The 72,089-nt window shown below is 37.0% G+C and overlaps 1 protein-coding gene across 1 annotated transcript; it reads left to right on the top strand.

Annotated features, from left to right (window-relative positions):
• The first annotated feature begins 19,744 nt into the window (after positions 1 to 19,744).
• Positions 19,745 to 66,091, top strand: EIF3E (eukaryotic translation initiation factor 3 subunit E). Its single transcript, XM_023225056.1, has 13 exons — positions 19,745 to 19,934; positions 24,814 to 24,928; positions 26,766 to 26,883; positions 30,636 to 30,678; positions 31,724 to 31,828; positions 37,785 to 37,910; positions 38,574 to 38,698; positions 50,149 to 50,275; positions 51,085 to 51,186; positions 52,877 to 52,986; positions 64,313 to 64,415; positions 64,700 to 64,834; positions 65,907 to 66,091. Exons 1-13 carry the CDS (start codon positions 19,845 to 19,847, stop codon positions 65,943 to 65,945), a joined length of 1,338 nt encoding a protein of 445 aa, XP_023080824.1. The 5' UTR covers positions 19,745 to 19,844; the 3' UTR covers positions 65,946 to 66,091.
• Positions 66,092 to 72,089: the final 5,998 nt, after the last annotated feature.

The raw sequence follows: 72,089 nt of genomic DNA, 5'->3' as shown, positions 1-72,089 counted from the left end.
ATATTTAAAAATAATGATAATAAAGCTTGTACAGACACACTAATGGAAACAACGACAAAATATATTCAAACATAGTGTGTCACAACAGCTACAGGCTGCTCTAGATGGGAATCAAAGAATAAATAGCTGGAGATGTAACTAAGGATAAAAACATACGAAATGTCTTGGGCTATTTGAGGGGATTAGTTTTGAGAGGATGGGCTGGAATAGTTTGTCCTTGGGACAATGGTTGCTTCCATTTGCTTTCCTTTCATTTTTCCTCGTTTTTCTTCCTTCTTTTCTCCCTCCCTTTCTCCTTCCAGCTCCCACCCTTTCTTCCTTCTTTCCTCTCTTTCTTTTTACAGAAATTTTCATTTCTTTGCTGCCACAAAACAATGACAAAGGGTGTTGAAAGTACCATTTACTTGACACATCAACCTCCCAAAGTAATATAAATTTTTAAAAATGTAAAATAATAAATATTATCTATATCCAAGAAAAAAAATGGTGGCCAAAAATTTTTGGCTATAAATTAGAATTCGTTTTTCCACTAACAAAATCAAGTGTTTTAATCAAAACTATGTACAAGATTGTTTCTAAAATGACCACTGCCCAAGTTTGCTAACAAAAATGCAAAACAATCTGCTTCAGTACAACAGAAACACATAAATTATGGCCACAAATGGTAATTAAAAATTTCAAAACAATAAGTTTACTTGTTTTGTTAAAGTATTATGTAATCCTTAGCATTTTTTGTTTCTTCTTACTTTTTAATGAGGTGTCATTTATATAAAGTATACAAGTGTGCATCTTGATAAATCTTTCCATAGTCTACAGCCATGTCACCACCAACCAGATCAAGATAGAGACCCCCTCAAAGACAGTGTTTCCAAATTTAGGTGTATAAGACTCTCCTGAGGATGTTGTTAAAAATCTCTATTCCTAGGTCACAATCCCAGAGGTTCAATATCAGTGGGTCTAGGGTAGGGTCCCTGAGACTGATTATTTAATAAGCACTTCCACTTAGAGAAACTCTGCCCTAGAAAGAAACCTAACTTAACCCAATGGCTCTAGAAGTTCTATTACTCTCTACTTCAAAGACAATTTATTGGGAAACGTAGGTGCTTTCCTACCGAGGAAGAATATATAGAACATTTGCTATCCCTGTGTAATTTTAACTTTTAGCATTGTTTTTTCTTTCTTCGAGCCAGAGTTTCCCAAATGAAGTTTCCACCAGTCCATAGAAAAATGAAAATTAATAAGACCATAGTGAGTTATTCATAAAGTTAGATGTATCTAAAGGATTGTCATTTATTTTCAGATTATGTTCTTCCTACCTTCAGGACTTTCAAATGCTCTTTGCTTTACAAAATAATTCTAACAGTAAAATGGCATGGCCTTTTTTTTCTTAATAATTCTGAGAAATTAAGAGATAGAAATGCTATATTGTTTAACTTTGAAAAATCTGGGTTATCAAGCCTTCAGGTCTGCTCCTGAAATTTGAACCAATTGCCACCAGGGGAAGCAGAGTACTACAGCCTGTATGATTTCAACTGTAGGGGCATTTTTTTCTGCCAGAGAATGTCAAATTTAACTGCAGATTTTCTACTGTAGTCTTCTGTCACTTAATAATGAGGAGATGAGGATATGTTCTGAGAAATGTGTCCTTAGGCTAGTTCATCACTGTGATAACATCAGCGTGTACTTACACAAACCTAGACAGTATAGCCTACCACACAGTTATGCTAGATGGTGTAGCCTATTGCTCCTAGGCTACAAACCCACACAACATGTTACTGTACTGAATACTGCAGGCAGTTGTAACACAATGGTAAGTATCTGTGTATCTAAACAGAAAAAGTACAGTAAAAATATGTACTATAATCTTAGGGGACCATGATATAGTATATGTGGGTTTGTCACTGACCAAACCATCATTACGTGGTGTATGACTGTACTCCGAAAAACAACCTTAGCTTCTTTTCTCTCTATATAAGCAACATATGGTCTCTGTAAAAAACTTTCAAAGAATGGGAAAAATTAAATCAAAACCATCAAACTATTGTTAATGTGTTTTTTTTTCCATTTTAGTCTTTTTCTATGTACAATTTTTTAAACAAGTCAGGAATGAAATGAAGATAGAAAGAGAGATAGATTCATTACCACCTGATATTTTTCTTCAGCAGTTTCCAATGTCATTAAAAATCCTTTCTATGCAGTTTTGTCTGTATAGTGTTTATCTCATGAATGCATCATAATTTATTTATTTATTTTTATTTTTTTGAGACAGAGTCTCATTCTGGCACCTAGCCTGGAGTACAATAGTGCAATCTTGGCTCACTGCAACCTCTGCCTCCCTGGTTCAAGTGATTCTCATGCCTCACCCTCCTGAGTAGCTGAAATTACAGATGTGCACCACCATGCCCGGCTAATTTTTTTTTTTTTTTTTTTTTTTTTTTGTATTTTTAGTAGAGATAGGGTTTTGCCATGTTGGCCAGGCTGATCTCAAACTCCTGGACTCAAGTGATCCATCCACCACCTTGGCCTCCCAAGGTGCTGGTATTAACAGGTGTGAGCCACCATGCTCAGCCTCATAATTTATTTTATTAGCAACCTTTTACAATTTTTAAATTTAGAAGTTATTTCTACTTTGAAAAGAGGTCAGGAGTTCCAGACCAACCTGCCAACATGGTGAAACCCCATCTCTACTAAAAATACAAAAATTAGCTGGGCATGGTGGCAGGTGACTGTAATCCCAGCTACTCAAGAGGCTGAGGCAGGAGAATCACTTGAACTCAGGAGGCAGAGGTTGCAGTGAGCCGAGACTGCACCACTGCACTCTGGCCGGGGTGGCAAGAGCAAAACTCTGTGTCAAAAAAAAAAAAAAGAGAGATGTAGGCTGGGTGTGGTGACTCATGCTTGTAGTCCCAGAACTTTGGGAGACCAAGGTGGAAGGATCACTTGAGCCCAAGAGTTTGAGACCAGCCTGGGCATTAAAGTGAGACCCCATCTCTCTCTCTACATATATATTTTAAAAGTAAATAACACTAGAGGGAATATTTTTGTACTCACTTAAAAATAATATTTTGAATCTATCTTTAAGATAGATGCTTTTTTAAAGGAAACTGGTACAAGGGATATAAGGATTTTTTAAGGCTTTTGATATATTGTAATTCAATGACCTATTGCTGTGTAATAAAATCTCCATAACTCAGTGGCTTTAGAATCACAGTCTTCATGCTGTTCTAAGGGAGTAGTAAAAAATAAAAAAATAATAACAGCCATATATTATGTCTCTGCATGATGTTGACTGGGATCACTCATGCAGCCGCATTCAGCTGAAGGCTCAACTGAGACTGGATGTCTAAGATGACTTCACTCATATATTTGGCACCTTAGCTGGTATATTAGTCAGTGCTTGCACTGCTGTAAAGAAATACCTGAGACTGGGTAATTTATAAAGAAAAGACTTGGCCCACTTGGCCCACAGTTCTTTTTTTTTTTTTTTTTTTTTTTTGAGGCAGAGTCTTGCTCTGTCGCCCAGGCTGGAGTGCAGTGGCACAATCTCGGCTCACGGCAAGCTCTGCCTCCTGGGTTCACGCCATTCTCCTGCCTCAGCCTCCCGTGTAGCTGGGACTACAGGCGCCCGCCACTGCACCCGGCTAATTTTTTGTATTTTTAGTAGAGACGGGGTTTCACCGTGTTAGCCAGGATGGTCTCGATCTCCTGACCTCGTGATCCGCCCGTCTTGGCCTCCCAAAGTGCTGCGATTACAGGCCTGAGCCACCGCACCTGGCCAAGGCCCACAGTTCTGCAGGCTGTACAGGAAGCATAGCAGCTTTGGCTTCTGAGGAGACCTCAGGAAACGTACAATCATGGCAGAAAGTGAAGAGAAAGCTGGTACTTCACATGGCTGGGAGCAGGAGGAAGGTTGGGGGTAGGTGCTATCTACTTTTAAACAACCAGATCTCATGAGAACTCACTCACTATTCAGTATCAAGGGGGTAATGGTGCAAAACTGTTCATGAGAACTCTGCCCCCATAATCCAATCACCTCCCACCAGGGCCCACCTCCAACACTGGGGATTACAATTCAACATGATACTTAGGCAGGGACACAGATCCAAACCACATCAACTAGGATGTTTGGAAGAGCTGGAAGATGACTTGGCCTCACTCTGCATAGAGTGTCATAATTCAGTAGTCTAGCCTGAACTTATCTATTGGGCAGCTGGATTCCATGAAAATAAAGTTAGAAGCTGCCAGGCTTCTCAAGACCCAGACCTAGAAGTCAAAGCAAGTCATGGGACCAGCCCATATTTAGGGGGAAGAGAAGTAGACTCTACTTTTTAATGGAGAAGCTACAGATTCACATTGCAGAAGGAGACTGAGGTAAGAAGAATTGTTGTGATAATCTTTAGAACTAATCGACCATATAGCACCATATTATTATTTTATATATCACCAATTTACAATAAAAAAAGTGTATGCAACATATACTTCCATCAGATTGCCATGAATTAAAAAGTGTCAGCAAGGATATGCAGCAACAATAACTCTTATATACTCCTAGAAAGAGTGTAATCTTGAATGCCCACTTTAGAAAGCAGTTTGGTATTAACCACCAAAGTTCATAGGTATATACCTGAAAAAATGGTGCATGGGTAGACTAGAAAATATGTACAAGAAGGTTCATAGCATCATCATTCATAACTCAGTATTGCCCAAAACTAGAAACCCTAAACTTCATTGAGTCTAAAATAGATTTTGTGGAAATATGAAATATTATAAAGCAGTGAAAATGAACAAACAATACAGTCAGCAACATGAATGAATCCTTTATACATAATGTTGAACATAAAATCCAAGTCACAAAAGGATGGACACAGTGTGTTTTCATTTATGTGAAGTTCACAAACAAGCAAAAAGGAACTGTGTTGTTTAGGGATGCAAACAAATAATACAACTATAAAGGAAAAAAGAGAAATTGTTACCATTTCAAAGCTAGAATAGGAGCTTGCCCCAATGAGGATGAAGGAGGATAAAGAGGAGAATCTAGGCAGAGGAAACAGCATAACTGCATGATTGGAGCTATTTAAATTTAAGGAAATTAAAGAAAGCCCGTGCACAAAAGGAAGAACAGGAACTTACAAAGCAATTTAAGGATTTTCAGGTTTCATGCTAAGAACAACAAAAAGGCCATTGATTGGTTTTAAGCAGAGGATAATATAATCAGAGTTTCATTTTCAAAAGGTAATTTTGTCTATTGTGTGTAAATTGATTAGAGAAAGTCAAGAGTGGATACAGGGATATAGTTAGGAATCTATTTGCAGTGGCTTCAGGTGAGAGATGATATGGCTTCAATGGTGCAGTGACTGGAAAAGGTGAGAAAAGAATAAATCTAAGATAAACTTGGAAAGTGGAATTAACAAGAGCTGATGCTTGGCAATTAAAAAAAAAAAAACAAATGAGTTAGAGTGACTTTTATCTTCTGGCATGATCAACAGGGTGCCATTAACCAAGAAAAGGAACACTAGTGGAGGGCTGAACCTTGATTTTGGATTCCCGGGAGACATGAAATTACAGATGTTACCGAATAAGTTGAATAAATGATCTGGAGCTCAGATGAGGTGCTTGAGTCAGAAAGAGGAATTTGGGATTCATCAGCACTGACACTGATATACATCTTTTAATATATATATCAATATATCAAGACACTGATATATCTTTTAATATACCATGGCAGTAGATGAAATGGGGCATAGCTGAAATACCAGGAGAGGTAAAATGACTCAGAAAGGACAGGTAGAAGCAAGAAGCAGCGAAGATATTAAAACTCTATGCATAAGGTACTGTGTTTGATCTTGGGGGCACATGGATGAATAAGATATGGACCCTACTTTACTGCCAAGTAGAGAAGATGGACACTTTAGGATATTACATCTATCTTACTTCGTAAATGACAGTGTAAAGATAAGTACAAGATGCTGTGGGAACTCAGAGAAGGGCAGTGAAGCCTGGAAAGTCCAGTAAGAATTAGCCAGAAGAAGAAAGGTGGGAAATGCAATCCAGGCAGACATAATAAGACACAGAAGCACTGAGGTCTGAAAGAATATCATGTATGTACACGATTGCAAGCAGACCAGTATTATTAATGTACAGAGTTTGAAGGCTAAGTGACGGGACATCAGAGCAAAGAGGGAGAAAGACCCCAGTCATGGGCACTTTGGATGCCTTGCCAAAGAACTTAGGATTGAATCAGTAGGAATACAAGTGACATGGTCATATTTGCATATTAGAAAGATTACTTAAACTGTGAGTGAGGGGTGAGGGTAAACTGAATACAGCTGAACTGGTTAGGAAAACAATAAGTGGCCGAATAGTGGGTGCTGATAGGGACATAGGAGAAATACATTTGATAAATATTTAGGACTGTTCTTTAATTCAAAGAGCCTTTCTGGAAGGTCATAAATGCTCATTTCTAGTTTGTCCCAGTTTTAAAAGCAGTTGATTGGTATTTGGGGGAGATGGCAGTGGCCCAAGTTGTCAATCTCTGAATTCCTACACACCACACACACACACACACACACACACACACGCACACACAGAGCAACTAGATAGCAAAGCCAAAATGCCTAAGCAACATTTACAATAAAGCTAGGGGACCTCGAAATACAAGCAGGTGGTGTAACCCCTCAACAGTCACAGACCGTCAGGGTCTGTGTGGGAGGAAGAAGGTAGCCATGAAGCTGAGGACCGAGACCACTGCCAGCAGGGGAGAGCAGGTGCGGGCAGAAGCCTCAGCAGCCATGGGCTTGAGGGCCACTGCTCAGAGCAGCTGGATAGGAGAGAGCACATTGTCCTCTTGGCCAGGGTGGCGCTCCTGCTGGCAGACTGCAGGCACTGGAGCAGTCCAGCCTGCCTGTAACTCCAAAACCTGTGACTCGCCGCTGCTCCCTCCCGTCTGGGACACAGCCCCACACTGAGAAGAATCTGCTGCAAACAATCCAAAGCAGCACTAGGACAAATGGGATAAAGAAAAGTAAAGGTCCAGTGGAGAGGGCTTAGGGCCAGGGAATCCCAGAAAGCAAGCCACTGACGCTTTGACCACTATGCAAAAACAACAGAAGTGGGAGCTTCTTAAAGTCAGAAAAGATTTCCTCCATTCCATCCCATTATAAAATTTTGGGAAAAATGGAACTGAACACCAGGAGAGTATGGAGGGAAAATCCCATACACAATTATTATTTAAGAAAAAAAAAAAAAAAGAAGCAAATAAACATCTACAGACAAGGAAGGCAGGCCAGGAAGATGTGCCCACAAAACAGCTCAAAATAGTAACTTCACATTTTAAAACAAGTCTAAGAACATTAAGAAAATTATTCAAGATTTTGAATAATGGTGTTTTGTGGAAGAATGTGTTCACTGGGTAACTCATAAGTTGCAATCAGAAAAGCTCAGCATTGAGGTGACAAAACGACAAAGAATTAGAGATAAAAGGAAAAATATTTCCAACACAAAGATGAAATGAAAAGGAATACCAGAGAAAAGAAACACAAGAGATAATATGCCTTAAAAGAAATAGGAAGTGGCCAGGCACAGTGGCTCACACCTGTAATCCCAGCACTTTGGGAGGCTGAGACGGGCAGATCACTTGAGGTCAAGGGTTCAAAACCAGCCTGGCCAACATGGAGAAACTTTGTCTCTTCTGGAAAAACATAAATTGGCTGGGCTTCCTGGCACACATCTGTAGTCCCAGCTACTCGGGAGGCTAAGGCAAGAGAACTGCTTGAGTCCAGGAGGTGGAGGTTGCAGTGAGCTGAGATTCCCCCACTGCACTGGGTGACACAGCAAGACTCCATCTAAAAAAAAAAAAAAAAAGAAAGAAAAGATGTAAAAAAGGAAATTTAAAAGCCATATTTTTTAAAATAAAAAAGAAATGAAGAGATAGAGACTATTAGTGAAGCTAGTAGTCTAGATAAACCTTTTCCAGCAGCTACAGACAGAGCTCTGCTTTGTATCTGCCACTGCCTTAAAACCATCCTCTTAGGCATCTTTGTATCTCTGTGACTTCACTTAATTCTTGTCACATGACAAGAAGGTGATGAGAAACTGGGGGAGCCATTCTACACAGGAAAGTCAGGGAAGACTTCTCTAACCATATTCATAGCCTTACATTGTCAGGTTAGTTTGATAATAATGTTAAAATATTCAAGCACCCATGAATCCCAGTTGTTCCCCTGTGAACTAACTACAGGCCTCCTTTCCTTTTTCTTTATTTCTTCCAAAAGGTACATGGGGTATAGTTACAGATACACCTAATTCCAGACCTCGTAGAACTCACAGTTTAGTGGAAGGGACAGATAGGTAAACAGGTAAGTAAACACAACATGACAAAGGGCATACCACAACTTTGAACAGTATTACTGTTTTCGTTGTTAACTCTTCTGCTTTGGGCCTCTGAAGTCCCTGGAAAACCCTGTTTTCCTGTTTGAATTCCAGGCTGAATATCTGCCTGGCTCCCTACATCATCTTAATATTTACTTTCTATTTTTTGGCTAGATCAGTAACTTGACTTGCATGCAATACTAGCTTAATTCCCTCATAGTCAGTTGATTATAGCATTGGCTTGAGATACATGACTTAATGTAACATGACAATTTTATTTTAAAATTACTTTCTTAAAGAGCCTGTATTTTTTGCACCAAATATTTTAAATAAATGCTAAATAAGATTTTGGCCAGATAATTTAAACTGGCTATTAGCCAAGAGAATGCATTCACTGGGTAACTGTCATTATTAGAAATCTATGCTGCATTTCAGTATCACTGTATTTCTATCATTAAGCACAATCACCAACCACTTGGTTTGGTAATCAGGCAGGGAGTGTTTATCTGTACTGCAGACATTTTTAAAGACAGATAACACAGACAGAATATTCTATAAGAGACACACAAAATTAGAAGTATTTAAACAAATACATAGGTATTTAAATTATGTTCTGAACTGGCTAGTGGTTTATATTAGCTTGTCAACTCTTCTAGCTTTACCACAATTCTTTTAGATTCCTCTGAGATACTCCCAATTACTGGAAATTGCTACCTTCCCCCAAAGAATGGGGTAGCCACATTCCAGGGCCTAGTGTTGGGGACAGATGAGAAAGAACAGTGACGGTGTCTCTTTCCCAATATCCTTCACTTCACATATTACGAGGCCTCAGAACTAGAGTAAAATTGACTGTCAATCCTAGCTTTATATGAGGTGGTAAATGAAGAAAGAAGGGGATTAAAGTTCTCCAAAGGCATCTTCTCTCCAGGTGATTCTTTAATGAGGATGACAGCAGGATTGAGGCTTCTGGAAATTCTCACACAAGCATTAGATGTAATCATAGGAAGTTCCAATAAGATCCCTCAAGAGCAAGAGAATAAGGTCAGGAAAAAGTCATCTTCTGAAGATACATACTTCAAGAAACAATAATTATTTTACAAAACGACACAGAAAACACTTAGATGTAAGATACGTATGTATTTTAATCTCATTAAACCACTCCATTAATACTTCATAACGCATCTCTATGGTCACACTTATCACACTGCAGCAGAATTCTAAGTTTTTATCTATCTGTCCCTTCTACCTACCTGTGAGTTCCTTTACATAGGAACAGTATTTTAGTCATTTTTGTTTTGTTTCGTTTTACCCTCAGAATCTAGCACTGTGTCTGGCTCAGAAGAGGGATGAAGAAAATGTGTGTTGACTAAATGAGCTGGAAATATAACGAAAGAAGGCAGACATTGAATTGTAATAGGCATCTGCATGTAGTATACAGGAAAGGTTATTTGATTAAAATGTTAACGCTATTTAGAAGTACCTGAGATATATGGAATCAGCAGATATGAACAATCTGATCACTAAAATGTGTGCACCACAGTAGTGGTAGGTATTCACTAGACTATTCCAAAACATAAGCCAATTTCTTTCAAGAACACATAGTTCTAGATATCGAGGTTTTGTGCACATTCATTTCTAGAGCATTTACATTTATTAAATACCTTTTCTTTTCTTTTTTCTTTTTTTTTTTTTTTTTTGAGATGGAGTCTTGTTCTGTTCTGTCACCCAGGTTGGAGCACAGTGGCACGATCTCAGGTCACTGCAACCCCCGCCTCCTGGGTTCAAGTGATTCTCCTGCCTCAGCCTCCTGAGTAGCTGGGACTACAGGCACATGCCAACATGCCCAGCTAATTTTTGTATTTTTAGTAAAGATGGAGTTTCACCATGTTGGCCAGGCTGGTCTCGAACTCCTGACCTAGTGATCTGCCTGCCTGGGCCTCTCAAAGTGCTGGGATTACAGGCGTGAGCCACCGTACCTGGCCTACTGAATATCTTTTATGTGCCAGGTACTGAGATGGGAACTGGAACTATAATAACAGATATTCATAGTCTTTGTTATCAAGATGTTTAGTAGGAGGAAACAACAATAACAAAAAGGGTGAATGAAAGTGTCATAGGCTCTGAGGCCAGGTACTATGGCTCGCGCCTGTAGTCCTAGCACTTTTAGACACTGAGGTAGGCAGATCGCTTGAGCCCAGGAGTTTGAGACCAGCCTGGGCAATATGGCAAAACTCCTTCTCTGCAAAAAAAAATACAAAAATTAGCTGGGTATGGTGGTGCACGTCTATAGTCCCAGCTACTCGGGAGGCTGGAGTGGGAGGGTCACCTGAGCCCAAGGAGGCCCAGGCTGCAACGAGCTGTGATTGTGCCACTGCACTCCAGCCTGGGCAACAGAGTGAAACTCCATCTCAAAAAAAAAAAAAAAAAGTAATAATAATGTTATAGGCTCTGAGATAAAAGTTCGTTGCCAGCAGAGAGCAGTAGAAGAAGAGACTGATGACTTAAAGTTTTGCTAAAGGGAAATAGAGAATAAAAAGATGCTTCATCCAAATCTTAAAATATGACAAGGCGATCAACAGGGTGAGGACAGAAGAGCATTTTAGACTGAAGAAGCTTTATTGAAGAAACAATAAACTTGGTGGCTTACTTGAGCAGAGCTTACTGTGGAAGGAGTGTAGGGTTCTGGAGAGATGAGATTCCAAAGAACTTTATTTCATGAGCTAAGAAGTTTTGACTTCATATTATACAAAATTGGAAGTGACACAGTATATTAAATTGCTAGGGCCACCATAACCAAGTACCACAGACTGGTTTGGTTTAATAACAGAAGTTTATTTTATCACAATTCTGGAGGCTAGAAGTCCAAGATAAAGGTGTTGATAGGGTTGTTTCTTCCAAGGCCTCTTCTTGGCTTATAGATGTCCATCTTCTCCCTGTGTCTTCACATGGTCTTTACTCTGTACATATCTGTGTCCTAATCTCCTCTTCTTATTAGGACATCAGTTATATTGGATTATGGCCCACCCCAATAATCTCATTTTAACTTAGTCACCTCTTTAAAGATTCTACTTCCAAATACAGCTATATTCTGAGGTACTGGAAGTTGTGACTTTGACATATGAACTTGGAGAGAATATAATTCAGCCCATTAACACAGTTAGATCTAATTTAGATCATCAAGACAGCAGTGTGGACAGATGCAAGACCAGGGCAGGGAGACCCTTTGGAAGATTATTACAGTGTTTAGTTTGTATGAGTGATGATCCCAAGGTTGATTTGGTTGTTGTTTTCTCCCTGTCATGGCTGATAATCTGAATTTGAACAAGAGACACAGAGGGAAGCATGGCAAAGGAGGATGTTAAAAGGGTCAACAGGAATACCATGTTAAGGATCAGTGGTCTGTAGGATAGAATTCAGACTCCTTGGCACAGTCCATAGGCTTCTGACAATTTCCCTCTGATCCCTCAGTGCAGCAGACTCTTGTCCTGCCACTCCACACAGTGCACGCCCTGCCCTCTAGCCATAAAACCTCACAGTCTCCAATCACACTAGGCTTATCCTCAAGGCCAAGCCAGTGCCTGCTCTGCCCGCTGCCTGAAATATTCTTTCCCCTCTTCTTAGCCAGCCAAACATCTATCTACTCAAGTAGAGGTAGTCAAATGTTGCCTTCTTCGTGAAACTCGAACGTTCTCTGGCAGTGAGGAACTTCCTCCCCTAGACTCCTGGGGGCATTCTGCCTAGACACTCTCATTTGGTGCTATGATTAGTTTACATTTTACACACTTGCTACTCTAAATTGTAAACTCCTTGTGGGCTGGGACTGGCTTCCTTTGTTTCCCCAGAGCTCAACACTGTGATCACCAAATGGGAAACTCTTCAACAAATATTTGATAAATGTGTGAGAATCAAAGCCTACACCTGTTACCACCTAGACACTACCAGGTAAAGCCTTGCCCGTGCTCTCTCTCTATGATATCTCTTTTTAACTAAAACACTAGGAAGAGATTAAAGAAAGTCAGATTTTCCAAATTTGGAGCTAAATCTCTCTTATAAAAAGAAACAAGATATTTTACAAACCAGCAAGGAAAATTCCAGGGGAAAAGCCAGGGGAATCAACAGAGTTTCCAATCTGTCACCACTTTAACCCATCTTGTAAATCACTTCCAGTTTAATTTTAAAGGACAAAACACCACTGCCTTCATGTCTTTTTCTGTTTAAGAATTTAAAAAGAGGCTCCCTTTGCCTTTCTGATCAAATCCAAGTTTCCCCATCTGGTTTTGAAGATCTTCCACGGCCTGGCTCCATTTTACCCATCCAATCCACTGTCTACACAACTGTCAGAATCACCTCTCTGAAACACAGACAGGATTATTCACTATCATACTCAAAAATACTTCAAGGCTCCTTATGACCTAAGATAATTCTCAAATTCCTCACTTTAGTTTTCTACTCTAGTAAGCCCCCATTTAATGTTGTCAGTAGGTTCTTGGAAACTGTGACTTTAATCAAAATTAAGTATAATGACACCAAGTTGTTGGGTTTATTTTCCTCATCAATGTTATAAGGAAGCAACCTTGAATGAAATGGCATTACTCGAAGACCTGCTGTACTTTGTTTCACTTAAGGTTGCAGTTTCCAAGAACTATCGACAACATTAAGTGGGGACTTACTGTAGCTGGTCCTGGTCTTTCTTGTCCAGGACATTCTCCCCTATAGACTCCAATTGTCAGCTCACTTCCTGAGTTGTCTTCACAGATATTTCTTACATTTTCCTGTTTCTGTGTCTCTACAGTGTTCAAGTTGTTCCTGAACCACCTGTACTGTTCTCTTCCATATCTGTAGTATAAATTAGCAGTCTTAATACAAAATACTTCCAATCCACTAACCTTCCCATCTGCTCTACCTCCACTGATAATCAATTCCTGTTTGGGGTCAGTCTTGAACTAACAGCACCATCTGATATAGTTAATTGCTCTTTGCTGCTTGGGCCACTCTCCTCCTTTGACTTCTAGGACACCACTTTCTCTTCTTCTTCCTCTTCTGTCTTCCATGAGCTGGCTGATCCTTCTTTAGCTTTTTTATTTGATCTGAGTTGTCCCGACCTCTACAAGTTGAAGTATCTAAGATTTAATCCTGCTCATCTCTTTTCTAAACACACTCATACTTAGATTTCATCCAGTTCCATGGTTTTCAATTTCATCAATAGGTTAAAAAGATCCAATTTTCTATCTCCAGCTCTCTCTCCTTTCCCCTGATTCCAGATTCATATGTTCCACTGTCTAATCAATATCTCCACTTGAATGTCAAAAAGGTATCTCAAACATAGTATGTCCAAAACTAAACACTTTATTTCCCTCTTCCCTAAAACTTGCATCTATCATACCCTTCCTCATCTTAGTAAATGACCCTCAGTTCTTCTAGATCTTAGAATCAACTCTGACTCCTCTCTTTCTCATACAATCCATTAGCAAATTTTGCATTGAAAATATGTTCAGAATTGCACTATGTCTACAAGTCTTTCACTGTTACCACTTTGGTCCAAGCCATAGTCATCTCTTTTTTGAATTACTTCAATAGTATCTTTACTGATCTCTCTGTCCCTGCACCCTTAACCCTCAAGGTGGTCTTTCTAGAGCTGATTATGTAAACTCCTCTGCTCAAAACCCTGTTAGTAGCTTCCCATCTCATTTAGAAGAAAACCAAAGTCATTACCATGGCCTATAAAGCATTATGACATCTGGCCAACCATTGCTTCTGAGTCCATCTGCTACCACAGTTACTCTTAGTCAGCTCTAGCATTTCTAGCCTCCTTGCTAATTCTTGCAGGACTCCAAGCACACTTCTGCTTCAGTATCTTTATACTTAATATTCCTTCACCAGGAATGTTCTTCCTCTAGACAGTCACAGGCTCTCTCACTTCCATCAGGTTACCTTTCAAATTCTACCTTATATGTCTGGGTATAGTGGCTCATGCCTGTAACCCCAGCACTCTGGGGAGGCCAAGGCAGGAGGTTTATTTGAGGCCAGGAATTTGAGATAAGCCTGGGCAACACAATGAGACCCTGTCTCTACAAAATTGTTTTTTAAAAAATTAGCCAGGCATGGTGGCACATGCCTGTCGTCCCAGCTACTCAGAAGGCTGAGGTGGGAGGATCACTTGAGTCCTGGTGGTTGAGGCTGAAGATCAAGCTGATACCATGCTGCTGCATTCCAGCCTGAGTGACAAAGAGAGACCCTGTCTCCCAAAACAAAACAGAAAACAAAACCAAACAAAAAATTCTACCTTATAATTGAGACTTTCTCTAACTACTTTATACAAATTAGCAACCTTACCCCATCATTCTCTAGCCTTTACCTTGAGTTATTTTTCTTCATATCACTTATTACCACTTAACAAAGTATATATTTGTTAATATGTTTTTATCTACATCCTTCCACTTAAATGTTGTTAGTTTTCTTTAGAGAATGTTGTTTTCCTTCCTTCTGTATTCCCTGGACCTAGAATAGTGCCTAGCATGTTGTAAGCATTTAGTTTAAATTGAATAAATTAATAATTGTCATCTATAAGACTGAAAGCTCCTGTGGCCACGGACTAACACTTATTGATTATATATTCCCAGTAACACCTAGCTTAGTACCTTGCCTATGGTAAAAGTTCAGAATGTTTGTCTAATAGAATTGCATCTTATTTCTCTCTGCTTCTCAAAGATGCTCTCTGTTCCTTTTTGGCAAGTTTTCATACTGCTACCTGTTTCCTTCCTTCCTATGCTCTACCTCACTTTTGCCTGTTTTCCTGTTTATATTTTATTACAACTTCCTGGAATTTCAGGAAACTTCACATTATAACTGTTATTTCTCAACTCTTAGAGGCCACACAGACTATGCCCCACAGTTTAGCAGCTTATACTAGCATGTAGTCTCTGCTTCATAGGCATTCTGCCTTGCTTTCCCAACAATACTGTAAATGGCATAATGGTAGAGATCATATAATACTTCCACATCATTGAAAACATACAAGGTAACATTCATTGGAAGCAATCGATAACTGTATCAACTCATCCAGAATAGTATCTCCATTTGCTTACTAGATATGACCACTCAGATATTTAATAGAGATCTCATTTTGCCTGAAACAGAACTCCTTGTTTAGTTACCCATGCATATTCCTTTGCCATTCTACCCCATATACTGGTCACCAGAAGGGACTCAGTTTCTTAAGCACAAAGTGCAGGAATAAACTTCTTAATTTTGAGATAAAAGATTCACATGCAGCTGTAAGATCAACTTGTAAGCACAGGGGAGATCCCATTTGCTCTCTATCCAGTTTACCCTAATGGTAACATCTTGCAAAACTATAATACAGTCTAGCACTTCCTCAAACTATGAAACAGAGATAACTATGTAACCCAGCAATTCCACTCCTATACATATACCTGAGCAAACTGAAAACACATGTCCACAAAAATACTTGTACATGAATGTTTATAGTAGCATTATTATTATTATTATTATTTTGAGACAGTCTTGCTGTGTCACCCAGGCCGGAGTGCAGTGGTGTGATCTTAGCTCACTGCAACCTCCGCCTCCCGGGTTCAAGTGATTCTCCTGCCTCAGACTCCTGAGCAGCTGGGATTAGAGGTGCATGCCACCACGCCTGGCTAATTTTTGTATTTTTTGTAGAAATGGGGTTTTGCCATGTTGGCCAGGCTGGTCTCGAACTCCTGAATTCAAGTGATCCCCACACCTCAGCCTCCCAAAGTGCTGGGATTACTATAGTAACATTATCTTTAATAGTCAAAAGATGCAAACTATATAAATGTCCATTTACAGATGAATGGGTAAACAATATGTAGTCTGTAAATACAATGGAGTATTATATAAATACAATGACCATAAAAAGGAATGAAGTACTAGTACCTGCTACAATTTGGATGAACCTTGAAATCATCATGTAAAGTGAAAAAAGTGGGACACAAAAGGCCACATGTTATAGGATTCCACTCATATAAGCATCTTGAATAGGGAAACCTGTACCGAAAGAAAGTGGTTGTTTAGGGCTGGAGTGAGGGGAATGGAAGGATAGAGGAGTTACCCTTAACTAAAGGGTACAAGGCTTCTTTTTGAAGTGATGAAAATGTTCTAAAATTGACTGTGGTGATGACTGCACTTATCTGTGTATGTCTATGGAACTGTATACCTTAAATGGGTGGACTGTATGGTATATAAATTTTATTTCAATAAAGCTGTTGAAAACAAAACATAAACTGCAGTAAAATAGCACAACCAGGAAAATGACATAGTTAAGATGTCGAGCATTCCATTACCACAAAGATCCCTGCTATTGCCTTTTATAGCCACCCTCACTTCCCTTCCACCCCCACATCCTCCTTAACCCTTGGCAATCACTAATCTAGTTTCCATTTCCATAATTTTGTCATGTAAAAATATTATGTAAATTAAAAAATTTAATATGTAACATTTGGGAACTAACTTTTTTTTTTTGAGATGGAGTCTCGCTCTGTTGCCCAAGCTGGAGTGCAGTAGTGTGATCTCGGCTCACTGCAACCTCCACCTCCCTGGCTCAAGCAATTCCCCTGCCTCGGCCTCCTCAGTAGCTGGGATTACAGATGCACGCCACCATGCCTGGCTAATTTTTTTGTATTTTTAGTAGAGACAGGGTTTCACCATGTTGGCCAGACTGGTCTTGAACTCCTGACCTCAGGCAATCCGCCCGTCTTGGCCTCCTAAAGTGCTGGGATTATAAGCGTGAGCCACCGCGCCTGGCTGGGAACTAACTTTTATTCACTCAGCATAATTCCCTGCAAATTCATTCAGGTTGTTGTGTGTATAGCTAGTCCCCTCCTTTTTATTGCTGAGTAGTATTTCTAGAAATTATTTTGATTTTTACTCTTCCTTATCCATCATATCCAATCCAGGAACAAGTCTTGTTGGTTCTACTACCAAAGTTCATCTTGGTTCTTATCTCTTTTCTCTACTTGTATGAATATACTTGTCTATACCACCATTAGCCCTCACCCAGTCTGAGAACATCAAACTGATCCTACTGCCTTCACTCGAGCTCTTTCGCAATTCATTTACCACACAATAGTTAGAATACATTTCCACTAAAAATCTTTGCATCAGGGCAGGCGCAGTGGCTCACGCCTGTAATCCTAGTACTTTGGGAGGCTGATGCCGGCGGATTATGAGGTCAGGAGATCGAGACTATCCTGGCCAACGTGGTGAAACCCTGTCTGTACTAAAAATACAAAAATTAGCTGGGCACGTGCCTGTAGTCCCAGCTTCTCGGGAGTCTGAGGCAGGAGAATCGCTGGAACCTGGCAGGCGGAAGTTACAGTGATCCGAGATCGCACCACTGTGACAGAGTGAGATTCCGTCTCAAAAAATGAATGAATAAATAAATAAATAAATAAACTCTACATCACTCTCCAAAGGCCTACCTCCTTCTTTCACTCATATACTCATTCAAATATTTATTGAGTGCCAACTATATACTGGGCATTGTTTAGACTTTGGAGAAGTGGTTATTATATTTAAAATAATGACAAAATCCCCAATCTTGTGGAATTAATACAATAGTCAGGGAAGAGCAAAAGTAAACAAAATAAGTAAAATATTGTAAAACAAACAAAAAAATAAAGCAGGAAAGCAAAATGAGAGGTTCTTGTAGGCAAGTTAGTTACATTTTTAAATAGACTGGTCAAGGAAGGTCTCATTGAGCAGATGACATTTGAGCAAAATATGAAGGAGACAGGAAAAGAGCTATGCAGATAACTGGGTGAAGAACATTCCGGGTAGAGGGAATAGCAAATATAACAGGATAACATGAAAGCAGGGTGGGAGTATGTGAGGAACTGAAGGGAAATCTGTGTGGCGGCGGGAGACAAGTGAGCAAGAGGGGAACATTTAGGAGATGAGGTCAGAGAGGTAATGAGTCCAGATGATCTACTGGCTTTTTAGGTCATTTAAAATACCTACTCCATCTTTTACTCGAAATGAGACAGCAAGCCTTGGAGAGCTTTAAACATAATTTGACTTTTAAAAATTCACTCTGGCTGCTGTATGAAGAATAAAGCACAGGGGGAAGAGGGGAAGCAAGGTGATTAGTGAAGAAGTGATTCCCAAAGTCAAAGCAAGAGATAGTGGTGGTTTGTACTAGAGTTGTAACTTTGGAGGTGGTGTGAACTGATTGGGTGTGAATGTGCCTTAAAGATTAGAGTTAAAGGGTTTGTCGATAGATTTCATGCACAGTGTAAAAGAAAAAGTCAATGATGATTCTAAGGTTTTGAGTTTGGGGAACTGTACAGATGGAGTGGCCACTGAGGTGAAGAGTGCAGCTGGAGCAGGTTTGGTAAGCTACATGGGGAAACTTGGTTTGGGACAAGCTCATGTTGAAATGCTGTGTACATTTGAGTCTGGGACTAATAGTCAGTGTTGCGGCTATATTTTGGGAGTTGTCAATGTGCGGACTGCATGTAAAGCCATTAGGCTTGATGTTATCAATATAGGGCATTGGTCTAGATGGGGAAGAGGTCCAAGATCCCTGGGGCTCTTCAAAATGAAAAGGCCTAAAAGATGAGAAGTAACTAGCAAAGGACATTGCAGAGTACTTAGAAAAAAATCCCATATTCCTTACCATAATCATGACCTGACCCTTGTCAAACTCTTTAACCTTACTCCCCAGTACACACAGGCCACTCAGTTTTTGAAACACACACACTAAGTCCCTTCCTGCCTCATGGTCATTGTCTTTGCTGTACTTTCCAACAAGCATGTTTTTACCCTGGCTCTAGTTTTAATCACTTCCTTCTCTTACTACAACTTTCAGCTAACTTGTTACTCTATCAGACTTTTCTCTAATTTTCTCAATTCCCATCTGAGTTTTCTCTAATCATCCTAATTAAATAGGTCCAACCCAACCATCTCCACCAAATTATGGCTCTTACTATATCTGAAAATTTTTTTCACTTATTTCTGTCTAAAAACCCACCCTCACTTTAACAATCGCTTACAAAATGATTAGCATATGCCAAATGAAAAAGCCTAGATATTCCTCCCAGTATGCAACTTCCTGGAGATCAGGGCCTTTCTCATCTTTTCCTTTGCCGTATCCCAATGCAGTCACATTGCTTCAGCAATCAATTCTGAGGTTTCAATAGTTATTAACGGAATAGACTTCAAGCCACTGACTGGTAATCGAAGGCCAGCATTAGAAAGAGAATACTGACAAACCTACAATTAGATAGAGGGAACTGGTCCCGTCACTCGCGCCTTAACGCAAAGGGGTGGGACAATCCGCGCGCATGCGTCGTTGTCCTCTGCTCGCCAGGCTAAACCCCGCCCTTTTTCTTAGCCCAGTTTTACTATGGCACATGCGCAGTACGGAATCTGTCTGTTAGTTTGTCGGCGCTACCAATAAAGTTTTAGTGAGCACCGACTCCCTTTTCTTTGGCAAGATGGCGGAGTACGACTTGACTACTCGCATCGCGCACTTTTTGGATCGGCATCTAGTCTTTCCGCTCCTTGAGTTTCTCTCTGTAAAGGAGGTGAGGGGGTCTTTGGGCTCTAGGAAGGCGTGGGGGCGGGTGAGTTGCTGAGCAAGGCCGAAAGGCGGTGTTTGTAGCGCTAGGCCTGACACGTGCGAGGCGGTCGCGAGTTTGGTTCCTGGACGGACAGTAAGGATCTTGTGGTAGTTTAGCGTCTTCTCAGTTAAGAAGCACCGCGGTATTCGGCAGTGAGGAGGAGGGAGGTTACGGAGAGAGAAAAGACGTCTCCTTCACTAACTGAGGTGTCAGTGCCAGAGGGACGTTCGCATCCGTTCTCGGAAGTTGGTGATTCGCTGGTTTCTCTAGAGAACGTTAGAGCTTCACAGGCCGGCTTCTAAAAGCAACCTGGAGTGTTGTTAGAGCTTTTGATTTTTCTTTTGGAAATGGTGGGAAGCCTGGGCTTGGCTATGGGTTTTTGTATATCGAGTCGTTTGGAGTGATTCTCTTACACTTAAAATAAGTATCTAGCGCTTTAATTTTCATCAGGTTGTGAGTTCTTTGCGTTTTCTTGTCTTTGATAAGTAGGACTTTCTAGAACAGCGTATTTCGTCGGATGGGGACGGCGCTCCCTTGCCTCCCCCCCAAAAAAATCCCCACAATCTTTAAATGTGTTTTCCAGTGTGTATATTGTACTGACTTCAAGTGATTTGAATTGGTCGTTAATGTTCAATTATCTACTCAAGATATTGTGAATAAATGTGTCATTCTGGAACATCTTTTTAAACCGTATGTCAGTCCTAAAAGTTTTATTGGACTTGAAAGTTTTGGCTAAAAGAAAATTGACATTAGTTATACCGTGAGTTTATTGGGAAATTGATGCATTTTAATAATGCAAAGTAATTTGCAATGATGAAGGAATTTTGGCCAGAAAAATAAGTGAATTCTGTTTCTGAAAGCAGACTACAATGTAAGTCTACTTAGGGAACTCTAGATTTGGGGAGTGGATTTTGTGTAGCAAAAGACAAAAAGCAATAAAACAAAAACGTCCCACAAAACCGGCTGCCAGGTGGTTGTGGCTTGTTAGGTGTAATCCTTATATTCCTATGCACCTTTTCTAAACATAGACAACTCTGAAGTTGTTGATGTTAGGTAACGGCCAAGATCATTTTCAGTAAATGTCCAAGAATGTCTTGTCATGTAAAACTTTCTCTTGAAAAGATATATTTTTGCTTTGATTCTTCTTTTTACGCCTGTATTTTAGATCTTGAGTAAAACATTCCCATCTGCATTGTTTTCTTTTCTGGAAAAGTGAGGACAGAAGATCTAGTAAAAGTGCCATATTTTGAAAGCCTTTTTACCAGCTACTTGTAGAAGTACTTCTGAACTAGCTGAACTTTATTTATTTTTGTGTTCTTTATAATTTCATTTTTTTAATGGCAGAAGGAAAGGAGGAATATGTAAATGTAAATTAGATTTTCATAGGGCTAGACGAAAACTATGAACGGCAGGCAGTTGAGAATCAGTGGGAAAAACTGCCCAATACCCACCTCTTTGGAGAAAATGTTGGTAAGATGACTGTAATATACCAAGAGGAAGACAGATGCTGGAGTATTTAATTACCAATTACTAAGTACATTTTATTCTTGGACAATACAGGGGTTAGGAATGCTGAACTCCTGCAGTCAAAAATCTGTTAGAACTTTTGACTCCCCCAAAACTTAATAATACCCCAATGTTGACAGGAAGACTTACTGAGAACATGAACAGTCTTGTGTTGTATGTGTTATATACTGTATTCTTACAATAAAGTAAGCTAGAGAAAATGGTCTTAAATTATAAGGAAGAGAAAATACACTTACTTTTTAGTAAGTGGAAGTACATCATCATAAAGATCTTCATTGTCTTCATATTGAGTAGGCTGAAGAGGAGGAAAAGGAGGGGTTGGTCTTGCTGTTTCAGGGGTAGCAGAGGTGGAAGAAGTAGAGGAAGTGGAAGGGAAGTCAGGAAAGGCAAGCACACTTGGTGTAACTTTTATTGAAAAAAAGTGCATTCGTGGACCTGTGTGATTCAAACCCTTGTTCAAGGGTTAATTGTATAGGGCCATGTAACTGTGAGAAATCCAAGATAAAACCCAGACATCTCACCACTAAAAACTTACCTATCCTTTAGAGTTGAATATTTTTGATATAAGGTAAAAAGTAATAAATGTCCAAGAGGTACTGGTAGGGTGCTATCAAAATTGAGATTCTGTTATCTTCGGTGAGGAGAGTACTTTGAGGAGGTGAGGCTTTGAGTTTTGAAGGCTAGATGGTTAGGATACAGTCAGTGATCCTGCTATGTGAGGGTACAGCAGCCCCCCAACACCCCCTTAGCAGTTTCAGTTTCTGCAATTCCAGTTACGGTCCAAAAATACTAAATGGAAAATTCCAGAAATTAGCAATTCGTAACTTTTAAATTGTGCGCCCTTCTGAGTAGTAGGATGAAATCTGTCTCGCTCCCTTGCTTTAGACTGGGACATGAATCATCCTTTTGTCCAGTGTATCCACACTGTATATGCTAACTTAATTGTTATATTTTGTTATTGTTAATCTCTTCTGCGCAGTTTATAAATTAGACTTTATCGTAGGTATGCGTGTATAGGAAAAAAACAGTAAATATAGGATTGGGGCTATCTGCAGTTTCAAGCATCTGCTGGGGGGTCTTGGAACATTTAGCTCGTGGATAAGGGGAGACTATTGTATTGCACTGAGAGAAAAACAATTTCATATATTTGTAGTACATTGGAGAATATAAGCCTCATGAGAGCAGAAGCTTCCTTGTGCTCTCAGCACGTAATATGGAGTCTGGCATAAAGGCTTTTTATGATTGTTTAATAAATGATTGAATGAATACATACTTGTTTCTCACTATTTTCATGTGAAGCAGGCCAGATAGTGAAATATTTAGGACCCTGGGCTCTGAATTGGAACCTTCATTACTTTGTCATTTAATACCTCTGTACAGTCAACAGATTCTTTTACCCTCTAACCTTTTCTCATGAAAAAATTGTGGAAATTTGATTCTCCTTTTTCATGTGAGTACTTATATAGTATTTTCAATTGTTGCTTCTTGATACGAAGTCTGAAGTATTTGCTTTCTGCCTATGAGGGCAGAATTGAGAGGCAGATGTAGATTTCAGAACAGGTCAGTAACACCTGACGGTAGAGGAGCAGGGCTATTGAATCTATTGTGGAGAGAGACGTGGCAAATTAAAAGTTATTAATAGAGTGGTGAGGAGCGGTTGCATGCTTGGAAAAGAATGTTTTTATTTAAGATTACGGTTTCTACAGCGCAAAGTGATGAGAAGTTAAGATTTTTCTGGTAAATTTTATCAGATACAACATTCATTCATAAAAGTACACAAATATAAATGTACTGGTCAATGATACATATTTTTTCAAAATGAATAGTGAATACATTTATGTGACCACCACTCATATTAATAAATAAAACATTACAGACATCTTTAAACCTTCCTCTTGACCCCTATTAGTCACTACTCACACCCCCAAAGATAAGCTGTAGTCTGATGATTCATTTTGCCTGTTTTTAATTTTTACGTCGGTGGAGTTAAGCATTTACCACCATGTACTGCTTTGTATGACTGCTTTCACTCAGCGTTGTTTGTGAGTCATCATGTTTTTAGGATAGCAGAAGTAGTTCATTGATTTTTCAGTGCCGAATGTTAGTGTCTTATGAGTATGCTGTGGTTTGTTTTCTCATTTTAACATTGATAGACTTGGCTATTACAAATAGTGCTCCTGAATACATTTTTGGAAGTGCACGTTGACTATATGCACCCATTTGTTTTGGATGCCTCAAAACAGAATTGCTGGGTCAAAAAGTATGTTTGGCTTTGGGAGATAAAAATCTTACAAAGTGGTTTTATTCCTGCCAGAAGAGTGTATGTTCCAGTTAGTCTACATCCACAGCAACACTGGTAGTGTCAGGATTTTTAAAATTTTTATTGTAATTTTTAATATGCATTTACTTATGATTAATGAAGTTGAGAACCTTTTCATGTGTTTTTTGGCCATTTCGTTGTCTTCTTTTGCGAAGTGCCTATCTTTTAGCCATTTCAATTGCATGGTCTGTCTTGTCTTACTCATTTATAGGAGTTCTGCATGTAATTTGGAAGGTTCGGTTTCACTCTTATGGCTAAATACCATTTGACCACCTTCATTTTTACTTCTTGCGGGCAGTGAAATGTTGTGGCATTTGCCTGGATTTTTCTTTCCTTGCAAAATTAAGTTCAGTACAGATTTCTCTCTTCTTTTGCTGAAGCATTTATGTCCCTGAATATTTTGTAGAATCTTTACATATTACTCAGTACACTTCATGTTGATGTGAGTTTGTATATGTATCTATTTGCTCCCTGTACTATAGGTTAAATTATGTTTTTTGGACCCTTTGCAAAGCAAAAGCCTGTTCTGACATGGTTGACTTAAAAAATCGGTGCAGTTTTTGTTTCAGCAGTGTGGATGGAGAAGCATGTTAGAGTTTATTACGAATTACCTGGATATGGAGAGGTGACAGCTATTTCTGCTTTATAGAAAAGATGGTGTGGATTTTGTTTATTTATCCACAGCCTTGCCTAGAAAAGATAAGAGATGGTTTGTAGGGACACATAAAAAATAAGATCATATAAATCAGAAGGAGGTTGGAATGTCTATAGTAATTCTCTTTATTTTAAAAATTTTAGGTAAGTAAAATACTTTTATGTCTGTAAGTTGTTTGCTTGCCATATTGCTTGCCATTATTACAAGAGGGGGAAGTTAATAGTTTATCATATTTTATAAAGTATTTCTTGAAATATATTTCCAGGTAAATTAGTCTTAGTATTAATCAGTTTATTTGGGAGACTTAAATATATTCATTAGAAAGTTATCTTCTTTTGCAGATATATAATGAAAAGGAATTATTACAAGGTAAATTGGACCTTCTTAGTGATACCAACATGGTAGACTTTGCTATGGATGTATACAAAAACCTTTATTCTGATGATATTCCTCATGGTAAGTTTTGTCATTAGAATTGAAGCTTGTCTTGTGACTTGAGGATGTGTGTATTAAAGTTTTATGATTTATAAGAGAGCTTTAGCCAAAAGACTTAATTATTACTTGAATGTTAATGTTCTTTGGGTGAGAGGTTATATAAAGGTTTCATGTCTTCTGAAGTGTATTGTTTTCTCCCTGTGAAAGATGTGGAACTACTTTAAAATATGGTCATCAGATACTTTCAGTTCATAGTATGTATCATCAAAGTTGTGCTTATGATTCACATTCCTTAGAATTATCTGAGAATGTTGCAGTTCTTGGGTTGCTACCTTTTTTAGTTACTGAATTGTGTGCCTTAGAGATTTTTTTTTTTATTTTAATTTTGAGGCATCTAGTGTAGACATTGTTCTCCAAATATGTCCCCAGGACCACCATCATCAGTTCACCTGGGAGAGCTTGTTAGAAATGCAGGTTTTTGGCCACACACCAGACTTACTTAATCAAAACTGTTAAGTGAGGCCTAGCACTCAAGTTGGAGAAGTACTGTGATACAGTGTTTTCCAAACCCTTGCTTTCTATGGTAACGTTACTTAAAAAAAAAAAAAAAAAAAAAAAAAAGTGGTTCTCTAAGTTTGGGAAATACTTCTGTGTCATTTCTTCAACACACATTACATTTTTAAAGATTCCAAGAATTCTGGCAGTAGAGAAATACAGTATACTCTGTTTAAATTGGCATTTCTCAAAATTTGATCATAAATCTTCTCCTGTGTTTGAGAAAGACTGCTCTAGAATATACTTTCTAATATATAATGCAGAAATTATTACATTAAACATAATCCACCTGTTTGACTTGTAGTTCCCTACAACAACAGTAGCTCTTCTTTAGTTTGTCATATATAAACAAAAAGGAAACTGTTTCTTAGTTTCTTTTTTCTTTTTTTTTTTTTTTTTTTTTGAGACAGAGTCTCTCACCCTCAGACAGGGTGGAGTGCAGTGACATGATATTGGCTCACTGCAGCCTCCACTTCCCAGGTTCAGGTGATTCTTCTGCCTCAGCCTTCTGTGTAGCTGGGACTACAGGCACGCGCCACCATGCCTGGCTAATTTTTGTATTTTTAGTAGAGACGGGGTTTCAGCATTTTGGCCAGGCTGGTCTCGAACTCCTGACCTCGTGATCAGCCCGCCTTGGCCTCCCAAGTTCCTGGGATTACAGGCGTGGCGCCACCGCCCCCAGCCTATTTCTTAGTTTCTTAATGAAACATTAAGGTGTTACCAGAGTTGGTTATGTGCAAGTTTTCTCCACCTTTTCATAGTATAGTAAAAGGAACAATAGAATTTGGTTTGAGAGGTTATAGAGCTGGATTTATAGTTAAAAGAGATTATTTAATGGATTTAAATTCCATTCAACCTAGTGGATAGCCTGTAATAGTAATATGTAAGCCCCTCTGAGTTTTTGTTCAAAAACTCCTGGATAATATTCACCTAAGAAAATTAAATGGGAACAAATATAAAAACACTTGGAATGAAGTTTCTGCAATGGAGAATTAAATGATAGATAATTGGGTCCTACCCTTTTTTTCTTTCACCTGTGTCACCCCAAGGCTGTATATTCTCCAGTTTCCCTTAAGAGTAGGAAGAGGATTCCCTTTTCCTTTTTGTGGCTTTGTATTACTAGAAAAAAAGAAATTAGGGATCGGGGGACATTTCTGAGTGAGTAGCCCCTGGCATGTGAATATATTGGGGATAAATAAATGTATGTATGGTTTAAATACTCTGAAAAATTTCCAGACTTTCTCATGAGTAGCACACTTTAACATGCCTTAACATTGTAGTACTCTTCTGCACTTTTAATTAGCTTTGAGAGAGAAAAGAACCACAGTGGTTGCACAACTGAAACAGCTTCAGGCAGAAACAGAACCAATTGTGAAGATGTTTGAAGATCCAGAAACTACGAGGCAAATGCAGTCAACCAGGTAAACTCTTCTTAATTTTGAATTCGAAAAATTCTCCTTTCTGGATTAATACAAATGTTAATTCAAACTTTATTCAGTATCCCATAGTAAAAGTTCACGGGTTTAAATGAGTGCTCTATTTATTTTTAAATGTTCATTTATCCTTATTTTGTAGGGGCCAGTATAATTAATAAATGTTTATATTAATGCTGTTTTTTTTTTTTTTTTTTGAAAACTTCTTTAGTACTTATCTGTACTGATTATGCTACAGAATTTCCATCTCCTATTTCCCCCTTCCTGGGGACATTTGGCAATGTCTGGAGATACTTTTGGCTGTCATAACTGGAGGGTGCCATTGGCACCTAGTGAGTAGAGACCAGTTATGCTGTTAAGCATCCTACAGTGCATAGGACAGCACCCCTCCCGCTACGCCCCAACAAGGAATTACCTAACTCAAAATGTCCATTAAGAAACGCTGTGCCATTGTGTGGTGGCTCACGCCTGTAATCTCAGCACTTGGGGAGGCGGAGGCAAGCGAATCGCTTGAGCCTAGGAGTTCGAGACCAGCCTGGGCAACATGGCAAAACCCTCTATCTACCAAAAAAATAAAAGCAACAAAAAATTAGCCAGACGTGATGGTGTACGCTTGTAGTCTCAGCTACTTGTTACTTGGGAGGCTGAGGTCAGAGGATGGCTTGAGCCCAGGAGGTGGAGGTTGCAATGAGTCAGTGTCATATCATTTCATTCCAAAGTAGGTGAGGTAATGAGACACCATCTCAGGAAAAAATAAAAAAGAAACCCTGTGCCTGAGCAATACCTAGCGCCTTAGAGCACAGGTGTATCTCGTTATAAGAGAAACCTGAGCTCACTTTATTCCTGGCTACATTCTTTCATACCCTTCCAAGCTCCATGCCCAGCCCAAGGAGGGTAGTTTTGAGCTGATAAGATTATTTTATTCCTAACTTCCCTTTACCTGGAAATAGATTTACTGTTTCGTAAGCATGTTGCCTTACTCTGACTTAGTACATGTCACAGGTAGAAGTCGTTTGGGTTATTAGAAGCATTTAAAAATAAAATCTCTTACTAAAATTGAATATTGTCATTTGAGATAAATCCTAGCTACCAATGAATTCACTTGAGGAATTGCTGGATGTTTTGCCTTGCTATACCTTTAATTTCTATGTGTTTAAACCAAATTTTTAGAGATTGGCTCTTAAGTTTTCCTTTGTGATTTGTGAAGATGTTACCAGATATTTTTAGAAAAGCAACAAATACACAATTACTGTGCCATACTATAGCATACTATACTGTACTATACTATACTATGACATATACTACACATAAATACAGTCAACTCTCTGTTCTGCATCTGTGGATTCAACCAACTGCAGACTGAAAATATTCAGGAGAAGAACCTAAAAAATAACAATACTACAATAAAAAATACAAATAAAACTACAGTATAACAACAACTATATGATATTTACATTGCGTTAGGTATAAGTAATCTAGAGATGATTTAAAGTATATGGGAGGATGTGTATAGTTTACATGCAAATACTGTGCTATTTTACATAAGGGACTTAAGCACCTGCAGATTTTGGTATTTGAGGGAGCTGGTGAATAGGGGGTAGGCGAGGTTTTGGAACTAATGCTCTGGGGGTACCAAGGGATGACTATATGCAGGAAAACACGCACACAGAGATATATATATACACACACATTACATGCATAGGCGGAGCTATATATTATACTAAACTACTTGTATGCTTTTAGAATAAGTAGTTTTAGATCTTCAGGTCACATGTAGGTGATTACAAAGGGACACCTGAAATAATCCAGTTGTTAGACTACAACAGAAAATTTAGGATGTTGTAGTTCAGTCACTCAAAGACTGGAAAGTTATGGGATCAAAGTATGAATAAGGTGAATGTAGATATGTTCACCAGTTAGTAAAAGAGGATCCTTGTAGCTTAATAGGTACTGAATTTGAGATAAATGAAAGGATCATGTGTTAAAAACTTGTAATCTTATTATACTTACAAACTACCTATTTTCAATGTGAAAACCTTTTTCTGACAATTCCCCCTTTTTAAATTTCATTGAACATATAGTATCATACTTAACACTTTCCTGGAAATAATCAGCCAGAGGACAGTGATTATATACGTGAGTGGTGTAAGTAGCGCAATACAAAATTATTCACTGTGATCCACTGCAAGTGTTTAGTTTTTGTGGAAGTTCTTCTGTGTTGGAATTTCATGTACATTTCATACTCAGTATTATAATACACCTATATTAATTTTTATGGGGACATATCTCGCCCCATTAAATCTTCAAGCAAAATTGCGCTCCCCAAGATACATTATAGCATATTTCTTCACGTGAGAAGGATAAGAAAATGTTTTCGTTTTGGAAAATGCAGTCAGGTGCAGTGGCTCACACCTGTAATCCCATCACTTTGGGAGGCCAAGGTGGGCAGATCACTTGAGGTCAGGAGTTTGAGACCAGCCTGGCCAGCATGGTGAAACTTCATCTCTACTAAAAATACAAAAATTAGTTGGGCATGGTGGTGTGTGCTTGTAATCCCAGCTACTTGGGAGGCTGAGGCAGAAGGATTACATGAACCTGGGAGGCAGAGGTGGCAGTAAGCCGAGATCACGCCAGTGAACTCCACCCTGGGCGACAGAGTGAGACTCCATCTCAAAAAACAAGAACAACGAAAATGCTCATAAGGTGGGCAGCTACCCTTGTATCCCCTGTCCCTTGATGTCTTTATTATCAGTTTGTCTTTTACCAGTCTGTCAGCATCTCAAGATAATGCAAAGCTAATTTAAGAAAAATTAAATATGGCACTTGGTTATACCTAATGATTATGTAGGGTATATAGCATAGCTGTCATGTACATGAGACGTGATTTTTTAATTTTTATTAATTATTTTGAGACAGAGTCTCACTCTGTCGCCCAGGCTGGAGTGCAGTGGCACCATCTCTGTTCACTGCAACCTCCAACTCGCAGATTCAGGTGATTCTCCTGCCTCAGCCTCCCAAGTAGCTGGGATTACAGGCACCCGCCACCATGCCTGGCTAGTTTTTGTATTTTTAGTAGAGATTGGGTCTCACCATGTCGGCCAGGCTGGTCTTAAACTCCTGACCTTAGGTGATCACCTGCCTCAGCCTCCCAAAGCCTTCCAAAGTGCTGGGACTATAGGCATCAGCCACTGTGGCCAGCCAGGCATGATTTATTAATCTTGTAAATTTGTCAGAATCATCCTTTTGAAAAATATTAACAGATTGGAAGAGGGGACAAAATTTGTATATAGGATTAGTTTCTTGTAGTTTGTACATGGTACATTTATGTCAGTCTCTATAATTAGACTATATTATCTGTTAGAAATCTGACCACAGAGAGCAAAAACCATTCTCAATAGATTACCACTAAGTAGACTACTGACCTTACTAGAAATAGTCAGAATCTTCTGGTTTTATTACGTGACAGACTTCTAAAGGCCTTACCTTAGTTGTGGTGAAACAACACTAATTTTCAATTAGAACTAAAGACATCTGAAAGTGAATTTTAAAGTTTGTAGCTCTTTTGTATACTTACTCTTTACATTCAAAACATGTAATGTCCTGCTTATTTTATTCTGGAAGTCTTATAACATTTATGTATTTATTTAAGGTGACTTTGCATAGGTGATAATTTAGAAATTGGATATGCTTATTTTGTTTTCTGTGGCCTTTAAAATACTGTAATTTTTGTTTTTTATTAGGGATGGTAGGATGCTCTTTGACTACCTGGCAGACAAGCATGGTGTAAGTGTTTTAAAAATATTTTAAAGTTGTCATGTTTTAATAATGCTGACTAAAGACTGGTTTGTACAGATAGGCTCATGACTTGGCCTAAGAATATAATTTCCAGATTCATTTATTAATTATAAAATCTGGTTCTATTTTTAAAACTTCAGTTTTTATAAATTGTTGCTGATAGGAAAATTTGTGCTTATAGCTCACCTTTAGGTAATAGAAATTCTCAAAGCTTTCATTTATTCCAGAGTTGTAATAGCTGGCAATAGTTGTTGGCATTTTATATTAGTGCCAACAGCAAGCTACGTATTATATATTATAGGGCATAGGATGCCTTTTCTTATGGATTAACAAGTAAGGCAAACAGAATTAAATTTGAATTAGAAATGTTTTGAGCAATAGAATTAGGTAATACTTTGGCCGCCTTGTGGAACACAATAGCCTTTGAAATTATCAAAGTCTTTATAAGTCCCCAGATTCACAAATAAAGAAATGTTATAAGCTTTCCTAACCATCGCTCAATCTCATTTCCCTTGTGTTAACTCAAAGCATGAGGCTTTGCATATAATTCATTATTTAAGGGGTCCGTAACCCCCAGGTCATGGACCAGTACCAGGGGGCCACAGAGCAGGTGATCAGAAGGTGAGCAAGCATTACCATCTGAGCTCTGCATCCTGTCAGATCAGTGGAGGCATTAGATTTTCATAGGAGCACGAACCCTATTGTGAACTGCGCAAGCAAGGGTTCTAGGTTGCACGCTCCATATGAGAATTCAACTAATGCCCTGATGATCTGAGGTGGAACAGTTTCATCCTGAAACCAGCACAACCCCCGTTAGTTTACTTCTTTAAATAACTCCAGAGGTCAGTTCTTTAAAAGTCTCCCAAAAGCTGCCACCAAAAATAAATACCATAATCAGAGATAGATTTTAAAATATACATTAGAAGTTGGTGAATTAAACATTCATAGTTTTGACCTCAAAGACATGAATTACAATGGGGTTTTAAAACTCTGAATTAAAGAGAACTTAATCTTTTTTTTTTTTTCTTTTTAGTTTAGGCAGGAATATTTAGATACGCTCTACAGATATGCAAAATTCCAGTACGAATGTGGGAATTACTCAGGAGCTGCAGAGTATCTTTATTTTTTTAGAGTGTTGGTAAGTATAAGTACTTGATTTTTTCTTTTTTGTCTTTTGTAGGATTCCCTTGGTTCTTCAAAATGTGTATATAGATTTGGGTCTGTTCATTAAGTTTTCAACAGTCATTTGCCAAAGAGAAATAAGTAAAGGACCACTGAAAAACAGAAACCTTGTTTCAGGGCCTCAAAATTTGGAGGGTGATTTAACTTGTCCTTGAAATCCAAAAGTAGGAACAATTTTATGATTTTTAGCATTAACAGAATCATATCATGTAATGAATTTATTATTATAATATTATACAGCACAGTGAGTGGCACATTGTAGGTGCTTAATATTGTTGAGTAAATCCATTATTCCTGATTTAATACTTTATGGTATATATATTCCTTGAACTTGTTCTAAACAACTGTGGAATCATAAGGATATGTGAAATATTTTATGCCTTAGTACTAACTTTTTTCCAGTTACCTCTGCCTTCAGCTATTAAAATATAAAGGTCAATGGTTTCTTCATTACGTGGGGTGTAGATGAGTTTAAATGGTACTATTAACCATGAAGTATCCTGTTACCTTTGGCAGGCTTCTAGATTTAGTGCTTTTGTTAGAGAAGGAGAGTTGTGTGAAGCCAAATTAAAAATCAGGCCTTGGCCAGGTGCTGTGGCTCACGCCTGTAATCCCAGCACTTTGGGAGGCTGAGGCGGGCTGATGACCTGACGTCTGGAGTTCGAGACCAGCCTGGCCAACATGTTGAAACTCTGTCTGTATTAAAATACAAAAATTAGCTGGGCGTGATGGCACATGCCTGTAATCCCAGCTACTTGGAAGACTGAGGCAGGAGAATCTCTCCAACCGGGAGGTGGAGGTTGCATTGAACCGAGATGGTGCTACTGCACTCCAGCCTGGGTGACAACAAGACTCCATCTCAAAAAACGTAAACGAAGTAAATAAAAATCAGGCCTTCAAATTGATGTACTTCGTTCTCACTCTGTCTTCTGTTTAGGAAATTGTATTAAGTGCCTTCTACAGTTATCAAAACATCCTTGTTTTAACTAGCCTCTCATTTGAGAAATTATAATTTGTTACTCACCTTGGACTAGTAAGTAGGTACTTAAAGTCTAAGATTTCTTTTTTTCTTTTTTTTTGAGACAGGATCTTGCTCTCACCCAAGTTAGAGTGCAGTGGTGCCATCATAGCTCACTGCAGCCTTGAACTCTTGTGCTCAAGAGATTCTCTTGCCTCCTGAGTAGCTAGGACTACAAGTGTGCATCACCACTCATGGCTAATTTTTAATTTTTTTTTTTCCAAAATGGAGTTTTGCTATGTTGCCCAGGCTGATCTCAAACTCCTGGCCTGAAGTGATCCTCCCTCCTAAGCCTTTCAGTGCTTTGGGATTTATAGGCATGAGTCACTGCACCCTGCCTAAGATTTTCTAGTTAATCCTAGAAGTTGGGAAAAGACCTTAAAACAGAGACCTTTTGTCTCCCAACCTTGGAAGAGTTTCTTTTTGCCTTTATTTTCTGGTGCTTTTTTCTTCACTTGTAGCTCCACATGTCGCAAAATAACGTCTCTTGGCTGCTGTCTGCGGTTATTTTCTAGGAAATTAAATTTTCATTTTGTGGGGAGGGAGAGATTAGTATTACTGATTCAGGTAATTTCGACACTTAAATTGCATAGACAGTTTCACTTTTTGAAACTCCACCATCCTTTAAATAAAAAAGATTTTCTGTTTATTTCCAACTTTGCTTAAGAAAAACAACTTTTTTTCTTGCTCCTATTTGTAGATGAATTCTTAATTTACAGATTAGCTGTGGTTCACTTGCAAGTGCACTGAAGGTAATCAGTGATGCTAAACTTGTAGTAACTTATCAAAAAATTCCATCAGTTTTACTTTGAATATTACGAGGGATTTAGGAGAGCAAAAGTTGATTACTTTGGAAATGTAAACAGCTTAAACCAGGATTGTAAAATCAGAAGCCTGGTATTATTACAGGTACATGAAAAGAGTTGGTTATTTATATCATTTGTTAATGCTGGGAGTGAATTTTGAGAATGAAGATTTAGTGTCATGTTAGAGTTCCAGCACAGTAAATTTATTGTTGCTGGTCAGTGAGTGAATGTGCCATTTTGCTAAGACATGGAAACTTAAGGTAACTGCTGGAAATCCAGATATTGAAACTCTTCTAGCATATCAACCCTTGAAAGCGGGTTGGTATGAAGAGCCAACTGTAATGACATGGAGTTTAGCCAGAGTAGTACACATGAACCTTTTGAGGATTAAAAAACTTGCTACACTGCTACAAAAAGCTTTTATTCTAACACATATAACACATTCTAGTGTTAATAATATCATCATATTTATGTAGTATGGTTTTATATTAGTCTGCAAATTTCTACAAGTGACAGGTTTGTACTTGTAGATTTAGTGAATTTTTATGTTTACTTTTTAAAAATATGAAGATACAAGTTAATTCCCCATCTTTAAAAAATTGGGGGGTTAGTTTTAAACTTTTGCATTGCCCCTAACAAATCTTGTGCTGGAACTCAACTGATATTTTGCTTAAGTGATTGAATACTGTGATATAAACACTAAATTAATATGTTTTACATGAGGAACTGTCAACATAGAGTTACTGGAAATTCTGAGAAGTTACGTTCAATTCATTTTTAAATTTTTGTCCTGTCTTGTGCCACAAAACATTTGTGTTAGATGAGAGTTTGTTGCTTCCTATTGGCATATTGGCAGGCTAACAGTGCCAAGCTTAAAAGAATAGATATCTTTTTCTTTTGATTTAGATAGCCACTACAATAAGATCTGTGTATTTGTTTGAGATTTTGTTAATAGCAAATCTAAAAATCTTGTTTGGATTTGGGATGAAAAATGTCAGTGTTTTACTTTAATTAATTTTATTTTTTGCAGTGGCCTTTTTTTATTTCGAAATACTTTTCTGGTGGTTGATTATTTTAAATCTATGGTTAGGGAAACATAAGCTATGAAAGAGCCATTGTAACTATGATCTGAGATTAGAATTTGACTCTCCAAATGACCTATTGTAGGTCAGTGTTGTATAAATTAAAGCTGTGCGACCCTAGAATCTGCCCTTTAAAAAAAAGAAAGAAAAAGACTTATGGATTTTAGAATACATTGAGGATTGTTCAGGTACACTCTGTTCTTTGTGAAACTTCTGTTTGGTTTTGAAAATGACAAAACTGGTTTGGTGGGAATTTTTGAAAACGTTTGCTTTAAAAGTTATTAGCACTATTGATTATTTTATTAAAATTTTCCTTCATTGTGGCCTTTGCTCTGGCTCCATAATATATCCCATTCCCTTATTCCGCAGCTCTTTGAAATAAAAGTGATTTTAGTTCCTAGGACTATTTGTTATATTTTTGGAGCTATATCTTTCCCTCCCTCAGGATGTGAAATGTATTTCCTGTTTGTATATACCACTTCATTTAAAAATATTTTTCCTTAAGGCTTAAGACAGTATGAGTAATGATAATTTTTGGAGGCATTAGGATCTTGACTGAAAATTTCCCTCTGATGTACCCTGTTGTGATGTCACTGTAAGAATTGTGCATTTAATACTGATTTTCAAGCATAGTTTTTAGTATTTTAGCATCTGAAATCAGAAAGTGTCTTTACTGGGTTTTTCGTTTGGGAAACATAAAATAAAAATGTATGTTAAAATTGATGACATCTTTGACTTGATGATATATTTTAATATTCAGATGTCCTTATAAGAATTAAACATTTTATCCTTTGTGATTAGAACAATTATTTTATGGATTTTGATAAACCAGTTTTTAAATTTTCAATGAATTTTGAAACATTTTGGTACTCGTGTGGCTACCATTAAATCAAGATAAAGAATATTTCTGTCACCTCAGAAAGACCCTTTTTCTGATCATACTCCACCCATGGTCCTGGGCATCCATTAACCTGCTTTCTGTCCCTGTAGATTAGTTTTGCCTGTTCTAGAATTTTACGTATGTAAGTCGAATGATGTACTATGTATGTGTTAGGCTTATTTTTACCAGCAAGTTTTTGAGATTTATTCATGTTATCATGTGTATCAGAAGTTAGATTTTATTTATTGCTCAGTAGTATTTCATTCTGTGAATTTACCATGGTCTCTTTAATGTATTCATCTTTTGATGAACATTTGGATTACTTTTAGTTTTTGTCTATTAAAAATAAAGGTGTTATGAATATACATGTACAAGTTGTATTGTGGATATACTTTGTGATAATAACTAGAACCAGGAGTGTCATGGATATATTTCAAAATGTAATTTACAAATCTAGTCCCTGTGTTATTTGCCTGCTCTTAGAGTGTGCCAAATGTTATTTAGTACATTTGAAAGGAAGAATCTCAATATAGACTGAGTTTGTATTGTGGTCCCCAATGTTTAGATTATATATCTGTAAATATGTGTATAGATAAATGTAAATTTACATCTGTAAATATATATGTAAATATATGTAAATCTGTATACATATCTCTGCGATGATTTTCATCATCATTTTAATAACTCATATTTACCAAGTTCTTACTCTGTATCAGGTGATAATTGTAATCTCTATATGTCTCATGTCACTTAAACTATGCAACTGAGGTGGGTTTTATCCCCATGTTGCAGTGAGGAAGCTAAAATACAAACTAGCTGTTAAGTGGTAGAGACAGAATTCTTGATCGGATTTCTGATCCTGCACATAGAGTTTAACTTGTAATTATGATATCTCATTGATATTTATACTATTATGTAAAAGTGCTTCTGTAAAAAATTAAAATTGAAATTTCATCTTGAGGTGTAGAAATGTTCCCCCTCTGCTACCCTTACTTATTTCTACTGCTTTAGCACATCTGATTGGTTCAGAGTCAGTTTACCTACTTCTACTGCTTTGTTTTGAGGGAGTCCAGCTTTGCTCATTGTTATTAGCCTGGTCATCATGAATGTTTTGAGTTTGTGACTGTTCTATAAGTGGATAGAAGAGGTAGGGATGGCCCTTAGTCCCCTCTTTTTTTGGGTTAAGAATGTGGTGTAAAATTTACAGGTTTCATGATGAGAAGTGTAGTTTGGGGCAAGTTACACTCTATGTATTAGTTCACCTCTTGAAAATGGGAATAAAAAATAGAGGGTTTTTGTTAGGATTACAGGAGAACACCAACTTGTATTGCTCAGTACATAATCCTTCAGTAACTTTTTTTTTTTTTTTTTTCTGCAAGCTCCGCCTCCCGGGTTTACGCCATTCTCCTGCCTCAGCCTCCCGAGTAGCTGGGACTACAGGCGCCCACCACCTCGCCCGGCTAGTTTTTGTATTTTTAGTAGAGACGGGGTTTCACCGTGTTAGCCAGGGTGGTCTCGATCTCCTGACCTCATGATCTGCCCGTCTTGGTCTCCCAAAGTGCTGGGATTACAGGCTTGAGCCACCGCGCCCAGCCATCCTTCAGTAACTATTAATTGTTAATCAGTGGGCCTGTTTTTTTTTCCCTGTCTCCCTCTCTCCATACTGACTTCATTTGTATCATAATTTGGAAATATTTTTTGGTTCTGTACATAATTTCTCATTACGTTGTAAATGAGACTCATGAGTCTTGATTTTCCACATCTTCATTCTAACGACAAATTACATGTGAATCTAACTTGGTTTCTAAAGTTTTAGGTGCCTGAAATTTGATTAGTTGTGTATAAATTGGCTAAAGTGGGTTATAGTAATATGATGCTGCGGTTTCCTAGTTATAAAAGTTATTTTTTATTTTCTTATCTAGACTGAATATTGAAGACCTGAGTATTTTTAGCAAAGGTTTTTTGAAACAAACCAATGTGATCCAGTAAGGACTTAGGTAACTCCAGTTTTGTGTAGAGAGCTATAGGTCTTTTAGTAGGCTAGAGGGATACATGGGTATAGAACATACATTAAGTTTATTCTTCAAGAATATTCACAATATAATTAATTATGATTTCTTAAACAGGTTCCAGCAACAGATAGAAATGCTTTAAGTTCACTCTGGGGAAAGCTGGCCTCTGAAATCTTAATGCAGAATTGGGATGCAGCCATGGAAGACCTTACACGGTTAAAAGAGACCATAGATAATAATGTGAGTTTGACTTTTTCACAGTTATTCTCTGAAATATCTGTGTATCCTTCACCCTTTCTGATGAGGAAAAACACTATGCACATTGGGAATAAAAAAATTTCAAATTAGCTTTTGTTGACCTTACAAAAATCATAGTGGCTTAACTAGTTTGACTGTCCTTGAACGAAATTGTCAAACTTCTTTTGGCTCTTAGAGAAAAAAACGTAGCCTTCATTTCTGTTACACAGTTACTGTGTCCTTTTTTTCTATGCCAGTCAAAATGACACCGTGCTGTTAGTGCCAGCTATTATTGAAAGTCCTACGCAGAAGACAGTTTTCATCTACAATTATCTAATTAAACCACTTACTATGAAATGTTCAGTTTAATTCTTGCTTTTAAAATGTTTTCTGAAATGATTATAATTTATAACTTCTATTAGAGTTTATAAATTAGAACGTCTTCAGTGGACATTACTGAATCTGTCTTTACAAACAGGGTAATAATTTGGAATGTCGAGGATCATGCAGAGAGAAGGCATAGGGGATCAGACATTGATCATAATGACCCTCGTGCATGCCTTAGAAGGGGCTCATTTTTAATTACAGTTTTGAGGTTAGTGATGTTTGTCCTGCCTCTTTCTTATATATTAATGTTTTTTATGTGTACATTTTTAAATCCTTTAGTCTGTGAGTTCTCCACTTCAGTCTCTTCAACAGAGAACATGGCTCATTCACTGGTCTCTGTTTGTTTTCTTCAATCACCCCAAAGGTCGCGATAATATTATTGATCTCTTCCTTTATCAGCCACAGTAAGTTATTTCACTGTGTAATTTTGGCTCTGTTTAGATAAAATTATATGGAATTGTTTAAAATTAAAATATACGTTTCTCTGTCATTTGAATTTGTTGTCACCAGTTTTTTTGTTTTTTGTTTTTTTTCCTTCATGTAGTAGATGTGCTTGTTATTGAAAAGCATGCGACTCTTAAGTAAATTGTTTGACAAAGTGCACCTTAAGCCTTTTAAAGTGCTATTTAAAGTGTGGTCATTGGGCCAGCAGCATAGGCATCATGTAGAATCTCAGGACTCACCCTAGAGCTAAATTAGAATTTGAATAAGATCCCAGGTAACTCGTGTAAACATCCAAGTTTTAGAAATAAGGCTCTAGGCCATACTACTTTTTTTTTTTTTTTGAGACGGAGTCTCGCCCTGTCGCCCAGGCTGGAGTGCAGTGGCCGGATCTCAGCTCACTGCAAGCTCCGCCTCCCGGGTTTACGCCCTTCTCCTGCCTCAGCCTCCGGAGTAGCTGGGACTACAGGCGCCCGCCACCTCCCCCAGCTAGTTTTTTGTATTTTTTTAGTAGAGAAGGGGTTTCACCATGTTAGCCAGGATGGTCTCCATCTTCTGACCTCGTGATCCGCCCATCTCGGCTTCCCAAAGTGCTGGGATTACAGGCTTGAGCCACCGCGCCCGGCCCTAGGCCATACTACTTGAAAGGAATATGTGCATCCTGCAAATCTTTTTATATCATCTTTGCTCTGTCAACCAGCTTTTGTTTAATCTTTTGGTGATGAGAAATTCACTGCTTATGAACTAGACCATTCTTTTGTTAGCTAGAAATTATTTGTAAACTTTACTCTTCCAGTGGAACTCAAATACCTTCTGCCCATTATTTCTTGTTTGTTTGGAATGACAGAAAACACGACTGCTTCATGGAAACTCTTTAGATATTTTAAGATAATTTTTTACTCCTCTCTGCTTCCTTCAGGCTAAATATCTCTAGTTTTATTAAGTAACATAGTTTTTCAGACCCTTTAATATTTTGATTGCCTTTTTAGATAATTTCTATTCATATTCTTACAATCTAGATCTTCATAATTGAAATTTTATTCTAGGATTGTCATCTAAACTTTATAGATTACAGTGGCAATATTAGCTCCTATTACTTGTACATACGCTTTTACTAATATAGCCTAAGATTGCAATAGCAATTTTAGCAATCGCTTCATGGTATGAGCTATATTGTATTGACTGTATTATTGGGCAAATTTTGCAATACTTTTTTTTTTTTTTTTCTCTGAGATAATGTCTGGCTCTGTTGCCCAGACTGGAGTGTAGTGACACTATCTCAGCTGACTACAACCTCTACCTCCTGGGCTCAAGCCATTCTCCTGCGTCAGCCTCCCAAATAGCTGGGACTGCAGGCACATGCCACCATGCCTGGCTAATCTTTCTATATTTTATAAAGACAGGGTTTCGCTGTGTTGCCCAGGCTGGTCTCAAAACTCCTGAGCTCAAGCAGTTCACCTGCCTTAGCCTCCCAAAGTGCTGAGATTGTAGGCATAAGCCACTGGGCGCAGCCCTGCATTAACACTCTTAGTTCATATTGTTGTTATTTGTTCATCTAAATGAAGATTTTATAGTTTCATTATGTTTTATCTTGTAGAAATGAAAATGGCTTCATATAACAAATGAAATAATAAAAATTCTAAATCAAACGAAATACTATACACTTGGCTGATATCTTCCAAAATCTGAAATACCGTATGTGGCATTATCAGATCGGTTAACTGAGGGAGGCATCCTAGGGGCTTTTGCTTTGTTTTTAAATGGTTCCATTAAAAGGATTCTGGGTCCTGATGAATGTATTGGTCAGTATTTAAAAAGTGTGTGCATATGGGAATATATCCTCACTCTGTGGGGCAAAAAAACCCCTATTTGAACATCCAGTAAAGCCTTCCTCCTTAAACATTCTAGTTAGGTATACACTGAAAAGCCACTGGATATTTGGAAGGAAGAGAAAAATGACATTAAAATTATATTTGGAGTATTTTTACCAGCCAATGGTTCTTAAACATTTTGCTCTTGGAACCCATTTACACTATTGAGAATTATTGAATGTAGTCCAGGCGCAGTGGCTCATGCCTGTAATTTCAGCACTTTGGAAGGCCGAGGCGGGTGGATCACCTGAGGTCAGGAGTTCGAGACCAGTCATGGTCAACATGGTGAAATCCCATCTCTACTGAAAGTACAAAAATTAGCCCCACGTGGTGGCGGGCACCTGTAATTCCAGCTACTCAGGAGGCCGAAGCAGAATTGCTTGAGCCTGGGAGGCAGATGTTGCAGTGAACCTAGATCATGCCATTGCACCCCAGCCTGGGCAACAAGAGCAAAGCTCTGTCTCAAAAAAAAAAAAAAAAAAAACGAATTATTGAATGTAATTTTCTTTGCATTGGTTTTATCTCTTGGTATATACAGTAAGTCCTCAATATTGTCTCTAGGTTCTTGGAAAATGCAACTGTAAGCAAAACAATGAATAGTGAAATCATTTTTTTTTTCTCATCAGCTTCATAATGAAAGAGTGTTATTTGGTTTTAAAGTTGCAGCTTCCAAGAACATACCAACTATGTTAAGTAAGGACTTAACTGTATTAAAAATCAAAACAAATAAAAAATTTTCTCATTAATGAATGGTAAATTGATTAGATTTAACACATAATAGAATTTTAACGAAAGGAACTTTAAAAATAAAATTATTGAGAAGAGTGACATTGATTTACATTTTTGCAGACCTTCAGTTGCTGGGTTAATTGAAAACTGAGTTTTCATGCCTGCTTTCTTGCAGTCTGTTGTGATGTGTTTTAACTGTAAGATGAAAAACCTAGCTTCACGCATGTAATTGTAAAAGAAAGGTGTGTTTTATTAATAATATCCTTTTCCGATAATTGTGAATATTCTTTTTTGAAGATACAGTAAAACTCAGTAAGAAGTACAGATACAAGAAAACTCAACAAAAAGTAGTTTTTAAAAGGTTGTTTGTAATGTAGAATCTGAAACCATGTCATTAAACTTTTTGGGATCCTAAGTTATAGTGGTATTCTAGACTGTGTTGAGCTATCTTGCACTTGGAATGGATCTTTCACCCATGCATGATTTTATAGTATCATTCATTGGTTGTTTGGGAAATACTTACTGGTCCAGTGAATTATGTAGGTATTCCAGTGTGTTGACATTATACAACACCAGAAAAACCACATTCATTAACATCACTATTAAACCCATAGAAATGGTTAAGTATTGGAAAACTTTCAAGCTCCCAGTGGCTGATACAAATTTTCCAAAATTCTAGTTTTTCTTGAAAGCTCTAATTTTTATCATTTGTTTTTCTTGAAGGACAGGCTCATTTCATTTTCTAGAAAATGTCTGCCAAATTCCCAAGTCTGAATTCCCAAGACAAACCAAGCTTTGGTTTGTCTGCCATTCTTTCAAGTAAAAATAGCGTTCTGTTGGAAAAGCAGCTGGTTCATCTTGTTTCTCAGTTGCACAAGTGCTTTTCCTTAAGGACAACCAAGACAGTGAAGTGCATACACAGCAGAAGCACTTTATGAATACTTGCCATTTAGTCATACAGAAGATTGGAAAGATCAGTACTTAAGGGTTGAAATTTTTAAAAATTAATTTGTGCTACCTGATTCAAGGACATAGTTGAAACTTTTTGTGTGTTTTTTAAAACTGCAAAAGTGTGGTGGTGAAAAATATAGGGATTACTAGTGTAATTGGATGCCACTGCTTTGATTTACTCTAAAGTCCAAGAAGAGTTTGTTTATAGTTTAGTAATTTTTAGTAACTTAACTGAGTGATACAACCATCACAAGCCAGTTTTAGAACATTTTTATTGCCCCAGTAAGAACCATCATGCCTATGGAACTATTTGAACAGAAACGGCCTGTGGAAAAGAAAGCTACTCAGTAGTATGATGACTTTTAGTTATTTACAAAAGTACTGTGTTTACTGTTTCACTTGCTATAGGGTCAGATTGCTGTCTTATTTTCTATCTTGTTAAGTCTTCTTGTCTGATTTTGATTTTTGCTTGATTCTGACTTTTTTCCTAATGGAAGTATACCCAGTTGACTTGACAAATCATTGTGTCATCCATTTCCCAGACTTCATATTCTTGAAATGGGAGAGCTACTTACTGTTGAGATTGTGTGTAATTTGCATTTGTATGTCTATAATCAGTATGTGTTTTTCAGTTGTCTCTGTTAAAGATTTATGAAAAAAGTAGTTTTAATTTTTTACAGCACAGTAGGTGGTTGGTTGATTGCATGTTCAATGGATATTATATGTAGATTGTAAATCGCATACCTTTTTTTAAAATTTAATTTAATTTAATTTTTGAGACAGAGTCTCACTGTCACCCAGGCTGAAGTGGAGTGGTACAATCTCTGCTCACTGTAAGCTCTTCCTCTCAGGTTCACGCCATTCTTCTGCCTCAGCCTCCCGAGTTGCTGGGACTACAGGCACCCGCCACCACGGCCAGCTAATTTTTTTTTTGTATTTTTAGTAGAGACAGGGTTTCACTATGTTAGCCAGGATGATCTCGATCTCCTGACCTCATGATCCGCCCGCCTCGGCCTCCCAAAGTGCTGGGATTACAGGCGTGAGCCACCGCACTCGGCCATACTTTTTATTTTTAATATAAAAGTACTTTAGAGATCATGTATATGTTTGTCCTTAAAATTAAAGTTTAGATACCAGTGCAGGTTAAAGTCTCTTACGTCACATGTATTACCATTTCTGCCATAATTTATTCTGACTCTAAAATGGAGATGATTTACACATTTGAAAAGTGTTGAACTTTTAAATGTAACATAATATATAAGATAAAGTAGCAGGTGTAAGATAGAGCAGTGTTCACAGGCTATCGGAGATGAGGCTTTGCCACTAAATGTAGATGCTGTTAGGAAAAAGAATCCATTTGTAATACAATGCCCTGTTACTCTCCACTTGTAGAAAGAAAGATGCAGTATTTCGTTTTCTAAATAAAAATAATACAAATTTTCTAAGAAATTTCAAGTTTTACTATTAACCAATCCACTATATGATGTGTAGAATTTGTACTGTCAGACTTTTCCTGCTGTTATTTTCCTTATATTTTCTAATTAGCTCCTGGTAAGAAAACTCTTTTTCATGCAGGTATTTTACCTGCTTTAGCTCACTCAAGATGACCTCCAAGGTCCTCATCTGGAAATCTTCTGAAGATCTACTTAGTGTCCTACCTGTGTTTTTGTTTTTTACTGTTTTTAAAGCCTCGCCTTCATGAAATGCACTTCCCTTTTTGTTCTTCCTTGTCCAAAGCCTATCTGTTTTTGAGGTCCAGCTAGATTTACTTCCTTCGTAAAGTCATTTCAGTGTATTTTGTTTAGCTTGTACTTGATGTTTAATTACTTAAAGCTGTTAAAATAAACAAAACTTTTAATAGCTTCATCTCCCCAACTTGTAAGCATACTTACAGAGTTGTCATTTTTCATGTTCTTGTAACATACAGTAGATACTTAAGTATTAAAATTTGGTGGCATATTTTTTGTTTTGATTATTAAATTTTCTGACTTCCAATTATGAAACACTGTAGGAAAACTCCCATAAAGCTGTACAGTTGGGGAAGAATTGTGCTAGAATGAAAAAATAAACTAAAACATTTTACTTACCTAGCTTGAAATATCACTTCACAACACAAATACTGAGTCTATTATTTAAAAGAAAAAAAATCTAATAAAATTTGATTTCAAAACTATGAGAAGTATAGCCTGCTATTACACAGCTTAAAATTCAAACTAGTAACATAATAAGTAGTACAAGAGCATGTCAAATAAGTACATACAGTGGTATTGTACATGCCAAATACTGGAGAAGTTAGAAGCATCTAGTCCTTGAAGATAAAAATTGATCTGTCTTAAATTTGGTTGGACAGAGAGGAGAGATAAGCCAGGGAAGTAAAACAAAAGAGCACATTGGTCATTGGTAGACTAACTGTTAACATATATACCTATGGTTTTGCTTATGTTTGAAACAAATTTATAATTGCTGATCCTTCAAGAATGTAAATTGAGATAACAAAATAATCATCTCTAATTTCCACTCCTATTCCTTCCTCTCCTTATCTATATATAGATGTATACACACCTAGATGTATATACACAGGATGGATCACTTTTGCCCTATAAGGTAGGGAGTCTGCCATGTTTCAAAGTCTGGCTGGGCGTGGTAGCTTCTCCCTATAATCCCTACTTCCAAGTAATCAACTACTTGGAAGGCTGGGACAGGAAGGTCACTTGAAGCCAGGAGTTTGAAGCCTGCCTGGGTAACATAGTGAGACCTATCTCTAGAACACTTTTTTAGAAATTAATTGGGCATTGTGGTTCACTCCAGTAGTCCCAACTACTTGGGATGTTGGGGCAGGAGGATGGTTTGAGTCCAGGAGTTAAAGGCTGTAGTGAATTGTGACTGTAACACTGCACTGTAGCCTAGGAGACAGAGTCAGATTCCATCTCTAAAAAGTAAAAGCACCTCTAGCCTGATACTGTATACCAAGGATCTGCAAACTATGGACCATGGGCTAAAATCTGGCCCGTAACCTGTTTTTATATGTCTGGCAGTCTAGAATGGCTTTTATATTTTAATTGGCTAAAAAAATGTGAAAAGAATAATAATATCTCGTGATGTAAAAATGACATGAAATTTCTATTTTAGTGTTCATAACTTTTTATTGGAAAACAGCCACTTTCTCTCTCTCTCTGTGTGTGTGTGTGTGTGTGTGTGTGTGTGTATAGTCTGGCTGCTTTTGAACTCTAATGGTAGACTTGAGTAGTTGAGACAGAGACGACATGTTGCACTTTTGCCACTTCATACTCTTCTCAGTTAACTACAAATCCAAGTGATGCCAGTTATACCTGGACAGTGTTTCTCATGCCCCATATTGTCACACTGCAACATTTTATTTATATGTTATCTTATTACCAGTGCATATTTACCCTGTCAAAACAGAGAAGTGAACTTCAAATGTGATTATAAAGCACAGTGGAGTGGAGATTTTTATTGTAGGAATTACAAAGCAAAGTACTAAACACTGTAGGTAAGCTAATAATATACATCCACGTTACTGGACTATAATCACTTATCACAACTGTCACATGTTCTCAAACTGACAGGAAAGCAACTGTCAGAAAAATTGTAAGTTTTAAAAATGGAATATTAGATCCCAGCAGAATTTTTTCACAAAACTTAATGAAAGTGAGGCTTCAAAGGTAAGTTCCTAACCTAGAGCAGTGCCTCATGCCCATAGCCCCATCACTTAGACTAAGGCAGGAGGATCACTTGAGCCTGGGAGACTGAGTGATGATCATGTCACTGCACGTCAGCCTGGGTGACAGAATGAGACCCTGCTCTAAATTTTTTTTTAAAGTTAAGTTTCTGAGTGGTTCTTTTCTTTCTTTTGTTTCCTTTTTTTCCTTTCCCTTTTCTTTTCCTGTTCTTTTTCTTTTCATCCTGTCCTGTCCTGTCCTGTCTGTCCATGGCTTGCTCTGTCGCCCAGTCTGGAGTGCAGTGGTGGAATCTTGGTTTACTGCAGCCTCAGCTCACTCACTCCCTGGGCTCAGATGATCCTTCCTCCCAACTCAGCCTCCTGAGTAGCTGAGACTATAGGCTCACACCACTATGCCCAGGCAGGAGTAGTACTTTTATTAGCCAAGTAAGGGAAGTCATTTACCAGTGGTGATCCAGTTAAAACATGTTTTGATTTTAGTAGCCAGAGAAATCTGTCCAGTGAAATAAACTTGTTTAAAACTATTAACCTTTCAGCGAGAACAGTTGCTCCGAGTTGAGGATATTGAGAGCATGTTGCTCCAGGGAGAGATTGAAACTGCCCCCAACCTGTTATCAAACACTGAATGGTTCTGGAGGTTAACTTTTGCTGCAGACCTGATAATGTTTCTTAGTCTGTTCCACCTAAAATTACAAAAGTGTTTATATGTAGAATTTATATTGCAGTAAAGTCATTTCAGTGACAACATGGTATGAATTTTAAGTAATAAAAAGCCACTGCTTTACACATTTTGTGTTCTGTCAGAAGTTAAAACACAAAGGGAGACCTTCATTCCTAAATAGGATTGTAGCAGATACATTTCCAAGCTCAAATTAGAGTTGCAGAAAGTTTTAGACCTCATTACAAGCACAAAGGAAATTTCTGTGTTTCAAAATTTGAACTGAAAGTGATTAATCTGCAATGTAATGACACGCTAAAAGATAACACCAATATAATAGAATTGTACATGTCTTTCTAAATGTACTCAGTTGGAATAATATACTTGTCAGTTGGTGTTTGATGTCAGCATTTACTAGTGCCTGTGCATGTTTTTACTTTTTCTTTTTTTTTTTTTTTTTTTTTTTTTTGGTTTTTTTTGGAGATGGAGTCTTGCTCTGTCGTCCAGGCTGGAGTGCAGTGGCACCATCTCAGCTCACTGCAACCTCCGCCTCCCGGCTTCAAGCAATCATCTTGCCTCAGCCTCCTGAGTAGCAGGGATTACATATAGGTTCCTGCCTCCACACTTGGGTAATTTTTGTGTTTTTAGTAGTGACGGGGTTTCACCATGTTGGCCAGGCTGATGTCAAACTCCAGACCTCAAGTGATCCACCCACCTTGCCCTCCCAAAGCACTGGGATTACAGGCATGAGCCACCATGCCCTGCCTACATTTTCTTTTTTCTTTTCTCTCTTTCTCTTTCTTTTCTTTCTTTCTCTTTCTTTCTTTCCTTTCTTTTCTTTCTTTCTTTCTTCCTTTCTTCCTTTCCTTCCTTTCCTTCCTTTCCTTCCTTTCCTTCCTTTCCTTTCTTTCCTTCTTTCCTTCTTTCCTTCTTTCTTTCTTTCTTTCTTTCTTTCTTTCTTTCTTTTCTTTTCTTTTCTTTTCTTTTCTTTCTTTTCTTTCTTTTCTTTCTTTTCTTTCTTTTCTTTCTTTTCTTTCTTTTCTTTTCTTTCTTTCTTTCTTTCTTTCTTTCTTTCTTTCTTTCTTTCTTTCTTTCTTTCTTTCTTTCTTTCTTTCTTTCTTTCTTTCTTTCTTTCTGTCTTCCCTCCCTCCCTCCCTCCCTTCCTCCCTCCCTTCCTTCCTTCCTTCCTTCCTTCCTTCCTTCCTTCCTGTTCTTTCACTTGCTGTGTCACCCAGGTTGGAAGTGCAGTGGTGCAGTTAACGGCTTATTGCAGCCTCGACCTCCTGAGCTCAGGTGATCCTCCACCTCAATTTTTTTGTTTTTATTTTTTTGTAGACACAGGGTTTCACTATGTTGCCCAGGCTGGTCTTGAACTCCTGGGCTCAAGCAATCCTCTCACCTTGTCCTCCCAAAGTGTTGGGATTATAGGCATGAGTCATGGTACCTGGCTGTTTTTACATTTTCAAGGACTAAATATGGAAAATCTCATTACAGATTACATTATCAGAAAAACATTTGCAATACTTTTTAATGATATGAATCTCTAAATTTGAAGTTAATTGAGCAAAATTATTCCAAGTGAAAGAATTCCATTGGTCTCATTAGTAGACCTATATTTTGGAAATCTGTTTCCTCTCTTTTTATAGAAATACCTAGCATACTATTCTGAATTTTGCCTCTTGCCCACAAAGCCAAAAGTGTTTACTATCTAGTGCTTTACAAAAATTTTGCTGGCTTCTGAAATACACTCCATAAACAAAGTATAGATTTCCCAAATAAGGAATCCTCCAGTAAAAATAATTAAGATGTATATGGTGCAATAGTATAAACTTAGGAAAAGTAAAAATAACACGCTATACAACAAACTTATAGAAAGATATGTGTATAAATTGATTTTAGATAAATTTATGATTAGTCTCATAAATGCACACTAAAATGACCTACTTCGTCTTGGCGCAGTGGCTCACGCCTGTAATCCCAGCACTCAGGACTCAGCAGTTTGAGACCAGCCTGGCCAACATCGTGAAAAGTTAGCCAGGTGTGGTGGTGTACACCTGTAGTTCCAGCTACTCGGGAGGCTGAGGCAGGAGAATCTCTTGAATCTGGGAAGCGGAGGTTTCAGTGAACTGAGATGGTACCGCTGCACTCCAACCTGGGAGACAGAGTGAGGCTTCATCTCAAAAAAATAAATAAATAAAATAAATAAATAAAATTACCTACTTTAAAACTGATAGTAAGAAAAAACAATCACGCTTTCCTGTGTTTGTGCATGAGCTCTCTGGCGAGAGAAGTAATTGTTATAAATGAGCATTGCAATTAAAAAATTTTCATTTGAAAGTCGAGCTTACTTTTTCAGATGATGTCATTCAACCAGTTTGTTTTTGGTGTCTTTTCCTAGAACTTATTTATTCTTGAGTGGATATTCTTTTTATACTTTGCCTCATTTAGAGGGCATTCAGGGTGGCTGAGTGGGACTAGATAGATTGGGAACACTATTAAGTGTTCGATTCTAGGGTCCTCTAAAGAGTTTAAACAACATTTTGTGGGAATCTGTAATATAATAAAATACAGATGTATTCATCATTGTCTGGGGGAACTTAGAAGATAAGGTATTGAAGCTGGACCTTGAAGGATGGCTAAGATTTAGGCTTTCAGGGGTATGTGTTTGGGAGACCAATCTGTGTGGAGTGAACTTGAAGAAAGAGGAAGCTGTCAATGGTAGTAGCTGGATGAGTGATTTGGGGCTTGAATATTCACCTAAGAGAAATGGACTTTATTGACAGATAATTCTGAGATAGGTATAGTGTCTGGCACTCAGAGGTGCTAAATTAATATTTATTGGGTAAATAAATAGGGAGCTTTTTGAGGAAATTAAGCAGGAGAAACAAGGGTAAACACCTGATTTACAGGGCATTGTCCCATGTTGATCATCACAACAGCAAGATTTGCTAAATATTAGCCAAGACCCTGTTAATGTTTACCTGACATCTATTCCTTCCTAATTCCTACTGCTACCACTTCAGCCAATGCCTTATAATATTGTAATATTCCTTCTCCCTATTGCTTCCAGTCTTTCATCCCCTGAATTATTGAAGTGCCTGATTTTCTGATTAGTATGAGTGCTTTGCACATAGGTTTTCACACGTTTTTTTCTAATAGGTGAATGAAAGTCGTCACTTAGTGCCTTTTGGAACAGACTGACAGCATGTCAATGAGCCTTCCAAAATCCTGTTACTTAAAAATAGTAATAGGATAATTAGCCTCTTGATTGAGTCTTCCATCTCACCCCATATTAAAGAAATAGTGGCTGGAATTCTCCTCATTTGGATTCCTGAAACTGGATTCTGTTTTTAAATTTCCTTGGAGGATATTTTCTTATAATACTCATTATTAAGTGTTTGCAGTCTTAGGCTAGTGAAATAGTACAATCTAATGACTTGCTTTGAGACTTTTCTTTAACTCACCCTGGGTAAGTTATTAAATAACTTTATATTTTTTTCTTAGATATCTTAATGCAATTCAGACAATGTGTCCACACATTCTTCGCTATTTGACTACAGCAGTCATAACAAACAAGGATGTTCGGAAACGTCGGCAGGTTCTAAAAGACCTAGTTAAAGTTATTCAACAGGTAAAACTGAAACATATATTGTTTTTTTTTAAAAGTACCTAAGCTTTAGGTCTAACCTCTTTTTCTAAAGCAAGACTTAGTTCTTAAGGTAAAAATGTTTTTAAAAATAGGTGAGGAATACATGAAGTTTAGAAAAGAGAAGGGCCTCAAATGCGCTTTTGTTTTCCTTAAGTCCAAGATACACAAGTTGGATGTGGTGGGAATGATTATTACTGTCTGCTAGATGAACACTTAATATACATTATGTATATGTGTTTCTCTTATTGCAAAGACTGAAGAAAATCTGGAACCTGGAGTTAGGGGGTCATTACCTGTATAATTCTAGATGGGTGAACTTTATATACAATACAGTTTCAGTAGACCCCAAGTTGGGGAAAAGGTTCAGGCAGCCATGCTGATTGATATTTATTGAGCTTATCAGCAAAACCCATAGTTTAGAAAAATAACTTAAATATGTATGTAAGAGTGAATTAAATACAAAGAAGTTACTGTCATTCAGTAGGGAATGAATATCCTTATGCTTGGGAAGTTTATTACTGTTTATTGGCTAAGGGAGACTTGGTAGTAGGGGATTTTGAAAGCTTTCAGAATGCTTCTAGGATGAGACTTTAGAGAACTTGGTTTGAAAGACATAAGCTTAAGGCGTGGTCTGGAATCAGGATAGGAACAATTGCTTCGAGAAGATGCTAGGTAATTTGTCTAGAAATTAATGGTAAGGAAGGAGAAAACAAGAAGATTGGGATATTCTGGGGCAATCTGCTAAACGGTGTTGAATCAGACTTACCTTGATCATTGACTTATTTTTACAGGAGTCTTACACATATAAAGACCCAATTACAGAATTTGTTGAATGTTTATATGTTAACTTTGACTTCGATGGGGCTCAGAAAAAGCTGAGGGAATGTGAATCAGTAAGTATGAATTTTTACTTATAAACTAACACTGTTCTTAAATTTTTGAATATTGTAAAGTTAATCTTGCAGTGTCTTCCTTAAAATAATGAAGCAATTATAACAGAAATACGTTTATTAATCTTAAAAAGGCCTAAATGGCTCATGTTTATTAACCTTAAAATGGATTAAATGGCTTATGTTTATTAATCTTAAAATGGGAATGTGCTAAAGTGATGACTTTTTTAATATTGTTGCCATGTGTTTATCTCTTTTGTGAGGGGAGTTTGTTGAAACATTGGGGGTAAATTCACAGATACATCGATAATTTCATGTCTTACCTCTAATGAATAAATATTTTTAATATTTCGTATGTACAGGCAAGGTCACTTTGAATTGCAGGTAGCTACTGTGTTTTTAATTTTGGTTCATAGGTGGGCTTATCTTTAGAATATTTCCCACGGTTGTATTTAACATTTTTGATAAACCAGGCAATTCATTGTACTTATGAATTTTGTAACGGCAGTGTCTCTTGTTGTTTAGCAGAATTAAAGTACCTTTAGAACAACTGTGCAAGAGTTATAGTTGTTTTGAATAATTAGTTACAAGTTTTAAGAAACCAAACTAAGAATTCTAGCTGCTAAATGTAGTCGCATTTACCAGATCATCAGTTTACTAGTTACTAGTCATCAGTTTCATCTTGGCACAAAATGGGCAATTTGTTGACAAAAGTCTTATTTCTCTAAGGAAAAAAATGATCATGCAAATATCCATTCCCTGATGATTTTCTTTCTTTTTTATTTTTTTTTGAGATGGAGCCTCGCTCTGTCACCCAGGCTGGAGTGCAGTGGCGCCATCTCGGCTCACTGCAAGCTCCGCCTCCCGGGTTCACGACATTCTCCTGCCTCAGCCTCCCAAGTAGCTGGGACTACAGGTGCCTGCCACCTCGCCTGGCTAATTTTTTGCATTTTTAGTAGAGATGGGGTTTCACTGTGTTAGCCAGGATGGTCTCGATCTCCTTATCTCGTGATTCTCCCGCCTAGGCCTCCCAAAGTGCTGGGATTACAGGCATCAGCCACCATGCTCGGCCTCCCTGATGATTTTCAAACATTAGATGGAATAGAAAATTAGAATCCAATATGTTAATATGTTATTATCCATATATGTTAATTGGTGTTTTTTTTTGTAGTCATATGTTACATTATTAAGGTAAATATTGGTGTATATTCATTATGCTAAGTGTTTAGGTTTTGCTGTTAAGAGACCTAGAGGGCACTTGGTTGCTGTTTTTGAAATTAAAATATTCTCTTTTAATTACACCATCTGTGGAATAGTAGCCACCTTTTGCATTCTTTTCCTTTCTAATTTCTAAGTCTACTTAATACTACAGAAATACTTAGGGCTTTAGTCCATTTATAACTATTTTAAATAATTGGAAGAGATATATTATCTGTAGCGCATTTATGTAGAATAATGGATAGTACCAACCTTTGTTGTCTGAAGGCTACTTTATTACTTAAAGTTATCAGAAACATTGTAGTTTTTAGGTCTTTATCTTGTAGTAGTCTTTTATTATTTAAATCATTAAAGATTTGAACACAGTGTTCTAGAAAGTGCTGTGGTATAAAACTCATGATATTAGAATGGAAAAATAAAGCAAAGTATTTGATTCACATTTCATCATTAATTTTTGTTGTATTTGTACATATAGGTTCTTGTGAATGACTTCTTCTTGGTGGCTTGTCTTGAGGATTTCATTGAAAATGCCCGTCTCTTCATATTTGAGACTTTCTGTCGCATCCACCAGTGTATCAGCATCAAGTAAGAACACTGTGATTTGATTTGGATTTTCTACTTTAAAATTCCTGGAAATTTCCATTTATTGTGAATTTACACTTAATAGAATTCCAGTTAATTGGATTTTTATTTCCCTTTGCTTTCAGAAGAACAATGAAACAATTTGATGAAATTGCTTAAAAACCTAACTTTTGCTATAGACTCAAATAGTTTTAGCCTGAGTGGCATAATTTTTCAAAATACTAAGTTGAAGGCAATATATGATTGTCAGTTACCTTATTGAAGAGTAAATACTTTACATAAGGAGAAAAGTGAAGTAAACATTTCTAAAATGGTTTTCAGCAGCAGTACAAAGAAGGAGATACCAATTAACTTGGAAATTCTGTTGGAAGACCACTACATTTGGTAATCCTTTCCATTTAGTTTGTATGATTTAATTACATATTTGAATTCTCCTATAGTAAACTCCTATGACATCTTAAAATGTTGAAAGATGGAAAAATTATGGTGAATTTTAGTTGTAATTTCCTGTTTTGTGAGAAAATTTTTGGGTAAAAATTGTGAAATGTACATAACCTATTAGAAATAAATTGTACACATTAGAGTTTGAAAAATGACTAGTGCCCTTTGGGCACAGAGGAAGTCAAACATAAATGTTTAAAAACCTACTACTTTAGTGTTTGCTTCTGAGGAATTGTGCATAAAACAAATTCTTTTTCTTTAATGCCATTTGTTTTGCTTATCCGTACTTGTTTTGCCTAATTTTAGTGGGCTCTCCATTGAAGTGGTTGTCCAGAGTTAGAAGTATAGCATAATCATGGGATTTTTTCCTATGGGGATTGAATCCTTGCCTTCACAGTTTTATTAGCACTTTACTATAGCTTGTAGACAGAATTTTTTAAACCTGATTCTCTTACAAATTACATGAAAATTCCTAATAATGTAATTGGTTGTGAAATAAAGAGGTAGGTATATCATATGTGGGGCTCCGGTGGACAGTAGTAACCGAATTCTTGCATTGTTCTTTATTTTTAAGGTTTGTAAGTAGGGCTTGTGAAAGAGGGATGTTAGTATTTTGGTTTCCCTTATAGAATTTTCTCCATTTCTCGTTAGAATATGGTCATTTGGGTGTGTTTTGGTCCAGGACTGATGTAACTACTACCCCTGTTGTGGGCCTTTTGAAAGCTGACCCTTTTTTTTGCATCTTTAGCACCTAGCATACTAACTTTGTAGCATGTAATATGCTTTGTACAGTATAGTATGAGTGTACAATATAAATATTTGTTAAGTAAATTTCTTCTGTTCTTTGTATTAGTGAACTTGGCATTTTTGTCAGTGATAATGCTTGTCTGCTTTGATGTTTGCTTCCAAGGTACTATCAATAAGATTTGTTCTAGCTCTTTTCCTTTAACTCTGCAACTATAGATTCATTATTTTCTTTCTTGGGATTTGGTTTGTTATATTTTAACAGGAACATAGATTAAGTATGTGTCCTCCTTACTGAAGAGAGATGTGCAGCTCAAAGAAGTTAATAGAGTGGGAATGTTTCTATATACCTTTATGTGACATTATCTGAGAATTTTTCAAACTTTTCTCTGTGTAGATTTTTATTATTTTCTTAATCTCTGTAGTTTTATGCTAGACAAAAATCTACAAAGCATTTTCAGACTAAAGTCCTAGTGGCTTTCCAGAGTCCAAAAATATTTTTTTTCTAGTAGTAGCATTTTCTTTCACTTCAGCTCTTCAGTTTTTTTTCCAATGTTTTACTAAGATGATTAAGAGTACATGGATCAATAATGTGTGTTTTTCTTTTTTTTTGGAGACACAGTCCTGCACTGCTGAGTACAGTGGTATGATCTCTGCTCACTGCAACATCCGCCTTCTGGGTTCAAGAGATTCTTGTGCCTCAGCCTCCCAAGTAGCTGAGATTACAGGCATGTGCCACCATGCCCAGCTAATTTTTGTACTTTTAGTAGAGATGGGGTTTCACCATGTTGGCCAGGCTTGTGTTGAACTCCTGGCCTCAAGTGATCTGCCTGCCTTGGCCTCCCAGAGTGCTGGGATTACAGGTGTGAGCCACTTGCACCCAGGGGTTTTTCAAATACTATGGTAGAATTTTCAATCTGAAAGCAATCTTAGGGATCTTATAATCCAACAACAGTTACTTTTCAGGTGAAGGACTCTTCAGTGGAATTTTCTGTGGTGATGGAAATGTTTTATATCTGAAAATGTGTTTGTATGTGTTCAGTATGTGTACTTCAAAGATGGCTCACATTTCAAGATCTTGAAGCATGGCTTTCAAATCTCTATGTGTGTGACAGTGGGACTTATTTTCAAATGCAATATCATATATATGAATATATGTATTTATATATGTATATAAGCAGATCAAAGCAGAGCCCATTCACCTTGCCTATCTTACAGCTCTGTTCAGCTTCTCTCCTGACTACTAAGACACCTCTTTGGAACACAATTTTACAAAACACTGACTCAGAACAACTGCATTGTTTTGTAGCCAGGAAATTTAAGGCTCAAGGACATTAAACTAGGTCTTGATAGAGCCTACACTAAAGGTGTCTGACATTCATTGTACTGTACCTCACTGTAAATTCTTTTATATTGTGAACGACTTATATTCTTAGAAATGTCAGGTTTGGATTAATTTGTCATTTAGTGTATCAGTTGAGCCAGAGGATAAAGTTGAAAACCCTAAGTCAGTTTAACTCTGTGTTTCAGAATCTTTGTAGAGTTTGTTTTATAAACTCTCTGTAGCCACCCTAAACCTTTGAATCAGATTTATTGAGTAGGCTGTGCTATGATTTGCAGCAGGGCTGCTGTGCTGTATCTTGAGGGTGGTTATTCCGAAGCACAGCCAGAATCCAAAACCACTGCATTAGGTAACCAATTTTTTAGGCGTGTAATTACAGCCTGCTAAAGTAATGGAGTGAAAAAAATCAGTAATTCAATACCTTTATTGTATAATGAATTAAGAAGATAAGCTTCTTCGTGTTTTTAAGGATGCTGTAATTGGTTAGAAAGACAGTGGCTGGACAAAAGAAACTACCATCAGAGTGAACAGGCAGCCTACAGAATGGGAGAAAATTTGTACAATCTACCCATCTGATGAAGGGCTAATATCCAGAATCTGCAAAGAACTTAAACAGATTTACAAGAAAAAATCAAACAACTCCATCAGAAAGTGGGCAAAGGATATGAACAGACACTTCTCAAAAGAAGACATTTATGCAGCCAACAGACACATGAAAAAATGCTCATCATCAGTGGCCATCAGAGAAATGCAAATAAAAACCACAATGAGATACCATCTCACACCAGTTAGAATGGCGATCATTAAAAAGTCAGGAAACAACAGATGCTAGAGAAGATGTGGAGAAATAGGAACACTTTTACACTGTTGGTGGAACTGTAAACTAGTTCAACCATTGTGGAAGACAGTGTGTTGATACCAGAAATACCATTTGACCTAGCCATCCCATGACTGGGCATATCCCCAAGGATTATAAATCATGCTGCTATAAAGACACATGCACACATATGCTTATTGTGGCACTGTTCACAATAGCAAAGACTTGGAATCAACCCAAATGTCCATCAATGATAGACTGGATTAAGAAAATGTGTCACATATACCCTGTGGAATACTATGCAGCCATAAAAAAAGGATGAGTTCATGTCCTGTGTAGGGACGTGGATTAATCTAGAAACCATTATTCTGAGCAAACTGTCACAAGGACAGAAAACCAAACACCACATGTTCTCACTCATAGGTGGGAATTGAACAATGAGAACATTTGGACACAGGGTGGGGAACATCACACACCAGGGCCTGTCGTGGGGTTGGGGGCGGAGGGAGGGATAGCATTAGGAGATACACCTAATGTAAACGACGAGTTAACAGGTGCAGCACACCAACATGGCACATGTATACATATGTAACAGACCTGCACGTGTACACATGTACCTTAGAACTTAAAGTATAATAAAAAAAGAAAAAGAAAAGAAAGACAGTGGCTGGAAATAATAAGTATTTATGTTGGGATTTTATAAATACAGCAAACATTTTAATTTGGACTTCAAGGATTTGTAATCCGTGATAATGACCAACAGAGCTAAAAACTACCTTTAAACAATATACAGGAAAAAAAATACTTTAATCTAGAGGTTTTAAACCTAGTTGTACATTGAAGTCATCTGGAGAAGTAAAACAACAAGAATTTAAGCTTAAAAATAATAGATTTCCTGCTTTTATCCCAGACCTTCTGAATCAAAATCTCTGTGATGTAGGCATTGAGAATCTGGGATTAAAGCTTCTCAGTTGATTCTTTTGCAGTCAGCCTTGGGGAATCATTGCTGTAAATTAGTGATTTTATAGTACTGACAGCACATTAGAATCAAATGGGAAACCCTAAAGTAATAAACAGAAATACTAGATGACTGAGCCTAACCATTAAAATCATTTTCTGGAGGCAGACCCCAGAGACTGTGTTTTAAAAAAGGTCCTCTAAGTGACTTTGATGCAAGATCTGGCTTAAAAAAAAAAAAAAAAAAAAAAAAAGTTACACTGTTTATTTCGAGATGATTATATATCAGTTGTACGAAATGATAAAAAGACACCCTGTGTCCTTTACTCAGTTTCTCCCGTTAGTAACATCTTGCAAAACCACAATAAAATATAGCAGCCAAGATGTTGATGTTGATACATTCAAAATATAGAATATTTCTATCACAAGGATCCTTCAAGCTACTCTTTTATAGTGGTACCCCCTTCCCTGCCACCCTCTCCTTAATTTCTGGCAACTACTCATTTGTTCTCCATTCCTGTATTTTTATTACTTTGAGAATAAGCAAAACTTTTCTAAAAGTTAGTGTTCAGCTTCCTAAGCAACAAATATGCTATGTATCATGATTAAGGTATAATTAATTAATAGCGACCTACCTAGTAGTACAGCTCTCCAAAGAAAACATTATAGATGTTAATGAGTGCCTCTTTTGGCCAAACACAGGGTAGAAAGTAGTGAGTTCTCTTTCAAAGAGCTTAAAATCCAGAGGAAGAAGCAGATATTAAATAAGTGGACAAATATAAAATTACAAATTATTGAAAATATTTGTAATTTTGGGAAATTTCAAAATTTCATACGTGAAATTACACATTATTAAAAGTATGTCCATATCAGTCTCTCTAGTCACTCTGCATTGGAGAACAATGGGAAGAAAATTAGATAGGGTCAGTGAATCCTGATAACTCTCTGCATGGAATACCTTTAAGGCCCAAACTAGACTTTTTTCCACTGAATACTAACTATGGCAAATTATTCCATTCACTAGTTTATGCTGGGTTGTTTTTGCCTTTAATTAGTTTAAAGTTATTTGATGTTCTGTCTTTTGAGGGAGGGGAAGGGATATGTCTCAGCTTCTTTTTCTTCCACTAAAGGACACATTTCAAATGCTGAAAATAGTATAATAAAACCCATAATTGTTTATTAAATAACTCTTTCTATGTGTAATTTGGAACATTCTCTGTTAATAGATTTCCTGACTAAATGCCTGTAAGCACATGTGATAGCTTTATAAAAATGTATATTAAAAATGTTTTATATGTTTTTATACAACCTTATTGATCTGTAGGATAAGTTACAAATCTGTTTACCATAAAGTATGCAACATCTGTCAAAAAAGATTACTGTGTTGGGGTTTAATTTAGTATAGCTGAATCGTTTTATCAGCTATGGTATGTGTCTGAAATTTAAAAGCTGTTCTAAAATAATTCTTGGACCAGTTTTCAATTGTAGATAAAAACAAAGTATGGAAGTAATATTTTGAATGTGTATGATAAACATTTTGGAGCATACATGAATATAATTTCCCAATGGGGGTTACTTTAAGTTTTGAAGTTATTCTACTTTGCTTATTTTATTAAGTTATATTTTAGGTCTTAATATTTTTCTCTTTTTTTTTCTTTTTTTTTTTTTTGAGATGGAGTCTCGCTCTGTCACCCGGGCTGGAGTGCTGTGGCCAGATCTCAGCTGACTGCAAGCTCCGCCTCCCGGGTTCATGCTATTCTCCTGCCTCAGCCTCCCAGGTAGCTGGGACTACAGGCGCCGCCACCTCGCCCGGCTAGTTTTTTGTATTTTTTAGTAGAGACGGGGTTTCACCGTGTTAGCCAGGATGGTCTCGATCTCCTGACCTCGTGATCTGCCCGCCTCGGCCTCCCGAAGTGCTGGGATTACAGGCTTGAGCCACCACGCCCGGCTAGGTCTTAATATTTTTCTTAAAGTTCTTATAACCACATAACAATTTACATTTAGAATGTAAATGTATGGAGATAGTTTCAAAGGCCATTATCATTGCATTTCTGCATTGTCAATAAGGTTCAGTTATTTATAAGATTATAAAGAGATATTGGAAAGTTCAGTGAGAATTTTCAGTTTTCACATAAGGATTTAGCATTTCTCAATTTTCTCCTGTTTTCTTTGTCCTATTTCCTCCCAGTCATACAGTTAAACATAGTTTACACTTAACACTGATTCTTTCATTAGTTGTCTTAAACTAATTAGAGAAGACTTGGAGTACTTTTCTTTGGATATTCTGAATAGTTGGCCAACAGTCTTCAGTGAAAACTAGACCAGAGGTTTCTATGTTCGAATGGTTAAATCAACAGTATTTTGAAATAAATTGTGCCTATCAGGTAAAATTTGGAAAGCCAGGTTATTCAAAGAGGTAATTAATAAGACAGGTGAAATATAGGACCTCCAGGTCCTTACTTTTCCAAGTCTTTGTTAAGATGAGAGGGTGGGGGACGATGGTGGCTATGGGAGAGTTCAGAAAAGGAAGACCATTTAAAAGATTAGGCACTGAAAACCTGACAGAAAATCTAGAGTTGATACAACCCTAGTCGTTTCCCTAAATTAAGACTTACATATCTTGTGTCCTTAAGTGGGATCTCTGGTATTTTTTTACTTCCTGGAAACAAGGTATTTCATTTTGTGCTAGAAGCATGAACATGTTTAATTAAATTGAACTGAGGATGAAAGATTTTTTTTTTGCTTTCTCTTGAAATAGCACTTAAGAATTCTGTACGTGTCTTATTTAACATATTCGATACTGTGTTTTGTGTGTGTGCCGGTGGAGCAACAGAGCTAGTTAGGTTAAAGATATTTATAAGGGGTTTACAGAACATATTTAAATATCTACCTTCAGCTGCCTACAGACAAGATTGAGATTTTTAGTGTAATCTAAATAATCTAGAAATTTGAGTGTTTAAAATCTGGATTGGACTAGATATTTTTCTCAGAAATTCTGCATTTTGATGGATTTTGTCTTTTAGTTTAAGACCATAGAATAAAAATTCCATTGTATAAATTGAATTATTTTCAGTAACATGAGGTAGCATATTCTGGGATAGGTTAAGCCAACTTTTTGTCTTTTTAAAAATGGTTTTATTTCTCCGTAGCCACTAGACCACCAGGGACAGCTTTTTATCTTCTGAGCTTTGATAGGATATTACACTCTTATTTTAAAATCTGTACTATTCTGCATAAAATTGCTAGATTGGAAAAGAATTGTAGACCTTGATGATTTCTATTAGTCCTTTTTTTGCTTTTTTTTTTTTCTTTGCTTTTTGTAGAGACAGGGTCTTGCTATGTTGCCCAGGCTGGTGTCAAATTCCCGGGTTCAAGCAGTCCTCCTTCCTTGGTCTCCCAAAGTGCTGGGATTACAGTCTTGTTAATCATTTGGTTTCTTTTACTGTGTGCATTTTCATGTTACTTAAAACAAACTAGATTATTTCCACATTCTTTAATTCAGTCACAGTGGTACTTGGTAGCTTAGATAAACTGAGATGCCATCAATAATTTACTAGTATTCCTTGGGCCTTATTTCAGGTTTTTCTTTGACTTGATTCACTTCGAAAAGTAAAGATCAACAAATAAAAGATCAACAAGCACAGTGCAAACAAAGATCCACAAAGTAAGATATGGCTTAGAGCATACAGGCATTTATGGATCTTGATACTTGATGCAGAATTAACACCAGCTATGTTGGAATGAGACTTAGAATACGGATGTAAAGAAAGAGGGAGGGATAGAGAATTCTAGTTAGTTATTACATAAGATGGAATTTTTTTTTAATAGAAGCACAGGATTTTGTTCTGTCACCAAAGCTGAAGTACAGTGGTGTAATCATAGCTTACTGCAGTCTCAAACTGCTGGGCTCAAATGATACTCAGACCTTAGCCTCTCGAGTATCTGGGACTACAGGTGCAAGCTACCATGCCTTTGTGTGTGTGTGTGTCCCTCTATGCGTGTGTGTGCCCACGTGTGCACAGAATCTCTCTTCGTTGTTCAGACTGATCTCAAACTTCTGGCCTCAGCCTCCCAAAGTGTTGTGATTATAGGTATGAACCACCATATCCAGCCTACAATGGAATTTTCATTCTATGGTCTTAAAAATCTAAGATTAAATATCATTTCCTTAGGTAAGCTATTCCTAAAATCTCCAGATTAGAACTGGTAGACCTTTTTGGATTTTACATACATAGCTCCTTCCACTTTTTCTTTTTTCTTTCTTTTTTCTTTCTCTTTCTTTCTTTCTTTCTTTCTTTCTTTCTTTCTTTCTTTCTTTCTTTCTTTCTTTCTTTCTTTCTTTCTTTCTTTCTTTCTTTCTTTTTTTTCTTTTTTTTTTTTTTTTTGACACGGAGGTCTCACTTTGTTGCCCATGCTGGAGTGCAGTGATGCCATCTCAGCTCACTGTAACCTCTGCCTCCCAAGATCAAGCGATGTTCAAGTCAAGACCCCCTTGACTTAAACTCTGTAAAGGCTGGCAACAGAGGATGTTTTGCCAACAGCATCTAACACGGTTTATATTTTGTTGAGTGAATGTCAATGAAGGAAAAGGATTGGTTTGGTTTGGCTGGCATGTTATATTTATGAAGGAGAATATTGGGAACTTGGAAAGTTAAAAGTGTTGAAAGGAATATGGAAATAAACTGGGTATAGTAGTCTCCCTTTATCCAAGGGGGTACATTCCAAGACCCCCAGAGGATACTTGAAACTGCAGGTAGTACCAAACCCAATACATACTAGGTTTTTCCCTGTGCACATGTAACTTGATAAAGTTTAATTGATAAGTTGAGCACAGTAAAAGATTAACAACAATAATAATAAATTTATAACAATGTGCTAGCATCACTACTCTTGTACTTCGGGGCCATTACTAGGTAAAATAATGGTTCCTTGAACATAAGCACTGTGATACCAGGGCGCTTGATCTGATAGCTGGGATAGCTGCTATGTAACCGATGGGCGGGTGGCGTATATAGTGGTGATATGCAGGACAAAGGGATGATTCAAGTCCTGGGTGAGGCATTAGGACAATACAGGATATCATCATGCCAGCCAGACTAGTGTACAATTTAAAGCTTATCAATTGCTTATTTCTGGAGTTTTCTATTTAATATTTTCAGACTGGAATTGACTGCTGATAACAGAAACCACAGAAAGTGGAACTACAGATAAGTGGGAACTACTGTAGTTGGGTTGTAGAACTAACCTGGTAGCTATGTAAGATAGATGGAAGACACTCAAGAGGTAAAGTAGTTAGAAAACTAAGAAATAGTAATGGAGCCTGAACTAGGGTAGTGACTAGAATGGGAATCAATCAGACAGTAAATTTTTATTGTGTCCTGTGTATGAGGCATTGTGCTGCTAATTGGTAGACATAATGGCAATGAACGAGGAGGATACGGTGCTTGCACTATGGTTACATATATACAGTCTACCTTGGAGACAGATATTCAGTAAAACAACTATAGCAAAAATAGGTGCTATGAAAGCACCGAACTGATGTATCACAGATGGGAGAGGTGTCTTAGAAGGCTTATGAGGGTCTTATTTTAGCTGAGACCTGATAGCTTCCATGAAGATAAAAGACAGTGTATAAACACACATATATACATGCATGTATACTACATACTCTTAAATATTTTACATGCATATGTAGGTACTCTTCCATCAGCTGAACTGACTTAACCTACTTACTACGACTGGTGTGTTTTTAATTCTGATAAATTAAGCACTGCAATGGCCCTCTTCAACCGGATCATAAAATTGGAAAAATACAAAATGCAGATTGATTGATATCAAATAGTATTTTAGATCAAGATCTTCATGGTCTGGTGCACTCCCTCCGTCTCTTTTATCTGAAATTCAGTGTCTATATATATATAGACATATACACACATGCACTATATATAGTATATAGCTCCAGGGAGTACCCCCACAGTTTATAGCACAAACATACACAATGTCCCTCAGTTTTATTTATGTTTTTCCTGAGATTATACTTATTACTGATGCTCCTTATAGTAGGTTTACTTTTTTAAAAATTTTATTTCAGTAGCTTTTGGGGCACACTTTTTTTGTTGCATGGATGAATAATATAGTGGTGAATTCTGAGATTTTAGCTCATAGCTTAGCTCCCACTTATAAATGAGAACATAAGATTTTTGGTTTTCCACTCCTGCATTATTTCACTTAGAATAATGGCCTCCAGTTTCATCCAAGTTGCTGCAAAAGACATTATTTTCTTCCTTTTAATGGCTGAGTGGTATTCCATGGTTTATATATACCAGATTTACTTTATCCACTCATTAGTTGACGGGCACTTAGGTTGGTTCCTAAGTGAATTGTGAATTGTGCTGCTGCAAATATATCTGTGCAAGTGTCTTTTTCATATGTCTTCTTTATACAAAGAAACCTTTATACCTATGCATATTATCCCATATACTTTCTGTCATCTCTGGGTTACTGTTAAAAATGTAAATGCTATGTAAATAGTTGTTATACTGTGTTGGTTTTTCATTTGTATTATTTTTGTATTCTTTTTTATTGTTTGTTTTTTCCTAAATATTTTCTATCCATGGTTTGCTGAATCTGAGGATGTGGGACCTGTGGATATGGAGGGCTGACTTTTAATATACCCTCATATAGAGGGAACATCATAAAACCTTTTTCTCCCTTAGATCATTACTTGTTGAGCACCTGGTAAATGTAAAGTACTGTTCTAGAAGCTGAAGGGTTTCCATAAATGCAGAATGTTACCCTACACTCAAGGATTTTACAGTCCAGTTGGTGAATGGAATAGGTCGTGTGTAGTACAAGTCAATAGGCACAAGCACATGAACAAATCAGACAGTAGGGGTCATGGTATATAAGAGAAAGGTGATCTAGAAATACCAAAAAGTCTCTGTGAAGAGTATGAGTCAACACTGTTTACATAAAACTAAGTTTTTAGGCCCAGTTAATTAACATTGCTGTTTTTACTTTTTCGTTAGCATGTTGGCAGATAAATTGAACATGACTCCAGAAGAAGCTGAAAGGTGGATTGTAAATTTGATTAGAAATGCAAGACTGGATGCCAAGATTGATTCTAAATTAGTGAGTATTTCGTTAGCTATGCTACATACTATAAGTTCTTGATTATACTTTTGGGAATTCTTAACTAGGACATTTTATTACCTCCTTTAATAATTTATTTTGTTTTAATGTAAAACATTTCTTTGAAGGCAACAAAAGCCTCCTGTTTTTTTTCTTACTTGGTAAATATTGTCATCTCTATATAGTGCATTAAAATATGTGCAAAGGTTATGTCATGCTTATTACTCACCTGAGAAACTCTGTCATTTACATTATAGGATCAATTTCCCTGTGTTTCCTTTTAGGGTCATGTGGTTATGGGTAACAATGCGGTCTCACCCTATCAGCAAGTGATTGAAAAGACCAAAAGCCTTTCTTTTAGAAGCCAGATGTTGGCCATGAATATTGAGAAGAAACTTAATCAGAATAGCAGGTCAGAGGTAAGAACCATACATTTTCTATTCTGTCTGGGATTTAGCAACCGTGCAATTGTTACATGAAGTTTGAAAGTATATTGATATGAGTTGTAGCTGATTTTGTTTTTCTCTTTAAAGATATGAACATTTTAAGAAATTACTAAACAAATGAATTTTTTCTTAGATACATTATTGTGTTCCTAGTTTATTATAACTATTTTTCTTTTGCTTTGACTCTTCAAAAAGAAATTGTGTTCCTAGTTTATTATAACTATTTGTCTTTTGCTTTGACTCTTCCTGTGTGACTTCATTAACTCATTTCCTCAGGGTTTTCAACACATCATTTTGATACTGGCAGATGATAACTTACATGTGTAGCCCTCTTTCAAGTGTTCGAAATGTGTATTCCTTCTAAATCTAAAGAAATAGTTCTGTAAAAATGTTGATCTTATTAGATGTATTAGTGCTGATCTTATACAAATGTCATTATCTTTCATCTGATATTCACATCAAAAATTAATCTCCCATTTTGGGAGATTAATTCTGCATGTTAGAGATTGAAGCAACTTGAATGGCCTTAAAATTTTGGAATCCTAAACTATGTTGTTTACACATTATGATTATGTGTAACTGGAGGGTAGGAAGTCATTAGGAAACAGTTGTGGGATATGCAGAAACCCTATTTGATTGAAATTTTAAGAACAAATTTGTGTCTGTGGAATAGTCCTTTAGTTCAAAAGAGAAGGATGCATTAGAATTTGAATTGCATATTTTAACCAAGTTTAGAATAACTGAGCCTAGAAAATAACTTTCATATGATGTTTTTTTCTGTGTGCTTCAGGATTAATTTGTGGTGTTTATTGTTCCAGTATTAATGATACCGTTATTGCTGTACATTTTAATTGGCCAAATATTATACCAGATAATAATTTTGATGTTTGTTTTGTCCTAAGTGGGACATCTGACATCTAGTAATTGCAGGAGTTAAGATCTTAGAATGGTTTGGCAAGAGTAGTGCTAAAGTAAATGCTGTATGTTAGTTTTTTTTCAAAAGTATTTTCTTTTCACTCTGTTGATTTCTTTTTGCGTATTTTAGGCTCCTAACTGGGCAACTCAAGATTCTGGCTTCTATTGAAGAACCATAAAGAGAAGATGAAAAAAAAAAAAAGAGAAGAAAGATGAAATAATAAAACTATTATATAAAGGTTGACTTACATTTTGGAAACAACATACTGAGTATACATTTTGAAGAATTGGAATAAAATTGACTGATTCATTTTATCTTGCTGTCAATTTTCTTGCATGTGCAAGTTTGTGTGTTTTTAACTTTCTTTTTTGGAATAATTATATTCAGAGGAAGTTGCAAAATTAGTACAGAGAAGTCCATGTAGGTTGAACCCTATTTCTGTCGATTTTTTCACTTTATGTTACTGTGGTACAGCATCAAAACCAGGATGTTGACATTGGTACAGTATGTGCGTGAATAGCTCCCTATCATTTTATCGTGTAGATTTGTGTAACCATCACTGCAACCAAGATAGAGAACTATGATGATCTCCCTCATGCTATGTTTTTGTAAGCCATACCTACTCCCAACCAGCTCTAACCCTAGGAACCACTAATCTGTTCCTCATCACTATATTTTATCATTATGAGAATGTTATATAAATGGAATTACATAATACACAACCTTTGAGATAAGCTTTTTTCATTCGTCACAATGCTCTTGAGAGCCATTCAAAGAGCATGGAGACCTCCCAATACTAAACTTAGCGTGGGGGTCTACAAACTTTTTTTGTGAAAGGCCAGATATTAAATCTTAGGCTTTGCAGACCATATGTTCTCTGTTTTAGCTATTCAACTCTGTCATGTAGCACAAAAGCAGCCTTTGTATGTAAATGAATGCTTATGGCCGTGTTCCAGTAAAACTATTTACAAAAACAGGCCAAGGGCCAGATTTGTTTCACCTGCTGTGGTTTCCAACCCTTGGCTTGGGGTATTGGTACTTCTAAGCTTTAGTCTAAGGGTGCTGAAACTAGGAAGATTATTGGTTAGGATAAGCCAAGTGCTGTTTTTTTTATTCATCTGTAACCAGTATTGTGAAGATGCCAAGTATAGGGCAGGAAAAAATACATATAGAAATATAAAGAATTCTTGGTAGTAAAAAATGGTCAAGGATCATGGAGAAAATACCAAAGTGTTACATCAGTAACAAGGTAGAACAGTAACAAGATAGACCCTTTCTATATGTAGCAGCTAATTCTATGAATTAAAAGTTCTTTATCAAATAGAGCCATAGTTATTATACAGAACTATATAAAATGGCATATATTACTCAGGCTATGTAGAATTGAGAAAGATGTTCTCAGTTGAGAAGGAAGGAAACAAGACTTCCATATTTCCTTCTTTACCAGTAACCAAAGGGCCAAAAGTTCCTACATGGAGACATAATTAATCACCGTTTAAGACTGTAGCTCAACCAAGCCACATTAATAGCTAACAAAGATTTCTGGATGCTTACATAGCTCAGCAGCTAAAAACAATTATTAAATAAGCCTGTGGACTAGTAAAAGCCCCAGGTAGGAAAAATAGGAAGCCAATAATAAGAATTTACCATGTGTCATAGGAAGCCAGTAATAAGTATTTACCATGTGTCAGGCATTTTCATGTCCTCTGTTTCTCTAAGTAAACTAACCTAAGGAGAAGGAAGGGAATCTTAGCATTTGAATGCCTTGCTTAAGCCTGGAAATACTAAAATTTAGGTGGTATTATTTATATGTTATTGATGAGAAAGCATACTCAGATGGTTGCCTAAAGCTGGAGTCCCCAGCCCCTGGGCTATGGACTGCTACCAGTCTGTGGCAGCATTCGATTCTCAGGAGCGTGAACCCTAGTGTGAACTGAGAGCATGAGAGGGATCTAGGTTGCGCACTCCTTATGAGAATCTAATGTGGCCTACCCCTGATTTGTGGAAAAATTGTCTTCCACGAAACCGGTGCCTGGTGCCAAAATGGTTGGGGACTGTTGGCTTAAGGTAATACTAGTGCAAGTTAAAGTAAGGAAAACTCTTCAGTTATGTCACACTAACCTTCCTTAAATCATTCATTGTTGCTTTATAATTAGAAATTGCAAAGAGTTAAGGGATACATATTTAGTAGATTGTGTGAACAGGTCTTGATCCACCAAACACTAGCTGTCTCAGCACCATTATCTTCCAATAAGAGCAAAGGGTACTCTTTTTCTGCGGGTGTAATCGTTGGATACTAGTGTGGCCCCTTACATGCAAAACCTATTGGAACATATAAAGCTCTGAAGAACATCTCTTTGATTTTTCTTTTTTCCATTTATACTCTGCTCCCTCAAGATTATCTATTATATGAATAATTAATGCTCACTTCTACCACTTTTTTTTTCACATACTGCCACCTTTTGAACTTGAAAGATGATGCCACTATGGATTACTAGTATCAATTAGAAAAAAACTATATACAACTAATGGCCATTTTTGCACATTACCAATACTTGCTCATCGTGAAAACCCATTTTTGAAGTTTGCATAATAAAAGTTACTTGATTTGGGGCTTAACCTTAATTTTTGATAACAGGCTATTCCAGTAAAGTATTGAACATCAAATAAGTACTCATTTTCTTGTGCTCTTTTTTTTTCCTTTTCTTGCCATTCAGTAGATAGTACATCCTCCTATGTTAGCAGCTTTTATAAACACATCAAAGAACACCATGAAACTGACGTTAAAAAAAAAGTTGCTTTGAGTCCTTTAAAATTTTTTCTATGCATTCATAAACATATGTGTTTATGCTTTAATATGAACTATACAAGAGTATTTGTAAATGTCCAGTTTACAGGGAAAAAAAAGCAAAAACATATATTTATCCAGTACCAATGCTTCCTACCTGCTACTGAGCTTCAGAAATAGAATGGTCCTAGTAATTGGTCCTGTGGGCCCCTCAGTAATTTTATTTTCTTCTTTGTCCCTAAAAAGTGAACACTACCATAACTTTTATGTTAATTTCCTTGTTTTTATTGTTTTATCACACACACAACATACATACAGACCATATATACACACAGTTGACCCTTGAGCAACATGGGTTAAGGACACCTATTCACCAATAACCCAAAAGTCAAAAATTATTACATGGAGACACAGAGTCAAAAGTCCATGTATAACTTACAACTTCCCCAAAACTACTAATAGCTTACTGATAAACAGTTGATTGATTAACACATATTTAGTATATTATACACTGTATTTTTACAATAAAGGAAGCTATAGAAAAGAGTGTTATGAGGATATAAGGAAGAGAAAATATACTCAACATTGATTAGGTAGAAATGGGTCATCATTATAAAGGTCTTCATCCTTGTCTTCACATTGAGTAGGCTGAGGAGGGGGTTGGTCTTGCAGTCTCATGGGTAGCAGGGCAGGAAGTGGAGGAGGTGAAAGGGGAGGCATGAGGCAGGCACACCTGCAAATTTAAGGAAACACTAATTCGACGTTTTTGCTTTTTCATTTTTCTCAAAATATTTGTATATGATACTCATCCTTTTTCACCATTTGTGTAGTTTTTAGTGCCTGTATCAGAAGGGTCTATGCCATGAAAGAAATCAAAAGCAATCTTGAATAATCAGAACCCTTCTGTCAGATATCTAACATTGATTTGTGTTCTGGCACTGTTGCTTCTGCATTGTCTTATCATCTGGCACTGGTTCAGAAACACATCTCCATCAAGTCGTGTTTTGTTAATTCCTGTAGTATGGTGTCTGTTAGCTCTTGAATTTCTCCAAGATCTGTATCTTGAAACCCTCCATCCCCCACTTTTTTTGCCATATACATAACCTCTTTCATGATTTCCTTGATTGGTTCTGTTGTAAATCCTGTGAAGTTTTGCACTACATCTGGACACAGTTTTCTGCAGCAGGAATTTATTGATTTATTGTTTTGGGCATGATGGCTTTCATGGCTTTTGTTGTTGTTGTTGTTGTTGTTGTTAGAACAATGTATCTTCAGTGGTGTAATCCTTCTAGACTTTCATGATGTTCTCTCCATCTGGGTTGGCTTCCACAGCATTGACAATTCTTTCCATACAGTACCATGTGCGTTGAGGCTTAAAGGTCCTTATTACCCCCTGTTTGAGAGTCTCAAATAGATATAATGTGTTTGGAGGCAAGTAGACCACTTGAACACCTTTAGTTTTGAACTCACAGACTTCTGGTTGGCCAGGGGATTGTCCAATATCAAAAAAACCTATAAAGCAGTCTCTTACTGGCAAGGTACTTCCTGAATTCAGGGAAAAAGCACTAATGGAACCAATCCAGAAAAAGGGTTAAAGTTGTCCAGCCTTTCTTGTACAACCAAAAGACTGGCAACTGTTGTTTAACTTTTCCCTTCAAGCTCGGGGGTTAGCAGGTATATTGAAAAGGGCAGTCCTGATCATGACTGCTTGTGCATAAGGCAGTAGAGTTAGCCTATTTCTTACCGCCTTAAATCCTAGTGCTCACTTCTCTTTCTTATAAATAAGTGTACTTTTTCCCAGAATAGGGCAGTTGTGTCTGCAATTAAAAACTTGTTCATGCAGGTATCCATTCTCTTCAGTGATTTTTTTAGTGTCTGGTAACTCATCTGCTACCTCTTGCAGCAGAAGCTGCTTCTCCTATCTTGACACTTTTTAAGCCCATCCTCTTTAAAATTATCAAACCATCCTTTGCTAGCATTAAATTCTCCAGCTTTAGACCTTCACCTTCCTTTGACTTTTAGTTGTCATATAATGACCACTATGTCTTGAACCATATTAGAGTCTGTAGCTTTGCCTTTCTTATAACAATCCTGCACCCACATAAAAACTGCATTTTCAATATGAGATACAAACATTTCACAAAAAGTATAAGGTTTCAGTACCTGCCGACATAGCTGCAGCAACTGCTTTACGCATTTCCTTTTCTTTCTTTTACAATAGTTCCTAGGCTGGATTCATTTATCTTGAAATGGCAGGCAATCCAGATGAACACCTCAATTTACAGTACCTATCAAGCAATTCAGCTTTTCTTGTAATGTCATGACTTCTCTCTGCTTCTTAGGACCATTTCCAGGACCACTAGTGACATTTTGTATGGGCTCCATGGTGTTACAGTGTTGTACTAAACGAAAAATACATGAGAACCATGAAAGATCACTTTTTACTGCAATATGCAATTTACTGGAGAGCTGAACTGCTCACATAGAGATGGTTAGCATCACATGGCATTTTAAGTAGATACTCACCAGAACTCACTGCAATAGCACTAAGAGATGGCTATGAAATTATTACAGTGATACAGTATGAACTACAGTTAATTTTATGCCTGAGTGGTTTAATACTGCATCTTTACATTTGTTTACATTTCTCTTGACTGGGAATGGGACCATGTCTGTAAGTGTTTGTGTAAGTTTTGAAAATTTTTAACTTTTTATAATAGATTTGTGTGTATTTTATGGTAGTAAATGATAAAATAGACTAGTAGCTACATATTTTTATACATGACAACTTTTTCTTAATTTTGTCAGTATTTCTTGACTACATTGTTGTCTGTGAGTTTTTTCAAATTGTGATGTGTTCATGGGTCAATTGTAGTTGGTCAATGCCTGTCCTAGACTGTCGTGTTCATTTATTTATGTATGATATCTATCTGGTTCACTAATGAATCCCTCATGTCTGGCTCTTATTAGGCCCTCAATAAATTATTGAATGAATGCATCAATGAATGTTCAGAATGGCATAATGGAAAAAAAATTGAACTCGAAGGTAAAAGGTTAAAAAATGTATCTTTCAGAAAGCTTTAATTTTCCTTTATTATCAGGTGATCATGACCAAAATCATGTATTTCTTATTCTCTAATTTCATAATCTGTCAGATGGCAATATTGACTGCTTTGTGTGCCTGGCTATTTGGGATTAAGTACCAATAAATAAATTTTAAAAACCACAAAACCCAAAAACGTCACGGCCCTTCTCTATATGAGTTCACAGTTTACGTCTGGGACAGACACATGAATGTAAGATAAAATGGTAAGTACTACTGTATGTGAAAACACTTAGACTTATGAAGTGCTTCTGTAAGATACATTTTTTAAAATGGTTAAAGTCAGTTGAAGACCTGTTAAAATCATCAAGATATTGCAATGTATGAAAAGTTTTATAAAAGTTCTTTTTCTTGGTCTTGACTCCGTCTTGGTAATGGTGGCAGTAAAAATGGAGAGAGGCAGATACACTATCTCAGATGT

The sequence above is a fragment of the Piliocolobus tephrosceles genome, chromosome 7 (assembly GCF_002776525.5).
Source record: "Piliocolobus tephrosceles isolate RC106 chromosome 7, ASM277652v3, whole genome shotgun sequence".
In the NCBI taxonomy this organism is placed as follows: Eukaryota; Metazoa; Chordata; class Mammalia; order Primates; family Cercopithecidae; genus Piliocolobus; species Piliocolobus tephrosceles.
This window is presented reverse-complemented; position numbering and strand designations above follow the sequence as displayed.

Excerpts from the sequence above, each read along its gene's own strand:
- EIF3E (XM_023225056.1), top strand. The coding sequence starts at position 19,845 with ATGGCGGAGTACGACTTGACTACTCGCATCGCGCACTTTTTGGATCGG. Across the intron at positions 30,679-31,723 it reads ACCTGGCAGACAAGCATGGT|TTTAGGCAGGAATATTTAGA; the intron begins GTAAGTGTTTTA and ends TTTTCTTTTTAG. Across the intron at positions 51,187-52,876 it reads AGCTGAGGGAATGTGAATCA|GTTCTTGTGAATGACTTCTT; the intron begins GTAAGTATGAAT and ends TTGTACATATAG.